The sequence below is a fragment of the Gossypium arboreum genome, chromosome 6 (assembly GCF_025698485.1).
Source record: "Gossypium arboreum isolate Shixiya-1 chromosome 6, ASM2569848v2, whole genome shotgun sequence".
Lineage (NCBI taxonomy): Eukaryota > Viridiplantae > Streptophyta > Magnoliopsida > Malvales > Malvaceae > Gossypium > Gossypium arboreum.
In genome coordinates, this window is record NC_069075.1 from 4,524,627 (window position 1) to 4,589,411 (window position 64,785).

At 32.7% G+C, this 64,785-nt stretch overlaps 5 protein-coding genes across 11 annotated transcripts; all 5 read right to left on the reverse strand.

Moving 5' to 3' along the window:
• Positions 1-15,188: 15,188 nt before the first annotated feature.
• On the reverse strand, positions 15,189-19,418 carry LOC108484677 (uncharacterized). Of its 3 annotated transcripts, XM_017788556.2 has the most exons (10): positions 19,224-19,418; positions 18,897-19,030; positions 18,753-18,810; positions 18,495-18,629; positions 17,818-18,420; positions 17,605-17,748; positions 17,408-17,536; positions 16,605-16,646; positions 15,440-15,856; positions 15,189-15,360 (listed from the first exon to the last, which is right to left on the reverse strand). In XM_017788556.2, the coding sequence occupies exons 1-10, from the start codon at positions 19,278-19,280 to the stop codon at positions 15,322-15,324; spliced, it is 1,758 nt and encodes a 585-aa protein (XP_017644045.1). In that variant the 5' UTR covers positions 19,281-19,418; the 3' UTR covers positions 15,189-15,321. The 3 variants fall into 3 exon arrangements, with proteins under 3 accessions (XP_017644045.1, XP_017644044.1, XP_017644043.1); XM_017788555.2 differs by having other exon boundaries at positions 15,189-15,856; positions 18,908-19,030; XM_017788554.2 differs by having other exon boundaries at positions 15,189-15,856.
• Positions 19,419-25,279: 5,861 nt separating this feature from the next.
• LOC108485963 (pseudo histidine-containing phosphotransfer protein 2-like) lies at positions 25,280-26,583 on the reverse strand. The gene is made up of 6 exons (XM_017789800.2): positions 26,461-26,583; positions 26,242-26,372; positions 25,911-25,979; positions 25,758-25,832; positions 25,601-25,673; positions 25,280-25,517 (listed from the first exon to the last, which is right to left on the reverse strand). Exons 1-6 carry the CDS (start codon positions 26,518-26,520, stop codon positions 25,482-25,484), a joined length of 444 nt encoding a protein of 147 aa, XP_017645289.1. The 5' UTR covers positions 26,521-26,583; the 3' UTR covers positions 25,280-25,481.
• An 11,410-nt stretch (positions 26,584-37,993) lies between these two features.
• Positions 37,994-39,304, reverse strand: LOC108485982 (pseudo histidine-containing phosphotransfer protein 2-like). 2 transcript variants are annotated; one of them, XM_017789814.2, is made up of 6 exons: positions 39,182-39,304; positions 38,963-39,093; positions 38,631-38,699; positions 38,480-38,551; positions 38,323-38,395; positions 37,994-38,242 (listed from the first exon to the last, which is right to left on the reverse strand). In XM_017789814.2, exons 1-6 carry the CDS (start codon positions 39,239-39,241, stop codon positions 38,207-38,209), a joined length of 441 nt encoding a protein of 146 aa, XP_017645303.1. In that variant the 5' UTR covers positions 39,242-39,304; the 3' UTR covers positions 37,994-38,206. The 2 variants fall into 2 exon arrangements, with proteins under 2 accessions (XP_017645303.1, XP_052886025.1); XM_053030065.1 differs by having other exon boundaries at positions 38,963-39,057; positions 39,182-39,294.
• A 12,598-nt stretch (positions 39,305-51,902) lies between these two features.
• Positions 51,903-53,020, reverse strand: LOC108483999 (pseudo histidine-containing phosphotransfer protein 2-like). 3 transcript variants are annotated; one of them, XM_017787591.2, is made up of 6 exons: positions 52,896-53,020; positions 52,669-52,799; positions 52,526-52,594; positions 52,376-52,447; positions 52,221-52,293; positions 51,903-52,113 (listed from the first exon to the last, which is right to left on the reverse strand). In XM_017787591.2, exons 1-6 carry the CDS (start codon positions 52,953-52,955, stop codon positions 52,078-52,080), a joined length of 441 nt encoding a protein of 146 aa, XP_017643080.1. In that variant the 5' UTR covers positions 52,956-53,020; the 3' UTR covers positions 51,903-52,077. The 3 variants fall into 3 exon arrangements, with proteins under 3 accessions (XP_017643080.1, XP_017643082.1, XP_017643083.1); XM_017787593.2 differs by having other exon boundaries at positions 52,669-52,763; positions 52,896-53,014; XM_017787594.2 differs by lacking the exon at positions 52,526-52,594.
• Positions 53,021-57,519: 4,499 nt separating this feature from the next.
• LOC108483998 (CBL-interacting protein kinase 18-like) lies at positions 57,520-60,516 on the reverse strand. 2 transcript variants are annotated; one of them, XM_017787590.2, is made up of 2 exons: positions 59,987-60,516; positions 57,520-59,557 (listed from the first exon to the last, which is right to left on the reverse strand). In XM_017787590.2, the coding sequence occupies exon 2, from the start codon at positions 59,211-59,213 to the stop codon at positions 57,906-57,908; it is 1,308 nt and encodes a 435-aa protein (XP_017643079.1). In that variant the 5' UTR covers positions 59,214-59,557; positions 59,987-60,516; the 3' UTR covers positions 57,520-57,905. The 2 variants fall into 2 exon arrangements, with proteins under 2 accessions (XP_017643079.1, XP_052886026.1); XM_053030066.1 differs by lacking the exon at positions 59,987-60,516 and adding an exon at positions 59,874-59,984.
• Between the last annotated feature and the right edge of the window lie 4,269 nt (positions 60,517-64,785).

Sequence of the window (64,785 nt, forward strand, 5' to 3'; positions counted from 1 at the left end):
AAATGCCTAAATAGGGGCCATCTTGGAATCAACACCAAATTCTTGCATATTCATTCATGACTAACATTCATTTGTCATTCATCCATTCATTTGTTCATTGCATGTACATATCACCATAATCATTCACTGAGGCTAAAACCGTATAATCCGCAGTTGCAATACTACAAGTCTGGAATCACACCATTCTTATAGGACGCGCTGAAAAGCTAGAATTATGGAAGCCGAGTTCAATAAGAGAATTAAAAGGATGGAAATGACCCAAAGAGAATTACAAGAGCAGTTGACCAAGTCACAACAGGAAGCAAGAGATTTGATGTTAAGATCTCGAGAGGAATCGCTCTAGCAAAGAGATCAGATGGCCAAAATGATGGAGATGATGACAGCTTTGGTCAAAGGAAAAGGACCTATACAGAGCCCTGACACTATGGAGCCTCAGCCAAAAACTAATCATGATCGAGATCCGTTCTATCCCCCAGGATTCACCAAACCTCATGCACATGTAATGCAAAGAGAATATCCTCGAGGAGAACCTGCAAGTTTGGAGCAACGACCCATACCCCCTGCTCATCTAGGGCAAGGTATATTTGTGTCGAACCCCAGAGCTAATCCTGCTGATCCTAATGTTCCAGATTTGGATGATCCGATAGAAATAGCCAGGTTGAAAATGGATGATCATGATGCCCAGAATAAGTATAGAAGCTTGGAAGAAAGGCTCAAGGCGATAGAAGGTGCTGAAACCTTCTCTACACTAAATGCCAAAGAGCTTAGTTTGGTGCCCGATCTGGTTCTACCTCTAAAATTTAAAGTGCCAGATTTTGAAAAATATGATGGAACGAAATGTCCAAATGCGCATCTTATCATGTTTTGCTGGAAGATGACTGGTTACGTGAATGAAGATAAATTATTAATATACTGTTTCCAGGACAGCTTGGTCGGATCGACCCTTCGATGGTATAATCAACTTAGTAGAGAAAGGATCCGATCATGGAAAGACTTGGCGTCAGTATTTTGTGAACAATACAAGCATGTATCTGACATGGTGCCAGATTGGCTAACTCTGCAGATGATGGAAAAGCAGCCGACGGAGACTTTTAGGCAATACGCGTAAAAGTGGAGGGATATCTCGGCTCAAGTAGAACCCTCATTGACTAAAACTGAAATAACGGTCCTCTTCATCAGTACTTTGAAAGCATCGTTTTATGATAAGTTGGTAGAAAGTGCCATGAAAGACTTCGCAGATATTGTAATATCCAGGGAACTTATAGAAAATGCCATCAAGAGTGGAAGGATGGAAGACCCCGAAAGCTCGAAAAGGGCAGCACCCATGAAGAAAAAAGAGGCAGAAGCCCATATAGTGGGAACTGAGAGCCGCTACACTTCTAATTCTTACCTAGTTCAGCGACGACCTCAATATTGCCCACCTCTAAACTTTTATTATCCTCCCCAAAGCCCTTACTATTAAGCACCTCCTCTTTACCCCGTTTACGCCACAAATAACCAAAGACCATTTGCCATGTTCTTACCAAATACCATGCCTGCTCAAATTCAACTCAAAAATAAACAAAGACCGACAAGATCCAATCCTGAAAAAACCCCAGTTCACCCCAATTCCCGTGCCATACGGAGAGCTGTACCCAAAACTGTTGGAAAAACAATTAATATCCCCACATTATATGGCACCACTGAAGCCTCCATACCCAAAATGGTACGATCCTAATGTCAGTTGCATGTACCACGCCGGAAACCAGTAGCATTCTACCGAAAATTGTCTAGCCTTTAAAAGGAGGGTTCAAGGTCTTATCGATGCATACATTTTACGATTTGATGGTGCTAGCAATACGACTGGAAATCTGCTCCCTAACTATACTGAAGGGAACGTGAGTGCGGTGACAAAAGAAGACAGGTGGCGTGCCAAAAGTTGTGTTTCTGAAATAAAGACGCCGCTGCGAAAGATTTGGGAGGTAATGGTTGAAAAGGGGCTGTTCTGTCACCCCAATAGAATTTTCAAAGAAGGAAATACAAAAATTCAGTGTTTTTGTGATTTTCATGGGATCGAAAGGCATGACATCCAGTCTTGTGAATGATTCAGAAAACTACTTCAAGACATGATGGACAACAAGAAAGTCGAGCTTTTTAACAAAATGAAAGAGGTCGATAAAGAAGAAGTATGAGCTTCTGATAATCAATCATCAGGTCTCCCTTATAGTGCCGATCGACCATTGGTGATTTATTACGATACAAAAAAAGAACAAGTGAAACCAAAGATGATAATTGAAGTACCATCTCCTTTCCGTTACAAAGACAACAAGTCAGTACCATGGAAATATGATGTTAACATTATCATACTTGAAGGTGAAAAATCCAAGGTTATGACCGGAAATGTTGGCGAAGTAGGACACTTCACCTGCAGTGGAAGGTGTTATTCTAAAGCGGTCGAACCAATAAAGAAGACTAATGACTCAAAGCAGAAAGGAAAGGCACCGATGCACGAGGCCGAGGTTGAACTTGAGACTCCATCCGAACAAGAAGTTAAAAGGCCTGTGGATGAAGAAGAAGCACATGAATTCTTGAAGTTCGTCAAGGATAGTGAATATAATGTCGTGGAACAGTTAAGCAAACAACCGACACGAATCTCAGTATTATCCCTACTGTTGAATTTAGAACCACATCAGAATGCTTTGCTGAAAGTGTTAAATCAAGCTTACGTGGCAAGTAATATATCTGTCGAAAAACTTGATAGATGGGTGAATAACCTGAACGTGGATAATTTTATTTCTTTCAGTGATGACGAAATAACGCCAAATGGTAGGGGCTCCGTAAAAGCATTACATATCACAACCCGTTGCAAGGGTTACATAATACCAAATGTGCTCATTGATAACGGGTCAGAATTCAATGTCATGCCTTTGGCCACGCTTTCTAGAATTTCAATTGATATATCTTATCTGAGGCCTTGTCACTCTACAGTAAGAGCATTCGATGGGACAAGATGAGAAGTCATGGGAAAAATTGAAATTCCTCTAGAAGTGGGCCCTTATATATATGACATCGAGTTTCAGGTCATGGACATCACGCCTTCGTATAATTGCCTTTTAGGAAGGCCTTGGATCCATTTTGCTAGGGCAGTTCCTTCATCTCTCCATCAAAAAGTGAAGTTTATCATGGATAGTCTCTTGGTCACTGTCGTGGGTGAGGAAGACATTGTCGCATCTATCTCTGCTGATACACCATACCTCGAAGTAAGCAAGGATGCAATAGAATGTTCCTTCCGTTCCTTCGAATTCATCAATGCTATATTCGTTACTGAAGGAAATAAAATTCCCATGCCTAAGCTGTTAAGGAATACCAAGATGGGAATTAAGCTGACTGTGGGAAAGAGAGCCCGAACGAGGAAAAGTTTGGGAAGATATCAGCAAGGGATAGTTAGAGCTCTAAAACCAGTGCCCCATAAGGCTCGATTTGGTTTAAGGTTCGAACCGGATATGCGACAAAGAAGAAAATAGTTGCAGAAAGATCGAGAAAAGTGGATTGCGAGAGTCTTAGGCTGAGATTTAGAATGGGAGCCCATAACGTACCCTCCTTTGTCAAAAACATTTACATTTGCAGGAATGATATACCCCGAGCATGATAATCCACGAAGCACGCTGTTATTAATTGAAAGGGGTCTTCAGAATGTCAGTATAAATGTCATTGACAAAGGAAATGGTGCAACTAAGGATGTTTCAATGATACGCCCTTGTCCTCCTGGATTCGTTTTGAACAATTAGACTGTTGAGGATCTCCTTGTAGTTTCTAAGTCTTCTCCAGAATAATACTCAATGTTAACACTCTTCTTTTTGTGTGTCCCTAAGTAATAATGGGATTCTTTTGTAAGAGCTTATATTCGCTCTTTATTATTTAAATGAACATTAATGGAGATGCATTTTGTCATGGTCTTCTCATTCTTATTAACTTCATAATTTTTCTCTCTTCTCACAGCCTGTCATTGCATATATCTCACATCATGCCATAATATTATGCTTGTTGGTCCCAATACTTTGATGCTCATCTATAGTTTTCTTTTCTATTCAACTTTCAGGTGCTCAGATATCAACGATATGAACAAACCCGTTACAAATCTTGAAATCGATTTCGAGAAAGCTATTTGTTTTGGAGAGTTCGAAGCTGAGGAAAATGTGGAAGACTATGTCTCGTCTCTTGACTTACTAAGAATGGTAGAATAAGAAGATAAATAGATTCTACCTCATCAAGAATCTGTTGAGATAGTAAACTTGGGAAATGAAGAAAAGAGGCAAGAAATGAAGATTGGGACCTCCATTTCAGATAACACGAAACATGATTTGATCGCTTTGCTTCATTGTATTTGCATGGTCGTATCAGGACATGCCAGGATTGGATGAGGATGTAGTGGTCCATAGACTCCCACTGAAACCAGGATGCAAACCCATTCAACAGAAGCTGAGACGAATGAAACCTGAAATACTGTTAAAAATAAAAGAAAAAGTCAAGAAACAATTCGATGCTGGCTTTCTACAAGCTCCAAATACCCACAATGGGTAGCTAACATAGTCCCAGTACCGAAGAAAGACGGCAAGGTAAGAATATGTGTGGATTATCACGATTTGAATCGAGCAAGTCCTAAAGATAATTTTCCTTTGCCACACATCGATACATTGGTGGATAATACAGCCAAACATTCATTGTTTTTGTTCATGGATAGATTCTCAGGTTATAATCAGATAAAGATGGCTCCTAAGGATATGAAGAAAACTACTTTCGTAATGATATGGGGAACATTCTGTTATAAGGTGATGCCGTTCGAATTAAAGAACGTCGGGGCAACATATCAGAGGGCCATGGTGATGTTGTTTCATAACATGATGCACAAAGAAATAGAAATCTACATCGATGATATGATCGCCAAATCCATGGGAGAAAGAAAGCATGTTGGGAACCTCAGGAAGTTGTTCGAAAAACTGAGAAAGTTCCACCTGAAGCTTAATCTAGCCAAGTGTACGTTTGGGGCTACCTTAGGAAAATTGCTAGGCTTCATCCTCAGCGAGCGAGGTATCGAAGTTGATCCAGATAAGATAAAAGCCATACAAGAACTACCATCTCCGTGCATGCAAAAAGAAGTTAGAGGATTTTTAGGGAGGTTGAACTACATTGCTCGGTTCATTGCTCAACTTACCAACCAGTGTGACCCAATTTTTCAACTCCTTCGAAAACATAATCCGAGAGAATGGAACGAGGAGTGCCAAGTGGCTTTTTACAAGATAAAACAGTATTTGTCTAGTCCCCCGATGCTAGTATCGCCAACTCTAGGAAGACCGTTAATATTGTATTTGCATGTGTTTGAAAATTCAATGGGTTGCGTACTGGGGCAACATGATGAGTCAAGGAAAAGAGAAAAGGCGATTTACTATCTCAGCAAAAAGTTCATAGAGTATGAGGCAAAATACTCGTCAATTGAAAAATTTTGTTGCGCTTTGGTTTGGGCAATTCAGAGGCTCAGGCAATATATGTTGCATCATACGACATGGTTAATTTTAAAGCTGGACCCAATAAAGTACATGATGGACTCACCTACACTCTCAGGAAGAATGGCACGATAGCAGATCCTACTATCAGAATACGACATCGTCTATGTAAGCCAAAAGTCGATAAAAGTCGATAAAAGGGAGTGCAATAGCGGATTTCTTAGTAACTCGAACAACGAAGGAATACGAGCCATTGAGATTTGATTTTCCAGATGAAGACTTGATGTACATTACGGGAAAAGAATGTGAGTCATCCAAAGAGAAGTCATGGAAGATGAACTTTGATGGTGCATCGAATACATTGAGGCATGGGATTAGAGCAGTCTTAGTATCACCAGAAGGGAACCATTATCCGTTCACTGCCAGGCTGAATTTCTTCTGTACCAATAACATAGCAGAATATGAGGCTTGTATCATGGGACTTCGTGTAGCTATTGAATGAAACGTCAAAATCTTAGAGGTGTACGGGGACTCAGCGTTGGTGATATACCAAATCCGTAGAGATTGGGAAGTGAGAGATTCGAAATTAGTCAAATACAGCAATCTAGTGGCAGGACTGATTAAAGAATTCAAAGAAATAATTTTTAATTACTTCCCACGAGAAGAAAACCAATTGGCTGATGCCCTGACCACTTTGGCTTCAATGTTCAAAGTGAACAAAGAAACATAAATAATGCCTCTTCAAATGAGCATATATGAAATCCCTGCACATTGTTTCAGCATTGAGAAAGAGCCAGATGGACGGCCATGGTTTCATGATATCTTAGAATATGTCAAGAATCAAAAGTATCCCAAACAAGCAAATGAGAACGATAAAAGAACAATCAGAAGAATGGCAGTAGGATTTGTTCTTGATGGGGACATTCTGTACAAAAGAGGAAAAGATCAAGTGCTCTTTAGATGCGTAGATACTGTTGAAGCCAGAAAAATACTTGAAGATGTCCATGAGGGAATTTGTGGGACACATGCTAATGGTTTTACTATGGCCAGGAAGATTATGAGAGTCAGTTATTACTAGCTGACGATGGAAAGTGACTGCATTAGTTTTGCACGAAAATACCACAAATGTCAAATTTATGGTGATAAAATTCATGTAGCCTTCGCCCCTTCATGTTATGACTTTTCCGTGGCCTTTTTCTATGTGGGGCATGGATGTTATAGGGCCCATTTCCCCAAAAGCTTCTAATGGACACCGATTCATTTTTGTAGTGATAGATTACTTCACGAAATGGATAGAAGCCGCTTCATTTGCTAATGTGACGAAGACTGCAGTTTGCAGGTTCTTAAAAAAGGAAATCATTTGTCGATATGGTTTGCCTGAAAGATTCATTTCAGATAATGCCTTGAATTTCAACAACAAGATGATGAAGGAAGTGTGTGAACAATTTCAAATAAAGCATCATAACTCATCACCCTATCGCCCAAAAATGAATGGAGCAGTTGAAGCGGCCAACAAGAATATTAAGAAGATTATTGGGAAAATGACCGAGACATATAAAGACTGGCACGAGAAGCTATCTTTCGCTTTGTATGCATATCTAACATCTGTGCGGACATCTACAGGAGCAACTCCTTTCTCTCTGGTCTATGGAATGGAAGCTATGCTACCCATCGAAGTTGGGATCCCCTCTCTACGAGTCTTAATAGAGTCGAAACTAGAGGAAGCAGAGTGGGTTCGAGCTCGATATGACCAATTAAACCTTATCGAAGAAAAACGTTTGAAGGCAATCTGTCATGGACAGATGTACCAGAAGAGAATGATCGCGGCCCATAACAAGAAAGTACGACCAAGAGAATTCCACGAAGGAGAACTCGTGCTGAGAAAGATTCTCCCAATATAAAAAGACTTCCAAGGAAAATAGGCACCAAATTAGGAAGGACCATATACCGTAAAGAAGGCTTTCTCAGGTGGAGCTTTAATTCTCACTGAGATGGATGGGAAAGAGTTACCTAACACAGTAAACTCAGATGCTGTAAAGAAATATTATGCTTAAAAAAAAAGATCAAGGCGAAAACCCGAAAAGGGCGTCTTGATGAACAAAAATGGATTAGGATGAAAACCTGAGAGGGCGTCCTAATGAAGCAAACCTGGGCTTAAAGAGCAAGGCGATTTGAACGGTGGGTCAAACGGCAAGGCTATAGTATTTGAAGCATCTCTAAAAGCTCGAAATCTTCTACGTAAGAAGCCATGCTCGAAAAGATTCTTGATTAAGTAACGTGGAAGAGATCATGCGTTGAATATCTAGAGCATTTGTATTTACTGAATGTGATTCCCTTTTCTTTATGACACTTTTTTTTACTATCCTTGGTTAACCTTTTTGTTTGTTACCTTCGAAATAAATAGATGAGAAGTATATCTTTTGTACCTACTTGACCATTTTCATGCATCCCATTGTATGGTTTATTTGAATAATAAATAGTAAAATGACATACTCTAAACAAAAGAAAGTTTGAGCATTACCCGGATGAGAATTCGATAAGTACGAGGCCTCAAAGCAAGGACAAAGTTCAACAGGGGGCAAAAGAGTGGTATCTGAGAAATACATATTACTCATAAAGCTGGAGAACGGGTACAAATCCTGAAAAGAAAGTCAAGAATCGAAACAATGGATGCAGGTCATCACAAGAATCGTGATGAAAAGAGATATATGACAAACAAGTCCAAGGCACATAACATAATCATGTAGGCATACAGACATTTAAGACAAGCATACGCATACCATGATGACATCATGCATGACATATGCAGGTACTCCAGCAGAGCGAGAGGTTTTGATGATATTTGGTATCCTGATATTTTTATTTCTGTTTTTCAAAAAAATCAACTCATATTGCGAGAGGTGAGTTGAGCCTCGAGTCACAGGCCGAGGTATTTTCAATTTCTGTTTTTCAAAAAAATCAACTCATATTGCGAGAGGTGAGTTGAGCCTCGGGTCATATGCTGAGGTATTTTTAGTTTCTATCCACTCATATTGAGAGAGGTGAGTTGACCCTCGGGCCACATGCCGAGATATTTTCAATTTATGTTTTTAATTTCTGCTTTTCAAGAAAATCAACTCATATTGCGAGAGGTAAGTTGAGCCTCGGGTCACACGCTGAGGTATCTTCAAATAATGCTTCAAAAAAAAATCAACTCATATTACGAAAGTTGCAGTGGAGCAGGTTGAAATTACAAGTTTGATCTCCATGAAGTTGTTGCGGAACCCTGAAGTTGTAGTGGAGCAGACTGAAGATATTAGACCTTATCTCCCTGAAGTTGCAGTGGAGCGGTGAAGCAGATCCAAGCTATGAACCTCATACCCCTGAAGAAGCGAGCAGATTAAAGCTACAAGTCCTATACCTCTGAAGTTGCATGAAGCAGATCAAAGCAACAAGATACAGTGGGCTGAACGAGGCTACTTAAGAAAGACAAACACCAGAAAGTTAATACTCAACAAGACCGGGCAAAATTGGCCTTTCTTTATGCCTTTGCTCTATTCCCGGTACACGACAATGAGCAAAGAGGGGCAGCTGTTGTAGGCCAATTTTGGCCTATAAAATAACAAACCCATTTAACCCAAACCAATGTCAGACCCAAAACGAAGCCCAATAAACAACAAAAAATTAAACAAATCAACCCACCCCAAAAATAAAATAAAATGAACCCAATTTCCAAGGCCCAATATGCAAACCCTAGCCCAAATCACAAACCCAACTAGCCCACAGCCTATTTCAGAAATCAAAAACCCTAGCCGCAAGCCTCAACCACCCTCTGCCACCACTTGCTCTACCGCCACGGTTGCATCACCACCGCCCACTTGCACCTGCAAGAAAGCAAGAAACAATAATAAAATTTGTAAAATGATGGCTATAAAAAGCATTCAAAAATCATGTAAAGGGTTCTTTTTTTTTTTTTCAACAAAATAGAAAAGAGAATACAAAAAATAAATTTCATTAAAAAAAAAGCAACAAGCAATCAAGAACAGATTCTTAGTGCAAAGGTCCATTTTTGTTTACCTTTCTCTTTATTTTTCCGCATATATATATACATATTTCTTTATATTTCTTCCTAAAAATCCCTTCCCCGGATTCTAGGTTCGTCCAGAGAGGAATGAGAGAACCCCCCTTTTTTTTTTTGAAACAAAGAAAAAATGAAATTTTAACAAAAAACTTTGCTTTATATAGAGGACTAAAACGACGTCGTTTTGGTCTGGGACTTTAAACCCCAAAACGGCGTCGTTTTGACTTGGACCGGATCGACCAGACCCAACCCGCCTAGGATCCTAGTGTTTTTTAACGGAAGGGATAATTGCGCTTTTAGACCTTCCGCTTTTTTATTACTTTGCAATCAAGTATTTTTCGTTTTTTTAATTTTACCCTGTAATTTATTTTGACATTCAATTTAGTCCCTCTTGGTGCTGTGCGTTTTGGGAGGAGGGGATATTGCCCATTTTGGTCCTCCCTTATTATCCGCGTGCCCAAATTGGTTCTTCTCTTCTTTATTTATTTTCAAATTGCCCCCAAACTTCCATATTAGTTTCAATTTAGTCCTTTTTTCGCATCAATTTGTCTAACACTATCATTTTTATTTTTATTTTTTATATTATTATTATTATTATTATTATTATTATTATTATTATTATTATTATTATTATATATTAGTGCATATTTTTTATTATATACGTATATGTATTTATATTTATACATAGTATTATTTTTTAATTACTTTATTTTAATATTTTTATTATATTATATTTGCTTTTTTTTGTATTTCAATATTATTACTATTACTATTATTATTCTTATTATTATTCTTATTATTATTATTATTATTATTATTATTATTGTTATTATTAATATTAGTATATATTTTATTATATATGTATATGTATTTATATTTATACATAGTATTATTTTTAATTACTTTATTTTATTATTTTATTATATTATATTTGCTTTTTTTTGTATTTCAATATTATTACTATTATTATTATTATTATTATTATTATTATTATTATTATTAATATTAGTATATATTTTATTATATGTGTATATGTATTTATATTTATACATAGTATTATTTTTAATTACTTTATTTTAATATTTTATTATATTACATTTGCCTTTTGTATTTCAATATTATTACTATTATTATTATTATTATTATTATTATTATTATTATTATTATTAGTATTAGTGTATATTCTTATTATATATATATATTTATATATAATACTATTTTAATTACTTTATTTTAGCATTATTATTATATTTACTTTTTGTATTTCATTATTATTGCTAGTATTATTATTATTATTAATATTAGTGTATGTTTTTATTATATAGGTATATATATATATTTTACATATAGTATTATTTTAATTACTTTATTTTAATATTATTATTATTATTATTATTATTAATATTAGTATATGTTTTATTATATATGTATATATATATTTATACATAGTATTTTTAATTACTTTATTTTAATATTATTATTATATTATATTTACTTTTTTGTATTTCATTACTATTGTTAGTATCATTATCATTATTAATATTAGTGTATGTTTTTATTATATGTATATATATATATTTATATATAGTATTGTTTTTAATTACTTTATTTTAATATTATTATTATATTATATGCCTTCCTTTTGTGTTTATTTATTTATTGTTTTATTATTAACTAATTTAGTATTATTAATTATAATTTATTATTATCCTTGTTAACATGTCATCATTTTATTAATCTATGATCATTACTATTGATGATATTTTATTATTTTTACTTTGACTTGTCGTGTCATTATTATTATTATTATTATTATTATTATTATTATTATTTCTGTTATTATTCGTGTATATATTAATATTATTGTTCTAATATTGTATTTTAATATTTTTTAATTAATTGTATCATCATGTGCATTATTTATAAATTTCATTGCGAATAATATTATTTTATGCTTTTAATTAATTTTAATAAATAATAAAATAAGGCAACGTACCGATTTCAACATCAAGTCACTGATTTCATCGCTATGTTGGGTGAATATCATTGGCTCGTGTCAAAAACGAGGCGTCCTTTTAAAAAACCAAAATTTCAACTTCTCGTAGTTCAATCGGATCGCGATTAAATATTAAATTAAACTTGTATTTTTGAAAATTAAGACAACGCGTGTTTAAGAAGATACCAATTTTGGGCGTCGCGAGGGTGCTAATACCTTCCTCGTGCGTAACTGACTCCCGAACCCTATTTCTCTCTGGATCTTCGCGTAGACCTAAATTTGGCCTTTCATTTTTGTTCAAAAATAAATTTCCTTTTTTTTAAAAAAAAAAGGATTTATTAGGTGTCTGATCACACCTAAAAAAAAGATCGGTGGCGACTCCTTTTCTTTTTAAAACCGAAATTCCATTTTCAAATTTTCAAATAATCACCTCAACTAGCGGCCAAAGCGAAATTTTTATGTCGCTACACCGTGCATCCCTACACACTATTTAGGGTACAACCTTACAAGCCAAATAAGTGATCGTATGTCACTATATAGAAATGTACAGTCAAGGCAGACAAAAATAATGTGGTAATCCACCAGAATCAGATAAGTGTGGTCAAGCCACTAGAATAGATTTGTGGTTAAACCACCAGATAGGACAGACTATTAAATTGCCAACACTTCCTCTGTCTCATAATTATCTCACCCTAATGCACTTGTTGAAACATAATACATACTCAAATGCTCATAGATGAACCATGCTTTAATAGATCAGAAACATGCTAACATAATACTCAGATTTATAGATCAAATGTAGAATTTATACTACAGACATGCTTTTAGATGTTAAACATATAATATTAGTACCACTGATTTCATATATCAGAATCATATGTATCATATAACAGACCCTATGAAGTAGCTAACCTCGAAATGCACTTCAAACACGGCCTCAACTAAATTTCATTGAAGATGGGCCCACATGCCTGTGTGAAGTCGACAGTGAGTTTTTTAACTTCGCGTCGTTCACTAATTTTTGAGAATATCGTTGCACATATTATTTTTTCGCGATGCCCACACAACTGTAGCGACTTCAGAACCTAAAAATGACAACAACTCAGTAGATTAAACCAACAATCGCACTAGAACCAAGCACGCATTAAACCCTTATTCCACTTGGATATGTGACCAAAGTATGCTTAGGCACTCAACCAGTAACAATTCTACACTTGACAACCTCTATCGAAGGTGTTCGGCCACTTGTAAAAAGGAATGATACCAACAACAATCAACTTGTTGACGGAGTAATCGTTGCAAGATCCACTGCTAAAAGAACCCATAAAAGAACAATCAACATCGGATGTTTAAGAATAATTAAAATCTCTTAACATTCACACGAAACAAAATTAATCTTACCATAAAAAAAATACATATATTGTCCTAGACCGAAATGAAAAACACAATTCTTTGTTCACAAATTTGTCACAATAACGATATTGCTAGAAGAATAGTGACAAAAACGTCACGACAGATAGAGGCAAATAAATTGAGGGAAGTAGGACGGTTGAAAGGAGAAATCTTAAGGATAATTTTTCCTATTTTTTTTAAACAAATAAAATAAAATCTTTATTTATCTAAATCATATCAAATTTCCCAAGCGACACAAATAGAGGCAAATAAAAAATAATTTCGCTTTGCATGCACAAGATTCAAACACAGGACCACTGGGTAAAATAAAACTTTATCACTAAACCAACAAACTCATTCTTGTTAATAATTGAGCAAAAATAATAGATAGGCTAAATATTCAAAGTAAGAGATTGGAACAAAATTTAATAAAAATTCAAATAAAGAGATTTGAACGCAAACCCTTAAGCACACATAATTAACACTTAGCCACTAAGTCAAATTAATTACTTGATATGATTTCACAATTGAAAAACAAGAATTTTGAGCGATACAAACCCTATCAAAAATGATAAAATTTTGATCTAGTTAATGATTCCCACCTAGTCAGAAACACAAAATAATTAAATCCGGTACGAAAACATACTAAATGGCCAACACTGATCACAACCTCCCATTCGCATACTATCCTAATGGAAGCCTCACTCCTAAAGGAGAAGGAATAGAAACACTTATGCGCAGATGTGACCAGAACACTTTTGAGCACTCACAACTGACGCACAAAATCTTGAAATCAATGCTCGAATAATGAAAAAGGCAACAAGAAAAGTCACAAAGGTACAATATGGTAACTGGGAAAAATGGAATGAGAGTATAGTAAAACAAAAAATGAGGAAAAAGAAAAGAAATGAAAGAAATTGGAGAAAATCGAAATCGAAAGATGGAGAGAAGAAGAAGGGGACGACAAGAGAAAGAGTGGCAGAGTGGGACGGTTGAGTGGGAGATTTTTGGGAAAATAATTTTCAATTTTTTTAAAAATAATAATAATATTCAACTAAATTCAGACCATATGGGTGACATAGACAAAGACAAAAGCAAAAATAATTTCACTTTGCACAGACCTCTAACTAAGCTAAAGTTTCATTATTGAACCAGTAAATTTATTCTTGTTAATAGTTGAGTAGAAACAATAGATAAACTAAATATTCAAAGTTAGAGCAAAAATAATAAAAATTTAACGAAATGGATTTAAACATGTGATCTCAAACACATAACTAAAATACTTAATCACTAAATTAAATTACTCAAAAAAAAAATTTACACGTTCAAAAAAAAAATTTTGAGGAATTACAATAAACCAGTTCAAGGGACTTCAGAAGTGCCCAATGCTATTGGCACTGCGTCTCTCCTTGCTGGTTTCAAAAAGAGAATGGTTGATGACTTCTCTTCCTTTATTAATTCACGCAACCGCATCATTATACGACTTCAAGCTAAGATCGAGGTGATACAAAAGATCAAGGATCGAGAGAATGCCATGCGAAATGACTTGTTTACTCTCACAATGGACCAATGATTTGACAATTTTTTTTTATCAAAAAGAGGGAGTATATGCTTGGAAGCCGCTATTGATGTTTTTTTTTTTTTTTTGTTTCTGCTGTCTTTTTTCCTATTGAAAGCTTGTAATCAGGGACTATTGAATTTTTATAATCACTCAATAAATTTGCATTATTGCACATTTTCTTATAGTCTTACTTAGTTTGATAGTTAATCCGCTTAATTATATCCTCAATTAAGTATAAATCATCGGTCTGATAGAGAATCATTGGTGTAAGTTCTTGAATTGATAGTTTATGTGTCAATAGAAGTAATCACTTTTAGCATCATTGTGTCATATTTGAAACAAAATTTTTAGGTTATGCTCGAATATATTCATAATTTTTGAAACAAAATCTTTAAACTACGCTCGAATATATTCAATCACATCAATAAAGATCAATCCATTTAAAAAAATATATCTTAAAAGTTGAATTGAATCGATCTTACCGAATCCCTTGATCAAGGATATTAGATCAAGACAAAATTGGATAGTTTATCTCCAACAGTCCAAGTTTCCTGGTCCAAATTACTTTGGTTTATTATTATTATTATGCTTTTTTAGTTGCTTAAAAAAGGGAATTGGGTTGTAATTAATCTCTTAGTATTGTTAGCCAGACTTGTATTAGTGCATTCCACTTTGAACATACACTCTCACAAATCCAACTTTCTCGTTGATGAATCATATAATAATATGCAATTTTATATTTATCAAGGGCAATCTGAACCAAGTTCTGTGGAGTTCCATATGCAAACTTCTAAATTGATCTCCCCCGCAGGCCCGAGGAATCGGAAAGGGATTAGAAGAAAATCCATAGGCGGAAAACCCTCGACTCGTCCTGGAAAATTCTCAGTCAACGATTTTAACCTAAGAGAGCTCATTCCTTTTCCAGATACAAGATCATACAAATAATATACCTTTGATGAGCTTGGGGCAATACAAGTTATCATGGCTATATTCCCAATGTTTTCGACGCTCTTGTTGAGGAGGAAGAGAATACCGTCCTCTTCGGCTTGGAGAACAAGGAATTGTTCGTTCATCCCCAACGAGACGGACAATGGGGTGTTGTACCGAAAACGCCTTCCGGAATCCCAATGTTTGCTACTGAAGTGTAGTGACAATTGTTCACACGAGCCGACAAAATTGCAAGCTGGAAGCGGGCATGCACATGGTGCATGCGTGTAGTTTTCTTCGTGATCATTTTTCCTTGTATAATCTACAGTTTCACTGCAACCATATTCTTTGTTGCAGCATGGTCTTACATCTGGTTCAACAATTTCCTCCATGTCTCCATGCATGATGCCCTTACTCTTCGGAAAATTCACCACACATATCTGCAGAAATGATGAGTAACAAAGTTCCAAGCATGTCAAAGAGTTTCTTGAAAACCAGAAAGCTCATAACTTCTACTTCATAGAAGGACCGAATGATTAACAGTCAAGTTTAATCCAAATGGAACATTTGAAACATGTTTAATGCAATGACCCTATGTATGTAGATTTGGTTGTCACCACAGCATACACTTACATAAAAATTGGTACTGTGAGGGTTAAAGAACTCTCTTATGGGAGAGAGCTCTGGTTCTAGGCAAGAAAAGTGCACCTAGGGTGACCGCTTTGAGGGGTTTGTGGTTGCCAAAAGAGGACACTAAATTTGATATAAACGGGCACAAGGTAATGACCAAATTTTGATACTTAATGTAACATGGGGGTGACAAACAAATTCTGATACTCATGGTGACACGGGGAAATGTCTGAAGCCCGGTCACTGCCTCATGCTTCCGCTTAACTCTTATATCCTCCATTTTTAACAACAAAATCAATTTCACCAATTTTGAGAGGGCAAGAGATAAAGGAGAACAAAGAAGCAAATTTTGTCACATTTGAATGCTATATGAAACTGTCACAAATGTGGTGCAATATACATTTTGGGAGCAGAAAATTTCGAGTCTTTTCATGGAACTATAGAATCAATGATGAACAATAAATAACAAGATGCAGAAATGGTTGAAGCGAACAATGAGCCAAAAAAATAAACAAAGGAAGCACCATTGTGTGGCTGCTTTATAGGAAGAACTATTACCTCCTCCATGCTAAAATCCTCGTTCATTTGTTCTTCGTCAGCCTACAAAATCGAGAAACAGAATAAAACTTAGTCCAAGAAAATTTTTAATTGTAAAAAGATTAAGACCTTTCATCTCAATGCATGCTAAACATCACATATAAGTCATCAATTTTAATCCTCAAGCATTTACTTGCGCTAAGAATTGCTTTTAAGTTGGTTGCCTTAGGCTCTTAGCTAATAAACAGTTTGCGGGCTAACCTCCTAGGTTCTATTACAAAGGTCATCTCACAATACTTGAGCTTATGAAAGACTCGAGCTTTGATGGTGTACAAAAAGAGAATTTGTAATTAAGCATTTTGACAACGTGGTTGAAAAATTTCTTTTCACGATAGATTCTTGAGACTTACCTATTGGTTACATGACCCTACAAGGTATCCCATCAATTCAAAACAACATATACTGTAAAGCAAAGGCCTTACGGTGCAGTTTACTATCCTGAACCTTTGGTAGAATATTTTAGTCTAAATAAAAAAAATTTATTTCTCAAAATAAAATACCACCAAGAAATGCCAAAATAATTCAATGAACTTACATATAAAAATCAACAAATTCGAGCTTCAACTCTAATCATTTGATATCTACCACCATATCAGCCGTATCTTTCTATCTATTCTTCATTATGCAAGATTTACAGTATTAGCCAAGAAGAATGAATTCATATCACATCTTAGTTATCTATGAACTTTACTTTTCTAAACAAAACCTGGAGAAAGTTTTTAAAAACATTCATGAAATATATCTGTACATTTATCACAAAATACCTGAGTCCTCTCCTGCTCAAAGACGGGATTGTGCTCAACTCCCGTGCTCATTTTTCCACCCGATAGGCCTTCCACTTGGATTCTATATTCTAGTGATTCCATATCATGGCAACCCTCCCTGCTAATCACCTGCCGAGCAGGAGACTCGATTATTTCATAGAAATTGCATGTATGATGTATAGGGAACGTGATTTTACCTCTCCACACCCATAACCACCAAGTTCTCTTTCTCGCTTTTCTCTTTCAGTGATCTCTTCCTCTCCCCATGAAGATAAACACGGAATGGCAACAGGTGCAGAAGACCCAGCTCCCTCAATTGATATGCTCTCATAATAGAACAGCTGAGAAGCAAAACAGATTTAGCGATGATTAATCTTTATAGAACTAAAGCGAGAGAGTTCTATGCCAACCTGGAGAAAAAGAAGGCATCCACCAACAGCACGCTGCTTCCCTTGACGAAAGCGAGATACCTCCTGAACAAGCCGATCAAGCAAGAACTTTCCCCAATTATACTGGTGCACAGCATCCATATTAATTAGGAAGTGGAGGAACGATGGGCTAACATCTAATCTTGCTGTTGGGGATAAAAGTGTACCCAATGCGTAAAGGATAAAAGATCTCTTAAAATCCTCTCCTGCTTCTGGAGCAGCCAACCGTTCTTCAAGAAGTCGCACTGAAATCCCACGATTAGTAGCATTATAAATGTAACGCAAGTCCGCAATCAAGTCATCAGGACCTGAATTCACCACATCCTTCCCACGAGCTGCTAGTCCCATCACATGCTCTACATCTCTTGGGGATAAAGGAATGCGCTCCCCACATATCTCCAAACTGCGCCGTGCAGTGTTAAACCTCTCCAACAACCAAAGACATAAACTACGACGTAGGGTGCGGCATCTCAAACCAAGTAGGCTACCAAATCCCATGCTCTTCACTGCATCCTTTTGCTCAGATGTCAGGCGCTGTAACACATTGAATAAGCGGCCAGGAGAGCATCTCGTGACAAGTTTAGTCTGCATTACATAACAACAAAACTTGTTGGATGAACAATAAGAAAACAACAAAGTCACCACAAGTAAAATGCTACCTGCTTCCTCGGTTTAGGGATACGAGCCGGAGCTGTGCTCAAGTAATTATCCCATACTTCACGAGCACGTCGAGTGTATTTTTCTTTCTCCTCAATGCTCATTAACTTCCAAGCATCCGATGCAGCCTTTGTAGCCTAGCATTAAGAAAATAAACCGCGAAAAAGAAAAAGAAAACATTAATCTACTTGTCGTGTTGCAAATCATTCTATAGAATCAGAGCCACTGTATACTGATTTCACGAGGACCAAAATACTCACAGCTTTAAGGCCTGAAGATTCAGGATGAGAAGCACTATACTCCTTGATAAATTCCCGGCTAACACATACAAATTTACAAATTAGTACACTCGAAATAACCCGAAAACTATCACGAAATTCTGCATTAAATGAACCAAATTCTACCTAAAATATACCCAAGAACATGCAGGACGAGGAGCAGAAACTTGCTTCTTTTTCTTCTTTCTCCTCTTCTCTTCTGACACAACATTCTCTTCATCATTTACATTTAAGATTGATACATCCCCTTCATTTGGGACCTAAAACAAACGTTGGTATCCAAAGGAAATCGCAGCAAATAACCCAGAAAGTATATGAATTTGTTCTTTCAATCAATGAAAATGAAAATGTAAAATAAAAAACCCAAATCAAAATTTAAAGGCATTTTTTTCCCAAAGAAACAGAGTGAACTAAGAATCCTTCAATGGTTCACCTAAAAAAAACAAAACTCACCTGAAATACTGGGATTATAGAACAATCCACAACTTGGGGTGGATCAGTTAGGCTCATGGCTTTTAATCCTTTTTCCCACACTGCACCTTCACTTTCCTGTCGTCTTCCTTTTGCTTTCCTTTTCTATTTTTTACAATTCTAAAGGACAAAAATGGAGCTTGCAATTTTTTCTTTCTTTCTTCTAATTTTTAAAATAAGTTCTTTAAGTTTCACCGCTTGCAAATATATAGGTTAAAATCTGCTTACAGTCCCTATACTTTTCCTACATTTATAATTTAGTCCCTCTATTTTTATTTCTAGGAATTTATTCCATTTGCTTTTTATATTTCAAAATAGAGGGGGTTAAATTCCTAAAAATAAAATTAAAGAGACTAAATTCTAAATTTAGGAAGAGTGCAAGAAGAGTTCATGGATTTGTATTGATAACTCTCATATTTAGAGTTGTTTTAGTATAATTTTTAGCATTTAGATTAATTTTAGTGTATTTTATAGTTTGTCGATTAATTATGTTTTATTTGATTTTATTATTCTTAGAGTTAGTTTGGATTTACTTTCTATTTTCCTCTCTACATTATAGGTTTCGAACGAGGAATCAAATATTTAGAGCATAGAGTAAAAAAGTAGTGAAGAGAAATCTTTCGTTCCATTGAATTTCTATGAGGTGGAGCATAATCTTTAATTTAGAATTTCCAAACAGTAAGCAATCCACTCCACTACAATTTTGCATTCGGTGCAACAGAATGATTAAAAACCTTCAAATAATGGGTGACATGATTTAAAAGGAAAAGAGGGAAAAAGAGTAAAAAGATCAACTTAGAGGTTAAGAAACAATTCTCTCATACTAAGGGAAACTTCAAGTGTAATACCCTGAAAATTTTTACAGTAAGATATTATCCTTGATATAGTAAAATAAGGAAATAAAGTGACAAAAAGGAAAATTTTGAGTTATGTCAATATTGAGAAGTATATTATAATATATTAATTCAAGAAAGGACTAAATTGTAAAAGTGAGAAAAGTTTTATTGTACAAGAGTAAATATTCATAATTTGAGGGGTTAAAGTGTAAATATGAAAAAGTTGAAGGACCAATAGTGCAAATAATTTAAGAGTGGAATGATCTAGAAACTAAGGAAAATGGATGAATTAGGACCAAATTGAATAGATGAAGAACTATGAGGGACTAAATGACAATTTTACCAAATTAAATGATGACTCAAGAATAGAATTTTAAAAGATAATGAAGGGCAAAATGGTCAATTGAAAGAGAGAAAAATCTAGAAAGTAATAATGATGCTAGAGATATTTTGATATTTTATAATTATTTAATTAGATAAATATTATTTTATTAATACTTTAATAAGATATTTTATTATTATTTTATTAGTATATAAAGAAAGAAAGATGAGAAATTCTCATCCATATTTTCCCATGCACTAACGTGAGAGAAAGAGAGGAAGAAAGAAAATTTTGCTTTCTTTACAATTTGGTCCTTTTACCAAAAATTCACCATTTTCACCCAAAAATCAAATGAATTTCCATAGCTACCAAGAGACAAAAATGTTAAGGAGAGCATGGGAGTTAGAATATCAAGTTGGATTCAAGAAATAGAAGTTGGAGAGAGAGAAAATCAAGTTAAAGATTAGTATCAATAGAACAAGGTAAGTATATCAAGATTTCAATATGTTTTTAAGTTTGTTATTATTGACAAAGCATGAAAATAATGTTATAGTAGAGTTTTCTTACATAAGGTCCTATGTTTTTGATATGTTTGTGAAGAGAAAATAAGAGAAAGTGATGAGAAATGGTGTAGAAAAAGAAAATAAGGGTGTTATAACATGGTAAATAATAGCTTGCACAAAAACAGTTTGGACAGCAGCAGTAGATTAACTTTGAAAACTCACCATAAATTGTAGAAATAGAATTAGAAGATGAAAAAAATATGTAATTAAAGCTTATTGAGTATAGTTTCTCATAGAAGAAATAGTGTAAGCAATGGATTTGTAAATTTTTAGATATAATGAATTTTGTGAGACAAGGTCAGAATGAATTCGGGTTCCCCTGTTCTGACTTTGAAAAATCATAAAAAATTGAATAAAAATAATTATGGGCTTAAATTTATATTTATAAAGTTATGAATGAGTCTATTTTTAAGAGAAACAAACAATAACATCATTTGAATCCTGTATGAGGAGATAATTAATTTTTGGTGAAGAGGGGTCAGAATTGTCAGATAGCAGAACAGGGGTAACTTTAAAGAATAAACTGTACTTATTGGCTAAACCAAAAATTCTGAAATTTTTATGGTAAGAATATATATGAGTCTAAATTCAGGGAAAATTATCAGATATTAATTTGGAGTTCTATGGATCCAGATATAAATAATTCAGTGACTATGATGCAGATAGACAACTTGAATATTCCTAAAAGTAAATAATAAAAATTATGGATAATGTTACTTACAAGTGTGTTATCTACATTAAGGATGTGGAATGGAGAGGAGGAGGAGGAAAAATATGTATGAATATTCATCTAGCATGGCTAATTTGCATATTTTAGGCTCAAGGACTAAATTGAATAAAAGTAAAACTTTATGGGCAATTTTGTAAACATGTCAGAAATGACCAAATTGCATGAAATGAATTATTTTATTATTTAAATTACAAAATTGAATGAAATTATTAATTTAGTTCAAGACTGGGGGAAAACATGTTTTAGGGATTAAATTGAAAAGTGTTGAAATTATGAAAAATTCTGATATTTTATAGAATTCATGGATTGTTATCAATATATATGAGAATAATAGCTGGAAATAAGGATTAAATTGCAAGAATTTTATTTTCCTGACCCTAAGGGTGAAATCGTCATTAATTAAAAGTTTAGGGGGAAAATGATAATTTTTCCTAGAGCATTAATTAAATGCATTAGAATATGAAATGAATGAAAATGATGATCAAATTTATTTATAAAGATCCGGACGACTCAAATATGAGACTTGATCGTGGAAAAGAAAAGATATCAGATTAATGAAATTATAAACACAAACAAGCAATGAGGTAAGTTCGTGTAACTTGAATTATATTCTTAAATGCTTGAGATTGTATGTTATTTATGTGAATATGATTTGAATGTTTATTGTATGAAAATTTATGAAACATTGATAAATTTGATAGAAGGAGAAGAAATTCCGGTTGAATGAAAGGAAAATTCGATGGATCTCTGAAAAGGAATTGACGGTAAAAGGATCTAGCCGGATGGGTGATCCTATCTGATATAGCCCTCTGAAGAATATGTGTAAAAGCGGATTTAGCCGGTCAGTAATCCGACTTAGGGTCTGAATTTAGCTTTGGACTGTAATTCAGATCCAAGCTCATTAGAGTAATTGTCGTTTGAGGATTTGACACGGTGGTAATCCCGACAATACTCTATGAGTTTATATTCTGAGGATTTAGCTTTGGTGGTAATCCCTTTGTAAGGATGAGGTTCACGGAGTGTGCTCTCGATATGAAATGTGTAAGACCATGGTTGAAAGATACCATGGCAACCTGTGTGTAAGACCATGGTTGAAAGATACCATGACAACCTGATAGAAATGTGTAAGACCATGGTTGAAAGATACCATGACAACCTGTGTGTAAGACCATGGTTGAAAGATACCATGGCAACCTGATATGAAATGTGTAAGACCATGGTTGAAAGATACCATGGCAACCTGATATGAGATGTGTAAGACCATGGTTGAAAGATACCACGGCAACGTAACATGAAAAGAATAAGACCATGGTTGAAAGATACCATGGCAACATGACAAAAAAATGAGTAAGACCATAGTTGAAAGACACTATGGCATCACGTCAAAGATAAATAAGACCGTGGATGGGAGACGCTATAACATCTGTTGAACAATTGATATTCAGGTAAAATGTATCAGATGACGAATGGTTATATGAAATGGTTGTGTGAAATGTTTACAAGAACTGGTCATATGGAAATATATGTGCAAAAGCGTTGTATGAAATAATTATGAAAATGGATAAACGAAATAAGTATAAGTACATGGAATATAATTTATGTTAAGTTTGATATAAGCTATTACTAGAATAAATATACATAAAATATATGGAAATGGTGAAGCATAAAATATTGATATAATGAAATGAATGATATATGCTTGTGAAGAAACGGTAAGAGCATGATATGTTTCATGACATGTACATATATGATTATCTTTGATATGTTGATACAAGGAAATTATGTAATTGAGACTATTATTAAACTCAAGTGCGACATGTCGAGAAAATAGATATATCAATGTTGAATTTATATGAGATATGTGCAAGTATACTAACAATGTTGTTGTTTGATGCTTATACAAGTGCCAAACTGTTGATTGAATGGTAATATATTTATTTTATATGATGCATTGAATCGGTAAGTATTTTAATTTTTTTAAGTGATCTGCAAATGGTAGTAATGCTCCGAAACCCTATTCTGACAGCGGATACGGGTTAGGGGTGTTACATCAAGCTTGCAAAAACGAGAAGAAAAGGAGATCCGGAGCACTCAGTATCAATTCAGTAAATATTTTCTCTCTAGATTATTTCTTTTTACTTTTTTATCAATGTAAGTTTGTTTTGAATTTCTTCTTGTGTTGTTTTCTCAAATCAGCATGAACTAAACTCTTTTTTCTTGAAATGATAATGGATCCTATTTCTTAGTTAATTAATTACTTTCTCCTCAATTATTTTGATTTATATTAATTATTTATTCACTTATGTGCTTATTTAATCTGCTCCTATTATCACCAAGTTGCATTAATCCGATAATCTTGATTTGTCTTGGAAGAGAAAATTAAGGTTGAGATCTTGACTGAATAGATTAAGATTAACTTTAGTAGTGTCAACAAACAAGTTAATTTGCGACTGGGGTAGGAATATACCTGATGCCCTAATCAACCCAACGGGTTTGACTGTACTGACTTCACTCAACTTGCTTAACATAAGAGTATAGTTAGTGAGGAAAATGGATTAACTTAACTAAATATTGTAAGGGTCTAGTTAATGTCATTGAATCTTAGTTTAGTAATTACATAAGTTGAACAATTGAGCAAGAGATAATTGATTAACTAAAATAGGCGAAGTTATAGTTCCAAGATCATAAAATTGATTGAGAAACTTAGTAATTTTTATTGTTTTAGTTTAATAAAATCTCTTTAATTTGCTTAATTTAGTTTTATTAGCAATTAAAATTTATTTTCTTGATTTAGATTAGATAAAATTGAATAGTTGGTACATAATAGCTTAGAATTTGATCTTTGTAGGAAGAATATTTTCTTATCAATTTATTACTTGATTAGACACATGCTCTTGCGTAAAGAATTTTTGCACATCATGTGCATATTTAATTAAAAATTACTTAAAAATTGTAGAAAGTTTCTTTGTAACTTATTTGTGACGATGGTTGACGATGTGATGACGTGAATGGGGATGTTGCGACATGGCGACGTGTTCCCCACATAAATTAGGTTTCTTCTCCCAATTAAACTCTTCTATATTTTCCTAGTTAAATTCTAATTACTCCAGACATATTTTAGAATGATTAGACCTTTGATCTTAGCCAATTTAAAGTGGTATTGTATCCATGTTTTGACAAAGAAATTAAAAAGGCAATTAAAGATGTAGTACTACATGGCTTTTCTTTTGGGGGCGACAAGATGTAGTCACAGATGAGTTTTAGTGAGAGTTTTCATGGTAATTATAGAGAAAATTCTGTTTCTGAGTTAGGGCTTTATTTTCAGGGTTTGGATTTGTATGCTTAGTATATTTAGGTTTATTTTCTCTATATTATACTCTCATTTGTTTACTCATTTAGTGAAAAACCGAAGCCTCCTTTGTCCGTGGTTTTCATCCTTTTCAGAGGAGTTTTCACGTAATATTTATGTTTGATCTTCTCTACTTTTTTATTTTATTGTTTATATGGGTTGATTCCCAACATTATTGTATAATTATACTAATATATAAGAATTCATCGATATATGGAAATAGAAATCTAATTAAAAGTTGTAGAAGACATCCTTTTTATTATGCAAGGAAATAGAAATCTACACAGAACTTGTACAAATCTTGTGTAGATCCAAAATCTAGAAATTGAAACTTCAGAAATCAACATAAATCTAATAAATATTTATTTTAAAAGACTTTATAACATTAAAATGGTGGATTTGCAGGGAATGTCATCTTTTATTTCAACTCCAGCATATGATCACTTCACTTGGGCCACTGAGTTTGCCTGCTTCAACTGGTTGTCATAAATAAATAAAAAAAGCAACGTGAGAGCTGTGAATAGGATAAGCAAAAAGAAAATGGTTGAGCTGAGTAAACCTGAAAGTAGGGTTCAAGCTTGGCTTTGAAACTGTCATACTCCTTTCGTAGCTTCAAGATGCTAGCTTTTGTCCTGAATAGGCATGCAAGTCATCACATACATACATTTTCAAATAATACATATAAATATATTATAGATGTAAGCAAAAAGTATTACCCATCTAGGTTTCCTTTCCCCAAAACTTGTCTTGTAATTTTGTTGACCTCTTTTAGTACTTTATTAGCACCAACACTTCATTAAAAATGAAAGTTTTCCATTAGAACAACGTTGATTAAGCTTTTTTCTTTTTAGAGATTCTTGAAAATTTACCTGGCACTGCTGCCCTTGAGCTGATGCAGGATGTTGTCCACTATGATTGAATCAATAGGGATAGTTTTCCTTCATAAATTATGTTTTAAAGATTAGCACTCTAGTATTATTCATGTCATCATCTTAATCAATGTATACTTCTTGATATGTGATATCATCGGAAATGGAGAAGGAAGCGAAGGGTGAAGAAGCAAAGAAGAAGAAGATAAAGAAAATGGAGTCTGGAGTGCCCCCTCCCTAGAAGGGTCTTTAGAAATATATAAATAAGGGGGTTTATCATATCAGATTTCAAGTCAGGTTAGTTTTGCTATAATTGTATAACAATACTTACATTGCTTCCTCAATAGTTTCTAGAAATGCAGTGGAGTCCTTGAAGTACATAGTAAACACCTCTTCAACAAAATTGGGGTTATCTTTACCCTCTAGCTGCTCCAGTTGAGAAAATTTTTCGTCTAAAACCTCCTGAATTCATGTTAACCATAAAAACATCCTTAATTTTGTCAAATATAGATGCATGAATGCATGTTTTGACGTAAAGAGTAAATCAAACCTCATCAAAGAAGGATTGCCTCATTGCAGCGATTTGTCGATTAACATGTTTACTTTCCATTGAAAAAATTAAAACTAGTGAGTTTTGATTTGGAAGCTACTTGGTTATTCAACAATGGCTACCTAAACCTAACTATATATACCTATAAAATGTTTTACTAAGAGCTGACAGATGTTTAAAAATGAAACGTAAATGTTTTAAAAAATTTATTACTTCAGATTTTTCGTATCTACTTTGAAGATTTTGGAATTAATGAATTAGATTTGGAAATTTACTATATATGTCTTTCGTTACTATTTAAAATTGTTATCATAATGTTGATTAAGTCTTTAACTCAATTGGACCGATTGAGTCTTAGCTCGATTGATATGGATATTGTTGTCAATGCAGGAAGACATGAGTTCGAGTGTGCTGAAATGCATTATACACCTATTTATGGGTTGAAGAGGGGTTATGGGTAGTTCTAGATATTGTATCAAAAAGAGTATATATATATATATATATATATATATATATGATCAGAACTTATAATAAAATTAACTATTATGATAATAACTTGAGGAAAATGATTTCCTCATTCAACCTCTCTTATGGAGTTAAAAAATTCTATCATCTAGGGGCATAGCTTGAGGGCTTGCAAGGGTCTTAGCCCCCACTAAAATGGAAAATTTTTCATTTACGCCTTTTGAAATTTTTAAAAATTTAAATTAATAAAAGTAAAATTACACTTTAGCCCCTTTAAAATGATAAAAAATTGATTTACTTCTTTTGAAAATTATAAATACATAGACTATTAAAATGATAAAATTGCTTACAATTTAATTTTGGCCCCTCTAAAAAATTTTCTAGCTTCGCCTATGCTACCATCATTGTATCAAATAATAATAATCAATACACAAATGTGAATCTAAAACAAAACCTTGGCCCTGTATATGAAAAAGTTAAAATTTAGTCCTGTAGTAAATTATTAAATTATACGCTAATATATGGTTAAATTGTACTTTGACTCCCTAAAATGAAAAAAAAAACTGTTTATCATTTAAAAAATGATGAAATTATAAACTAATACATAATAAAAGTATATTTTGACCAATAATTGTAATAACCCAAATTTACCCGGGCCTTAAAATCAGAAACAAAAAAAATGAATAAATGTTTACTTATTAAAGTCCAGTTACAATAAGCATCCCAAATGCCACTAACCCGTAACCCAGCTAAAACTACCCAATAACCCGTACAAGATCCAATTAACCTATTACCCCATTACATTTTAACCCAACAATAAACGGGGCCCAAATGGCCCAAGTTGCTAAACAGAAGACAGAGAAGCCTAGGGTTTCAGAAACCCGAGGCGCCGCAATCAACGCGTATCCTCAATGCCTGTCGTTCCAGCTACTCATCACAGCCTACGATTCCGGGCTCCAAGTCACGCCGTGATCACCGCCACTGACAGATCTACGTTACCAGCGTGATCAAACGCCGAATTTTCCTCGCGAATACCTGCAAAAAAGGAAAAAAGAACAGTAGCGAACAAACAAAATGGGAAGAAAATAAAGATTCCTTACTAAAATATGTTGTAAACAGTGGCTATAAAAAGCCCAAATCGAGAAGATGTAAATGACCGATTCTCACGTTTTGGAATACATATACAGATTCAATAAAAAGTTTATTTTTACATACACAGCAAAGACGAACAGTCAATCGAAAGAAGAGGTGATTCATTTTATTTTATTTTCTTTCTGTTCTAAATATATACTGATAAATACTAAAGGATAATAAAGTTACCTTTTTTCGCCGTAAAATGGAACACTGACCGCCGTACATGGCGAGGTATGGTGAGGTCAGCGGGGGCGCGTGAAGCTCGTGTGGCCGAAGGCGGTAGAGCTCCGGGACAAGCTAGGACGGCCACTGGCCAGAGCTCTGAGAGATTTTTTTTAAAGCTCTTTCTTTTTTTTTTTTTCTGATTGAATGTTTAAAATGAAAGTTTAAAGTTTTTTTTTTTTTTTTACTTTTATAACATCAATAAAATGACGCCGTTTTAGCTTAATTCAATAAGCCTAAAGCGACGTCGTTTCGAGGCGAGGATCCGCGCGTTGACCCGATTACCCGGGGAGGATCCGCATTTTTTTAAAATTGGATTAATTACCCAATTAGTCCTTTCGATTTTTTGATGTTTATAATTTTATTTTATTTATATTCTAATTTGGCCCTAGCAGTTTACCTATGTTCCAGTTTAGTCCAAATGGTGATTTTAAATAGTATTCTGGAGAAACGGTGGCGTTTTGGGATTAGGGCCAATTGCCCATGAGTCCCTCGGTTTTATGTGTTTTCCTAATTGGCTCGATTCTTTTATATTCTTTTAATTAGCTCAAGTTTTCATTTTTTAAAAATTTTAATCCTTTTATCCCTTTTAATCTATTTATGACCTATTTATTTTAAACTTTATACATATACTATTATATTTTAATATGAATATATGTATTATATATCTTTAAATTATTTACTTATATATTATTATATTATATTACTTCATATCTTTCTATTATCATATTAATTAACATATATCATTACTTATTATTTATTATAATATATTTTTATCACATAATGTTTATATATCTTTATATTATATATTATATAATTATTTTATTATACATTATTTTATATTATTATTATTTATTATATATTATTTTTACAAACTATTATTATTTTACATTATTATTTATATATTATTATTATATTTTTACTTGTATTACGTATTCTTTATATTATTTATATATATTATATATTATTTTTACATATATACTTTCATATTATATATTATAATTATTTTATATTATTATGTCATCTTTTATACCATTATATATATTTTTATCAATATATTATTATCATTAAAAGTTTTAACTTGTATTATATACTTATTTTTATTTATATGTTAATAATTACTTTACTTATATTCTATTATTACACATTTTGAAGATATTATAATATAATAATTTGTAATCATTATATTTCATCATTAATTACTTATTTCATATTATTCTAAACTTATACAATTATTTTATTATAAATATAAATTCTTTCATATTTGATATTTTATACATTATTTTTTCTAAACCATTATATTTTATATTTTTATATAATTATTATTCTTATAAATATTTTTTATTATATATTATATCACATTTTTTATATATATGCTCATTCTATTTATCAATCGTTTGTATTATACATATATTTTTTAAACTTATGTTATTATTATTATACAATATTTACTTTTACTTTAGAATTAATGTATTATTGCTATGTTATGTATTTTATATGTTATGTAATACTTTAGACTTTTATAATTTATTTTCAAATGCATTTTTTTATATATGTGTTAAAATTGTATATCATGCATCATTTGTGTTTAAATATATGTTGAATTATATGTTTAGGGATTTTACCTATTCTTCTTAAATATGCATTGTGTTTTATGTATATTTTCTTATTTAAATATTGTCATGTTTTATTTCTTATATATGTTGGTTAGTGTATGATATTTATCTGTTATGCTTTTACTTACCTATTATTATAACATGTTATCTTGTATGTTAAGTTAATATGCTCCTTCATGCATCAGTTTTAAAAAAAGAGACTTCAAAGTTTTCAAAAATAAAAAGGCATTGCTTCGTATTTGGAAGCTTCGAGAAAAGTAGTGCCCTAACTTATTGGGTTGCAACTTTTCTTGATGAGTTCGAATAGTCAAGTACACTTCTAAGTTTTTTTTTAAGATTTTCAAAATACGAGCAACTGTCTTGGAATTTCAAAGCGTTGTGTCCTAACTTACTGGATGTGGCGTTTTCTCGTTTCGAGATAGGGATTTCCAAAAAGGCTAACTTAATGTCAATATTTTGATACAAGTGAATCCCAATTTTCAAAATCAAAATATTTTAAAGAGGATTGTATCTTAAAATTTTTAAAATTTCCGACCTTAAAGACATTTGATAATTAATTAGGTACCAATTTTTAGGCGTTACGAGGGTGCTAATCCTTCCTCGTACGTAACCGACTCCCGAACCCGTTCTTTTTATTTTGTAGACCAAAACTAATGATTTTAAAACAAAATGTTTTAAAGGTGATCCAATCACACCTAAAAAGATTGGTGGCGACTCCCGTTTTCGTTTTTCTTAAAGTTGATTCCCATTTTCCAAAACCCGATTTTAAAAAAATGGTCTCGACAATAATAATTCATAAGTTAATTCTGACTTCTCTTAAATAAATTTCTCAATCCGCCCCAATTTTCATATATATATATATAAAGAATCGCAATATCTTGTTAACCATTAATTTTGAATATAAATCTTCATCTTCTGTTATTTCAATATCATCATATCTAAGGGCATAATTAGAGGCCTTAGTCTGTTTGGTTAATATATTTATATTACTTTTAGTCCCTTCTAATTATCAAATATTCAATTTAAATATTTTTAAAACAAAAGTTTTTACCTTTTACCCACAAAATTTTAAAATTTTAATTCCACCCTTCAACACTGAATTCCTTTGCTTTGCTTTTGTATCTATCCAGCATAACTTTAAATAATTACAACATAATAAAAAGCCTTTTTTTTTTTTGCGAATTTACATGAGGAGGGAAAAGCCCTAACAACAACGCAACTAGCACAACTCAAACCTAGGCTACACCTGGGGCGGTTAACATACTGACCATCAGGCCAACACACGGGGTTGTTTTAAAAAGCCATTTTCAATCTCTATTTAGAGCATCTTATTTTAGCATTTGTTTGGGCAACATAAGGTAATTGAATAAAAGTGTAATTATTAGGGTATTGATTACACTCTCTTGTAATTACAAAGAATTGTAACTTCCTAAACGTGTTTGATTGACATAGTGTAATTACATCATAAATTCTTATGCCATGTTTGATAGTACAATTTGTAATTACGCAGTTACATAATATATATTTTATTTAAAAATACATTAATTACTATAAAAATTATTATTATGATAAAAGTAATTTCTAAACAAGTAACACAAATCAAAACCAAATCATCATATGTATTATGTTAGTACAAAAAAGTAGTTGATAACACGATTACTAACAAAAATAGCAAGAAAAATAAATATCATATGCAAATTTATCTAATTGTTTTAATGCATATTTGATGAGTTATTCCCTCTTTAATATTGAACATATGTTCTTTATCATCATCTATTAATCTTTGATCGAATTATGAGTTATCAAGATCTTCTTCTTCCATGTACTCTACGAAGTATGGGTTATCTTAATTCCACCATTAGTTAGAGTTATGAAATATGCAACATGCTATTACGATTCAACCCTTTTTTTTGTGAAAAAAGATGTAACGACCTATATTTCACGAGCACCGGAAAAGTGAATTTAGGGCCTCCATCTTAGGAAAACGAATCCGTAAATATTTTTTAAAAATATTTATGAAGTTAGTTATGGGTTGAATTAGATTTTAATTAGGTGAATTTATTTTTAATTAGAAGCAATTAGTAAGAAAGGACTAAATTAAATAGAGTATAAAACTTAATCATAGAATAGAGAAAGAATAAAGGATTAAATTAGTAATTAAACCAAATTAGTGATATGTGTAAGATAGAGAATAAATACATGTGTATTTAAATTATTAGTACAAATGTATGTTATATATATTTACTTGTATATTAAGTAAAAGATATTTATTTGTTTATTTATTATTATTATTATTATTATTATTATTATTATTATATTTTATCAAATAATTGAGATAATGACAAATGTGTGGTGATGAATATTTACATGTGTACATGTGTGTATGGATACACATGTAGTATTTTATTTGTTAATATATAGATATTTTATAATTAAATATTAATTAAGTAAATAAAATGAAATAAAGAATAAATAAAATAAAAAAGAAAAAGAAAGAGAAATAGTTACAGAGAATCAAACGAAATAGAAAGAAAGAAAGAAGAAAAGAAAAGAAAAAGGAGAAATTAGGGTTTGAAAGCTTGTAAGTTAAATTGGTAAGTCAATTAAGTCCCTTTCTTTGTGATTTTGATGTTTTTGGAGTCTTAGAGTAAAGTACTCTTGAATTTGTGTAGAAATATTGAAAGTTGATAGACTTTTGAGTAGGGTTTATGTTGAATAAATGATGAAATTAGGGATCAAATTGATAAAATTATTGATTAAAATTAATTAAAGGACTAATTTGTGAACTAGCCTATAAGTTTTGAATTTTAGGGGTTAAATTGGAAGAAATTCAAAATTATGGAAAAATGATGAAAATTTGATGGTTATATTGAAGTTTTGATGGAAATTGAATAAGAAAATGATGTGAATTGTAAAAAGGGAGAAGATGAAAATGGTTAGGACAAATTTGGGATTTAGGTAAAAGTTGCATGAAAAGTTATTATTTTATATAAAATATGTGTGTTATTAATTAATTGTACTTATGCTAATTTTTGTAGCAAACAAGGAAACCGAGACGTCGAATACTAAGGGAAATGAAAAAGTGATCGAGGAATAGCTCGAGAAAAATATCGGTTTGTATTATCATAATTCAAGTTATTTCTTATTAAATGTTTAATTTTAAGATATGTGTATGGAATTTGAATGTGAGGTAAGTAGTGATATTTGAATTGAATGAGAATTGGATTTGATTGATGAATATATACATGTGTGAAATTGAATTGTATAATGATTTGTGGTGAATTTGAAATTGTGATTGAATTGTTATTGCAATGGATTTGAATTCAAATGATTACGATCAACTGAAAGTGAAAGTGATATGAATATGTGATTTTGATACCCTATTAACTAGTCGGGCTAGGGTGGATATAGGTGGCATGCCATAGGATAGGAAGAGTTCTGGGATTCTTCGACCTCGAGTCGATGAGACACTTAGTGTGTCCTATTTACTTCGGATAGATTTGAAGAGGCGTTGGTCGCCACTTTGCTTCGGCTTAGCTGATGAGACGTTGGTCGTCACTTATTTGCTTCGAACTATCCGATGAGGCGTTGGTCGCCATTCTGGTGAGTTGGTTGGATCCGTGTATCCGCCAAAGTCTGACTCATGTTAATAGGGGAAAATAAGTGAAATAATAAAATCAAATGAATTTAATTAATCGAGCTATCGAATAAAATGAGAAAGTGATATTGTAAGATGGAATGTGAGATGAAGCTTGTAAAGAGATTGAAGGCATGAACCAAAGGTTTATAAAGTGTTTAAATTTGAAATGTGAATTGAATAATTATATGTGGTTGAGAGATGAATCAAAGATTCATGAGTTATTTGAAATCTCATTGATGATTTATTGGATCTATCATTGGAAATAATATAATGGAAATATGATAGCTTGGTAAAAAATTATATATATATGATTTGTATGTATGATTTGCTAGTTATCTATGTATGTTATGATATTTTATTGTTGTTATAATTTGAATTATGATAATACCACTGAGTATTTCCAATACTTAGCGTATGGTTGTTTTCCGTGCGCAAGTTAGGTAAAGTTGAAGTTCAGTCAAGCATCCGAGTCAATCCCGACCTCAGCTCAATTTTGGTGATGCATCTATCTTTTAGAAATGTGGCATGTACTAGGTTTGGTGTTTGTCACTTGTAAAAATTTTATATTTTGAATGTAAATATGGTGTATAATCCTTAAGAGTAATGAAATGAATGAATGAGAATTTGCTAAGTTTGAAAGGTTTGATGAATGTTATTTAATCAAGATTTATAAGTAAATGTTTTGGGCATGAATTAGGTGTGTTTAGTATGTGAAAATAGCTTTAAAATGGTCAAAAATCATGTTTTCACATGGCCAAGTCACATGGGCGTGTGCCCAGGCCGTGTGGAAAAGTCAGAATTGGCCATAGGTTAGTTCCACAACCGTGTGAGAAAATCAGATCTGCCCACGGGCTGGCCCCACGGGCATGTCCCAGGCCACACTAGCATGTCCCAGGCCACAAGGGCATGTGCCCCAATCTTCAAGGAAAAATTTGTAAAGTTGTCAGTTTAGTTCCGAATCACTTCTAAAACATATATTGGGCCCCGTAGGCCCATATTAAGGACTTTAAGATGAAATTTGATAAGAATTGATCTGGAATGTAAAGTTTATGACTCGATTTTGTATAAATGTTAGTGTATAAGTCTAGTAATGCCTCTTTATGACTCGGTTTTGTATAAATGTTAGTGTATAAGTCCAGTAATGCCTCGTAGCCCTATTTCGGTGATGGCTTGGGGTTAGGGGGTGTTACAAAAGAAACTTACAAACCTAAGTTACTGAATTGGAAAATAAAATACAAAGATTCTTCTCTTTATCAGCTTTGATGAGTGCTGAGACTGCTTCTAGGGGGTTTCAATTAGTTGTAGATCTTCCTTCAAAATCCAGTTTGGCCATAAGATCAACACTTTGATTTTGCTCCCTAGGAATGTAGCGTAGTAGCCATCTGCTTTCTTGAGATAGAATGCAGTGTATCCTTCTAACTAGAGTAGAGTGCGAGGTCTTCAAGGCACTTCCGTGAATAGCTTTTATTGCTTACAAACTGTCAGATTGAATTACAACCTTGGCATCGCCTCTTTGCTGGATGAGTTTTAGGCCGTCAAGAATACCCCAAAGTTCCGTATCAAGGATCGAGCAATTGCCTAGGTACTTGTTGTAACCTAGGATCCACTCTCCATATTTGTCGCGCAACACTCCCTCTGTAGCTGCAACCCCTAAGTCCACTCTCCTGCCAATGGTTCTCCATGGGTTGATTCAATTTCAACGTTTGCAACATGTCTACTTGCTAAAGATAAATACTTGGCCCAAGACACCGTCAACCTTATTTTTTTTTATGTTATACTAATGTGATGTTGCTAATATGACAAATATTTTTTAGAACAACAAATTTCTTCTCAATCACATTTCGAAGCCTTGAATCTCTTAAATTAAAGAGTTCATGAGCTATTCTGGTACCATTCTCTAAAATGATATCACACCCCATGATATAGTGCAAGAAAACTTTTTCTATTTATGTAATTAGGATTACCTTATAATATTTTGGTTCAAAGTCCAAAGTCTATAACTTTAATTATAAAAAATTATATAAGCTAAAGTGTTTGGAAAGCCACTAGTAATTAAATTTAGGTGTAATTTCTTATAACTACATATGGTGGCATGATTGGGTAACATTATAATTAGTGAATCCCACTGAATTGAGTGTAATTGAAGCACTGCATTATACTTTCCAATTTTTAGAGGGAGGATAAGAATTGGAGTAATTACATAGGTAATTACACCTAAATCCAATTACCTTATGGTTTTTCGAACACTCATACATGATTTAACTTGTTAAAAAAATTATACAAGTTTATGTTGTGAAAATTATATTATAAGCATGGACATGTAATGAGTGTTTGGGATGATTATGTTAAAAATTTCTAAAGTTAAATATTATAAATCTTAAAAATTTATATTATAAAAATACTTTATGTGTATTTTATAAAGTTATAACAAAAATTGTATTATTTAACTTCTATAAAAATTTTAAAGTTTAAAGGCCCCCTTTAAATAGGTTAAGTTTAAAGAGCTAAAATGACTAAAATATCCTTGAAGTAATCAGAGTTCGACTGGGAGAAGAAATCCTGTTTGACTGTCAAAATGCGGTTGTGTTACTCGAGGAATACGTTGTGTCATTGTGACATCCCATGCATGCTCGTCACACTGTCACCCTCTTCGTCAATTAGAGAACTCGTTGTGTCATCACTACGTCTCGACGTCCTTCGTCATGATGTTGCCCATCGTCACGACGTTGGTGTCTTCCATATCGTGATGTGTTTCCTATTTCATCTTTGTCTTTGTTAAGTGCCTGAAAATTGTCTACTAAAATGCGAGGCACACTCGCACAAATCTCCACATTGACTCGTATTAACAATATCTTCTTCTCTAAGCCCCGTCACGAGCTGAACTCGATCTTTGCAAAATGTCAACCAAGCTCAAACTGTTCTCGAACTTGGAAACCGAAAGACTCATAGTTTTCAAATTAATGTTGTATAATGCAATCAAGAACCGTAATACACGAACGGATGTGTGCTTCATAACATAAGAGAAAACATCCATAACATAAGAGAAAACATCGAGGAAATCAACTCCCTCCATTTGATTATCACCCTTTGCGACCAACCTTACTTTAAACACTTAGCTTTATCTGAAACTTCTATAATCTGAAATCTGTAATTCCATCGAATTTTTTTATATCAAAATTAGTTGTCGTCATCCTTGAACGGGTCGATTGCAGAAACATAACATTACTCATATAAAAAGAAAAAAAAAACATAGGCAAATTAGGCTTCGGCTTTTTACTAAACAAGTAAACAAACAAGAGTACAATATGGAAAAAATAAACCTAAATGTACTAAACATACAAACTGAAACCCCAAAAACAAAACTTTAACTCTCATAGAGTTCTTTCAAAAGGGGTACGAAATTCTTTTCACAGTTGCCACTAAAATTCTCACTAAAACTCATCTGCTACTACATATTGTCGCCCCTAAAAGAAAAGCCCTGTAGTACTACATCTTTAATTGCCTTATTGAAATAGGGATACAATGTCCCTTTAAATAGGCTAAGTTTAAAAGGGCTAAAATAACTAAAGTATCCTTGAAGTAATCAGAGTTCGATTGGGAGAAGAAGTCATCTCTGTTGTCGCAAGTTTAGTTCTTTTTAAATCATCAAATACTTCAGACTTTTATGGTCAGTAAAAACATGACATTTCTCGCTATATAGATAATGTCGCCAAATCTTCAAAGTGAATACAACTACGACCAATTCTAAGTCATGTGCTGGGTAACTTATTTCGCGTGGTTTAAGCTGTCAGGAAGCATAAGCTATAATTTTTTCGTCCTGCATCAGAACACAACCCAAACCATTCAATGAAGCATCCTTGTAAACAAAAAAATCTTTCCCAGATTCTGGTTGAGTCAACACTGGTGCCTTTGTCAACATGGTTTCAACTGTTCAAAACTTTGCTGACATTTTTCTGACTAAACAAAACTGGCATCTTTCTGTAATAGTTTCTTAATCGGTAATGCTATTATTGATAATACTCTAGAGATATTTTAGTATGATTAGACTTTTAATCTTAGCCTATTTAAAGTGGTATTGTATCTTTATTTTGACAGACAAATTAAAAAGGCAATTAAAGATGTAGTACTACAGGGCTTTTCTTTTGGGGGCAATAAGATGTAGTCGCATATGAGTTTTAGTGGGAGTTTTCATGGTAACTATGGAGAAAATTTTGTTTCCGAGTAAGGGTTTTATTTTCAGGATTTGGATTTGTACATTTAGTACATTTAGGTTTATTTTCTCTATATTATACTCTCGTTTGTTTGCTCATTTATCCTTTTCAGAGGAGTTTTCCACGTAATATTTATTTTGATTTTCTCTACTTTTCTATTTCATTGTTTATACAGGTTGATTCCCAACATTATTGTATAATTATACTAATATATAATAATCCATCAATATATGGAAATAGAAATCTAATTAAAAGTTGTAGAATACCTCATTTTTATTATGCAAGGAAATAGAAATCTACACAGAACTTGTACAAATCTTGTGTAGACCCAAAATCTAGAAACTGAAACTTTATAAATCAACATAAAGCTAACAAACCATTATTTTAAAAAGACTCTATAACATTAAAATGGTGGTTTTGCAGGGAATGCCATCTTTTATTTTAGCTCTAGCATATGATCACTTCTCTTGGGCCATTGAGTTTGCTTGCTTTAGCTGCTTGTCATAAAAAAAAAAAGCAACGTGAGAGTTGTGCATAGGAGAAGCAAAAAGAAAATGGTTGAGTTGAGTTAAACCTGAAAGTAGGGTTCAAGCTTGGCTTTGAAACTGTCATACTCCTTTCGTAGCTCCAAGATGCTAGCTTTTGTCCTGCAGATGCAGGCAAGTCATCACATACATACATTTTCAAATAATACATATAAATATATTATAGATGTAAGCAAATAATATTACCTTTCTAGGTTTCCTTTCCCCAAAACTTGTCTTGTTTTGTTGACCTCTTTTAGTACTTTATTAGCACCAACACTTCATTAAAAATGAAAGTTTTCGATTAGAACAACGTTGATTAAGCTTTTTTTCTTTTTAAAGATTCTTGGAAATTTACCTGGCACTGCTGCCCTTGAGCTGATGCAAGATGCTGTCCACTTTGATTGAGTCAATAGGGATAGTTTTCCTTTATAAATTATGTTTTGAAGATTAGCACTCTAGTATTATTCATGTCATCATCTTAATCAATGTATACTTGTTGATATGTGATATCAACGGAAGTGAAGAAGGAAACGAAGGGTGAATAAGCAAAGAAGAAGAAGGTAAAGAAAATAGAGTCTGGAGTGCCCCCTCCCTAGAGGGGTCTTTAGAAATATATAAATAAAGGGGGTTTATCATATCGGATTTCGAGTTGGGTTATTTTTACTATAATTGTATAACAATACTTACATTGCTTCCTCAATAGTTTCTAGAAATGCAATGGAGTCCCTTAAGTACATGGTAAACACCTCTTCAACAAAGTTGGGGTTATCTTTACCCTCTAGCTGCTCCAGTTGAGAAAAGTTTTCGTTTAAAACCTCCTGAATACATGTTTAACATAAAAATATCCTTAATTTTGTCAAATATAGATTCATGAATGCATGTTTTGATGTAAAGAGTAAATCAAACCTCATTAAAGAAGGATTGCCTCATTGCAGCGATTTGTTCATGAACATGTTTACTTTCCATTAAAGAAATTAAAGCTAGTGAGTTTTGATTTGCAGGTTACTTGGTTATTCAACAATGGCTACCTAGACCTAACTATATATACCCATAAAATGTTTTACTAAGAGCTGACAGATGTTTAAAAATGAAACATAAATGTTTTAAAAAATTTATTATTTCAGATTTTCCGTATCTACTTTGAAGATTTTGGAATTAATGAATTAGATTCGGGAATTTACTATATACATCTTCCGTTACTATCTAAAATTGTTATATAAAGCTGATTGAGTTTTAACTTGATTGGACCCATTGAGTCTTAACTCGATTGGAATGGGAATTGTTCCCAATGCAGGAAGACATGGGTTCGAGTGTGCTGAAGCACATTATCCTCCTATTTATGGGTTGGAGAGGGGTTATGCGTAGTTCTAGGCATTGTATAAAAAAGCGTAGATATGATAGTTAAAAAAACTCTACCATCCAAGGGCGTAGCTAGGGGGACTGGCAAGGGTCCCGCCACCCGTAAAATGGAAAATTTTCCATTTAGGCCCTTTAAAATTTTTAAAATTTTAAATTAGTAAAAGTAAAATTACACTTTAGCCCCTTAAAATTGATAAAAATTGATTTAATTTTTAAAATTTATAAATATATAGGCTATTAAAATGATGAAATTGTATTTTACTATCATAAAAATTATAATTTAATTTGGCCCCTAAAAAATTTCTAACCGCATATGCTACCATCATTGTGTCAAATAATAATAATCCATATACAAATGTGAATCTAAGATAGAACCTTGGCTCCAAAATGAAAAAGTTGCAATTTAGTCTTGTAATAAATTATTAAATTATATGCTAATATATGGTTAAATTATACTTTGACTCCTAGAATGAAAAAAAATGTATGTTTAATTATTTAAAATAATGAAATTATAAACTAATACATGATAAAATTATATTTTGACCTATAATAATTCATAATTCATAATTCAATTCGAATCTTCTTAAAAATTTCTCGACCACTTCAATTAGCATATATATATATATATATATATATATATATATATATATGCACATAAATAATGGCAATATCTTGGTTCTAACATTATATCCATAAATAACTATTAATTTTGAATATAGTTATTCATCTTCTGTTATTTCAATATCATCATGTATCTAAGGGCATAAATAGAGGCCTTGGTCTCTTTGGTTAATATATTTATATTATATTTAGTCCTTTCCAATTATCAAATATTCAATTTCAATCTTTTTTAAAAACAAAACTTTTACCTTTTACCCACAAAATTTTAAAATTTTAATTCCACTCTTCAACACTGAATTCCTTTGCTTCGCTTTTGTATCTATTCAACATAACTTTAAATAATTACGGCATAATGAAAAGCTCTTTTTTCTTTCTTGGTGAGTTACGAGAGGAGGACAAAGCCCTGACAGCAAGGCCACTAGCTTGACTCAAACTCAGGTTACACCTGGGGCAGTAAACACCTTGACCATTAGGCCAACACACATGCTTGTTTTAAAAAGCCATTTTCAATCTCTATTTAAAGCATCCTATATTAGGATTTGTTTGGACAACACATAATAATTGAATAAAAGTGTAATTATTAGGGTAGTGATTACACTCTCTTGTAATTACAAATAATTGTAATTTCCTAAACGTGTTTGATTAATATAGTGTAATTACATCGTAATTCCTTATGCCATGTTTGATAGTACAATTTGTAATTACGTGATTACATAATTTATATTTTTATTTAAAATATATTAATTACTATTAAAATTATTATCATGATAAATAATTTCTAAACAAGTAACACAAATTAAAACCAAATCATCATATATATTATGTTAGTATAAAAAGTAGTTGATCACAAGATTACTAACAAAAATAGCAAGAAAAATAAATATCATATGCAAATTTTTCTAATTGTTCTAATGCATATTTGTTGAGTTATTCCCTCTTTAGTATTTAATATATGCTCTTTATCATCATCTGTTGATCTTTGATCGAATTGTAATAGCCCATTTCTTTGATATGTCGGAACAATAGTTTCGGGGCCACAAATCTGACTTGTGACTCCATAAATATTATTATTTAATATTTACAAATAATATATGGTGTATTGATAAAATTTGATTTATTGATTTTTGGTTAAAGGGAAGAATAATTAGGTTCAAATGGTAAGACCTAGAGTTAAGTGGTTTTAGAAAATGAGGTATCGGGACCTCGTTTCTATAAATTGAGTCATAAATATTTTTATAAATGTTTACAAAATGTTATTAAGGTTGTATTAAAGTTTTTTAAGAAATTTTAATGTTTAGATAGTTAATTAAAGAAAAATGACTAAATTGTAAAAAGTGTAAAATGTAGTAAATATAGCATCTTAGTGATTTAATAGCTTGATTATTAAATTAGAAAGGACCAATGTAGTAAGTAGTCCTTAGTATTGACATTGAAGGGCACTATGTATTAAAATTATAAAATATTATATGTTTTAATGGCAAAATGGTAAATTTTAAGAAATTAAAACAAAATTAAAAGAAAAAAAAAAGACTTTTCTTCTTCATCTTTTCAATTCACCATGCTGGTCATTGTTAATTCTTGCATGTAAGCCCATTTTGATTCTGTTTCTTGTAATTTTTATGTTTTTGAGATCGTTGTAATTAGGTTCAGTTAGCTCGTACCTTCGTTTTTGAAACTATTAAAGATTTTGAATCATTGATGAAAATTTGTGATTTTAAATGTTAAATTATGAATTTGAGGTATTATTTGTTATTTATAAGTATTTTATTAAGTGATTTTGATGAATTTAACAATTAAGGATTAAATTGTTGAAATAGCAAAAGTACAATGAATTGGTGTCAAATTGTTACTAATGTGGGCTATAATGGATACTATTAACATTCATCTGGTAGGAATTTTCTATAAAATTAGTTTATTTTCATGATTAGGACATAGGGACTAAATTGAATAAAAATGAAAAGTTGAGTGTAATTTTGTAAAAATATCAAAAATGACTAAATTGAATATAATGAATTGATTTTATTATCTAAATTAATGAGTTGAATGAAATTATTAATTTAGATTAAGAACGAATGAAAAATCGAAGAGAAGAGAAAATTACCAAATACCTCTGTACTTAGTCATTACTGCAATTTAGCCAGGTAAGTTCGTGTTACATGTAATATGTTATATTAAATTCTTGATATTTATTTTAATAATCGTGGTGATTATAATTATTGAATGTTGGTTTTGAAATTTAATAATGAAATTGAGTTGTATTTGAGATAATATATTGGACCTTGAATCTAGCAGGCTTTGTGCCAGTGATTTATATCAGACTCTGTGCCTACCAAGCTTTGTTTCAGTGTTTTATATAGGTAATTGATACGGAAAATATTGTTTCAATTATCCAATGTTGTTCAATTTGGTTCAACGGGCAAGGTATTGGTTAAAAACGAAAAGGTATGTAAATGAAATAAATGATGATTTTTTAGTAATGATATGGTTTATGATGAAATGTGCAAATGAAACAAGTAAGAAAGGGTAATGAAATGGTAAGTTCATAATTGAGATGTAGTATGATGATATAAAAGGACTGATGTGTTAAATAACATATATATGTGTGAGAAATTCACTTGTGGTATAGATGAATTTACCTATGACATGAACAAATACACTAATTTGTGAATTGATAATGTTAATTAAGCTTATGTTAAGTAAATGGAATGGAAAGTAAGTAAATGGAGTGATTCATAGTTTTATGTAAAGGTTAATGATTGTATAATATGTCTTATAATCTTATTATGATAGGAAGGAAAAGTATAAGCGATGTTGATGGTTATATAGTTTGATAAATCTTTTAGCATTGGTATAGCTTTATATTTGTCCTATAAGGTTCATATTTGAAATGGAATATTATGCTCAAAGCTTTTACGAGCTTACTAAGCATTCAGTGCTTACGTAGTTACCTTTTTTTTACTTTATAGATTATCAGAAGCTCGATTAGTTTGGAAGCGCGTTAGAGATCTATCACACTATCCAGCGATTATATCGGTAGTTTTGATATGTTGGTCAAGGTTATTGTAACACCCCAAACCCGGCCCAGACATTACGGCCGAATCCGGTGTGTCACATTGAAGCATTACTGTATAGGTCATGTTTTATCTAAAATCTTTCTTAGTGAAAGAGTATCTTCGTTATAGATTAAAGTGAATGGAAGCTGCGCACCAGGTAGGATTCAAGAAAAGAGGAGGTGAGTCAATTAGACTGCTTAAGTACCTAGCTCTGCCATGATCCAATCCTAGACATGCACACATCCATTGCCACACTTTAAGCTTATTACTTGTCCACGCACAACAAATTAAGTTTAAGTCTATTTAAAATATTTATTTCCTTTGAAAACATTTACGTTGCGGAAGCTTTGCTCGGTTATCGTGATATTTTGAAAATAAGTAACTTTTATAAAACGCGCCCTAGAGCTAATGTAGCACCCCAAACCCGGCCCAGAAGTTATGGCCGGATCCGGCATGCCACATCAAAACGTAAAAAAAAAATTTCCATTCTAAGTCCAGAAAATCATACTTGATGTTCAAAAGATTAATTCATTAAGGGTTAAAGTGAAAGGAAGCTGTGCACCAGGTAGGAAACCGGAAAAGAGGTGGTGAGTCCATCGGACTGCTTAAGTACCAAGCTCCCTTCGGATCCAATCCTAGACATGCATACCGCCATTGCCACACCTTAACGTCATAGATATTTCTAGGAAACCGATTTGATTAAGTCATTTTTAGGAAAAGTGATTAATTTTGGAAAATACTTTCATTGCGGAAGCTTTGCTTGTTGTCGTGTTATTTTGAAATCAACTGTTGTTTTTGAAAACGCGCCCTAAAGCTATCCAATTTCAACAGTTAAAATAAATATTATCTATCTTAATAAAACATATAAAAACCATCAAAAATAAATAAGCGGCCTTATTACATTTAAAAGCCCAAAACCTCAAACGTAATTAAAAGGATGTCTAGTTCACGGAAGAAAATCAAACTTTCGAGCGGGTGGCCACTCGAATTCCCTCACGACTCCAAGCCCACTATGGTTGGGGATTTCTGCGTGGATGAAAATAAAAGGGGTGAGTTTGGGAAACTCGGTGTGTAAGGAAAACCCATTCAAAGCCCAAGTCACTCAAGCCTATTGGGCCTAAGCCCATTCAGTAACAGATGGTCTGGGCGAGCCCTTTTCAGATTACAATAAAGCGGGCCTTAGCCCTTATTCAGAGAACAAGATGGCCCATAGGCCCATTTCAAAATACATGCAACATCAGTAAACATATGTAAGCCCATTTGGGTAACAGTGGTCTGGGCGAGCCCTTTTCAGATTACAATAAACCGGGCCTTAGCCCTTATTCAGATAATGATGATGGCCCATAGGCCCATTTCAAAATACATGCAACATCAAGAACATATGCAAGCCCATTTGGGAGACTACTCAACCCACCAACCACTACACTCCACCCGTACCAGCCATACACTCCATGTGGGAATAGCTCAACCCATCCACCCAACACTCCACGATTCTTGACCTTCTTTGCTCGATTAACGATAAATTGAGGCAAAGCCTCCAGTACGTGGACAAGCCACTTTCAGTACTTCCTCCGTCAATATCCTAATCCCATGCATCAGATAATAACAACATGGCATGTAGTAAATAACAACAGTCAAACATGCATTTAGGTCAATTTAACCCTAGGGGTATTTCGGTAATTTTGCACCTAGGGGTATAACAGTAATTTTCCATACATAGGGGTATTATAGTAATTTAGCTGCTTTTAGGGTTTTTCATGCATATTCCTACTTTTCACGTACTAACAGAATCACGTCGAGGGTTCTTACGAATTGGGCCGTTGGCCCATCATTCCAATTTGGCCCATTAAGCCCAAAAATATCGAGGGCACAGAAATCATGCACTTTGCAGTCCAAATTTTGCAGCTTACCAAAAACATTAATCGATTTACCTCACGAGCATTCGCACACTCGCAAATCTACAAAATACCGGTTTTCGGCATTTCGGCTTTTCGACTTTTGCCGATCTAGACTAAGAAAGAGGTGTTAGTTACACACATTTGCGACGAAATCTTGACGAGATCCACACACGAACCGCCTACAATTGGATTACTAACACGTTAATCTAACTATTCAAATACAAACTACATATTAACCCCTTACAATATTCGGCCAACCACACCTACAGATCATTGTAAGCTTATAAGAAAACAATAAGCAACTCATTAACAAATTTTTGTCAATGTTTACCACATAATCATAATTTCACTGCAAGCTGTCTTCCTGAGCAACAGTCACTAAATCGTTTATAAATGGAGCTACGAAACTCCAAATCAAGTTCCGTTAAGTTTCCTTGAAAATAGACTCATATATCTTCTATCCATAAAATTTTCAGAATTTTTGGTTTAGCCAATCAATACCAGATTTTTCTCAAAGTTTCTCATGTTTCACTGTTTGACTAATCTGACCACTCTTCATTACGAATCAAATTTCTTATTTTACAGAATTCAAAATATGTTCTTGTTTATTTCATTAGAAACTAGACTCAATAAGCTTTAATTACATAATTTATTCAGCTTCTAATTCATCTCCTACAATTTATGGTGATTTTCCAAAGTCACGTTACTGCTGCTGTCCCAAGCAGATTTATTACCAAATCACTCTTTCATACACCTATCTTGCATGCATGTTATTTAAACATGTATATCACCAATCAATCATCACATATCTATGATTTTTACTTAAGCATAATCTCCATTTCATCATTTCAAAGCACAACATGTTAGCCGATTTTTCCCTTTAGCATCTAAGGCACATGCATGCTCATTTGTTTGGCTCAACTTCACATATCTTCCATTTTTCATCAAAAGAACATGAAACAACAACCATTTCCTTCATTTTAATTCATGACCAAATGCTCACAACACAACTAAAAATCAAAATATTCTTCAAGAGTTAAGGTAGAATCAAGAAGAACTCATGAACCTCAAAATAGAAGCAAGGTACCAAGAACTTACCTTCAATTTTCCTCCTCCTAATGACCGAATACTCAAGAGCTTTCTCCTCTCCTTTCTCTTCTCTAACTTTCAGCTATGATGAACAAAGATGGACAAAACTTTGTTCTTTTCACCCCTTTTTCTTTTAATAAAACTTCATATTTCATCCATTTAATTCTTTAATACAAAAGACATGATATTCTTATCATGAAACATTTACCTAACCCATTATCATGAAACATTTACCTAACCCATTATCATGGAACATTTAGCTAACCTATTATCATGAAACATTTACCTAACCCATTATCATGGAACATTTACCTAACCTATTATCAATTTGTATCAATTTGTACCATAAATTATGGATATCAAGTGTACATTTTGTCTACAACAACATGATGGCTGGCCACTTCATGTAAAATGGGAGGTTTGTCATGCAAATCCTCCTATTTAGCACTCCTATTTATTTGGCCACTTCAATTTAGCCTATAGCATTTTCAAACATTTTCACATAGGTCCTATTTCATAATTTCACCCCCTTTTTCTTATGGAACAAAAATTAACTAAAATTGTCGGGTTCTATCTTAAGTTTGGGCTTTCTAGAGGCCCACTAACATAATTAAACCTATGCCAACATTCACAGAATTCCCGAAAATTGGGGCGTTACAGCTAACCAATTTTAAAGAATCAATTTAAGTGATGTGAATCTCAAGTTGAAAACAATTTAAGTAATTTAAAAACCCAAAATAAAAATAATAGAGTGGCCTTATTACAACTTTAACCAAAATATAAATAATCAAAAATAAATGCAAAATTTAAAAGGAAGCTAATTGAAACTTATTTAAAAACCAGAAATTTAATCTTCATGGCCACTTTGAATCCCACCCAGCTCCAAGTCTACCAACTAGGGCTCACCTGCAAGGATGGAAGAGAAAGAGGGTGAGTTTGGAAAACTCAGTGTGTAAAGTACCCAACCAGAGCCCAAATCAGTTCAAGCTTTACTAGGCCTAAGCCCTATTCAGAAATCAGTGTTAACTGGGCCTTAGCCCATATCAATATTAATCTGGGCCATAGCCCATTTTACAAGTCGAGATATATTGGGCCTTGCCCATATTAACACAGTTGGGCCCATTTCAATACAGTTTCATATGATTAATGCATGATAAACCCATCCAACCCTGCACTTGCCTCTGTCCATCCCTACACTTCCTGTGGGGAATAAATCACCGACGCCATCCCTACACTTATAGTGTTAGCACCGGTTGTGGCACTAACTATAATCCGCAGCAAAGCTGCTTATATCAGAATATGTGGCACAGCCACCAGAACGGGTTCTTCCTCCATAACATAACCCAGATCCCATGCAATAGATATACATGTCATGGCATACAACAAACATAATCAGAATATCATGCATTTCAGTCAAAATAAACCCTAGGGGTATAACGGTCATTTTACACCTAGGGGTAAAACGATAATTTTCATACTTAGGGTAGTTTAATAAAATTTACTATTCTAGAGTTTACATACATATTCTAACCATTAATACATTAACAGAAGCACTTACCGAGCGTTTTTACCGAATTGGGCTCGTTGGCCCACTAACCCGTTTTCGGCCCATTAAGCCCAAATATACCGAAGTGCACGAAATTGCGCACTCTGCAATCATACTACTTGCGATTACCAAAATTAACAACCAAACCACCTCACGAGCGCTCGCACGCTCGCAAGTTCACAAATGCTGGCTTTTCAATTTTTCGGCTTTTCGGCTTTTCAGTTTTTTAGCTTTTGCCGATCTAGCCTATGAGTGGGTGTCGTTTACACACCTGATTTGTAACGATACGTTGGCGAGATCCACACACAAGTTGCCTACAATCGAGTTACTAATACGTCAGTCTAAATATCAAAAACAAGCTACGTACTAGACCCCTTACCATATTCGGACAACAATGTCTTAAACCCCAAAGTTCTTACCTTTTTGCCGAAATATGGGCTAGATCTAGATGTCCAACTGAGTTGACCTTCAAGCCCTTCGCTGTACGCTCCCTTGTCCACACTAATGCTTACACAACCAAACAAAAAGAGGCACAAAACCCTTAGTCCAAAACGCTAGCCACCCATAAGGGTTTCGGCTTTTCTTAACTCCCGAAATAAAGAAATAGTTTTGAAAACTTACCACCGGTTCCTTCAGCCAACGATTCCACTTTAATTCTTATTCGATTCTGATGTAGATCTAACCTTCAAACCCTAGCAGAAGTCGGTCCTTTTCTGGTCTAAAGATTCGGCTATGCCCCTAAACTATAGGGTTTTCGGCTTTTTGAAACAGTGAAGAAGATGAGATATGAGAGTTTTGTAGTGGCTTTTTCGATAGAACTTTAGGGTTTAGAAGAAGAAAGAATCGGCCACAAGATGGAGAAGAATCAGAGGGTTTGGCTAGAAGAAATCGGCACAGAAGAAATATAGGCTTTCGGGATTTCGACTTTTGTGCCTAAGGCTTAGGAGCAAATGGTAAAAAAGTGGAGATGAGTAAAATAGTAGAAATATTCGGCTATAGAGGAAAAGAAGAAGAAGAAAGGAAGTAGATGAAGAGAGGAGAAAAGAAACGAAAAAAATAGAAGAAAAAAAACTGAATCCTAAAGGCCAAAATATACGGCACTTATTAGCTATTGCCGAGTGAGTGTATTTCGGCATAAAAATTCTTCCTAAATTCCAATTCCCCGAATTGCTCCTTGATTTTTGGCCACATTCAATGTTTGAATTCCATTCAAACTCTTGATCGATCAGCCCACTGTTTGTACCGCCTCAGCATGCTGCCAAGAAGAGTCCTGATCAGACCCCAACTCTTTCCCCACGCATGCAGCAAAAATCCCAACCTTGCGTGCGCGAGCTAAGGCTCAAACCCCAAACCTCTATCCACATTGCCCTCTTGTGCCTTCGTCCGAGCTGCTGGCCACTGCACCACACTTTCTCCTTTACTAATATATGGTTACAATTAATTATAAACCTTACCTGCTTCAGTTCTGGCCCGCTTTAAAAATAAAACGAAATTCGCCCATTCAAGGACTCAAACCTGTGCCCTCTCCGCATGCCCAGCACGCTGCTGCCACTGCACCACAGGCACTCCTTATGGCATAACTCGGTTGCAACTATTCTTAAGCCTTACTTTAGTGCGACCTGGCTTCTAAAATAAAAACAAGCCTTTGCGTGCGCCAACCCTCGAACCTAGGCACTACACCACACTCCCAACGCCTCTTCCACTAGACCAAACTTCCCTTTGTGTTACCTTTTAACCCCAACTATATATAACGCTTTCCTGCATCGTTCCCTGATATAAAGAAAAATAAAACACTTTTGCACATGCTGGGAGTCGAACCCCTGCTCTCCTTCCCACTACCTAGCATGCTAATCGCTAGGCCAGGTACGCTTCTTCATGCCCAGTCTTGCCCAATTTATTTTATAAGCCTTATGCCCAGATTCCCTCTATGAGGCAAAAATTAAAACAATTTTTTTCTTAGAGTAAACCCCAAAACAACAATACTTTTATAAATATATATGTATTTTTTCTTTCCTATCTAATAATAATAATTTTATAAATATATCTAATAATAAAATTTCAAATATCACTAATACAAGAAATAATAATAAAAATTTTCATAAAATTTTTCAAACATACATACAATAATATTTTTCTAATAATAATAATTTTATCTCATAATACTAATTAAAATTTCATAAATATTTAAAATATCCGTAATAATAAATACAAGTAAAAATTTTCTAGTAGTAATTTAATTCAAAATTTTTTCCTTAAACGATAATATTTAAAACTTCTTAATTATTCAGGTTTTCTTCTATCCGAATCCCAAACTCAAAACCCCACTCTTCTAGGCCCCAAAAATCGGGGCATTACAGTTATAATGGCATGTATAGGTGGACTTGTGTCTAATGTTTAGTTGATGTTTATGGCATGTAATTTTGCTTTTGATTTGTGGTACTTATGGTATTTTAATGCCTTGATGGTTGATGTTTACATGGTCAAATTGATGCATGGTTTTATGACGAAGTCGGTAAGTGTTGGTATGTTTACAATGTGATCAATTAGGGTATGCTTTGATATGAAATTTAGTTAAGTATGTTTGGATGAAATATAACTATCTAGACACAAAGATAGGTATGAATACTTGGTTGTGATTGAGGTGCCTATATGACATATTGGTTGTATGGTTAAATGGCCTATTGAATTGGTCTTATTATGCATGATTTGGGTATGTTTTAAGGTCTTGATTATATGTGCAGGTTGCATGTAGGTTCATGTTTTGAATGGGTGAAAGAAATGGCTTGATTTTGGCCATTTTCTTGTCACACAGCCTAAGACACAGCCATGTGTCTCAGCCGTGTGTGTCACACGACCCTGTGACACGGCCGTGTGTCCCCTGTTGGTTTTAAAGGTTTCTTATTGAAAGTTACACGGCCTGGCACACGGGCGTGTGAGGCCATTTCGAAGGTTACATAGTCTGGCACATGAGCGCGTGGGTTGGTCGTGTAACCCAAGTCAGAGAGTTACACGAGCGCAGACATGGGCTAGGACACATCCGTGTGTCCCTATTTTGAATGTTACATGGCCTGAGACACGAGCGTATGTCTCAGCTGTGTGAGTCCACGGCCGTGAGTCCACGTACTGTACAAATCGTGGATCTCCCTATCTTGTCACTTGTATTTTATTTTAATAAGAACTTAGGTCATAACTCTAACAATTCCTTACATCCTTTAGCCTTAAAAGTATAATAGAAAAGATAGGGACATGTGAAGCAAAAATGACCGTCATCCATATTAAAAAAAACTTCAACATATCAACAAAACTTCTCGTTCGTTTTTATTAATCTTTTGGTTATTGTAAAAGCATAAATATTATAACATTAAAATGATGGATTTGTAGGGATTGCCACCAAATGCTAAGTTTTGTTTTTAACTCTAGCATGATTACTTCATTGGGCACATACTTTGCTTGCCTCTGCTGGTTATAAATAATAATAAAAACAAAAATGCAAGTAATCAGTGTTGAATTAAAATTGTTAAAGATTGTGTGACTTAAATCCCATCACTTATTGAAGAAATAAATTAAAATTGGACTTCCACTCCCGCAATACAGATCATACAATACAAATTGAATATGTATAGAACTATTCTTCTTTTATTTGACTTTAATTAGAACAGGGTTTTTCAATTGTAGTTGAAACTCTCTTGTATCATTCGTTTTTCAACATTAGTGAATTTTTTCTTCCCAGCCTGTGGTTTTTTCCCGAAAAGGTTTTCACGTAAAATCTGTATGTGTATTTTTTTCTCTTTTCTTTGCAATCATTCTACTGCCATTATCGACATTTATTATAACAAAAATATTCAATTATGGACATATATATAATGTATAATACTATTATCGTGTGTGTTCATCTTTATTTTTCATTGTTACCAGAAATAGTTGACACTGTTCTTAACACTGCTTACTTTTACTTGCAAATATCATTCTATATTCTTACATATTAAGAAAATAATGTAGAAAGTAGTTTAATTAGAAGGAGGCCAGAAATAAAGAATCAATAGCCATTAAAAGACCTATAATTCAAAACTTGAGAATCCTTTTATTATATGAAGCAATTAACACTCTTGATGTTTAATTTAATCTAAACATATTTGAAAGAACATTGATTGCGATAACTCATAGACTAAACACAATATAAGATACTGTAGTAGATTTGCAGGGAATGCCATCTTTTATTTCAGCTCTACCATATGATCACTTCTCTTGGGGCACTGAGTTTGCTTGCTTCAGCTGCTTGTCATAAATAAATAAATAAAAGCAATGTGAGAGTTGTGCATAGGAGAAGCAACAAAAAAAATGAATTTTTAATGGTCTAACAATGGTCGAACTAGATAAACCTGAAAGTAGGGTTCTAGCTTGGCTTTGAGACTGCCATACTTCTTTCGCATCTCCCAAATGCCAGCTTTTGTCCTACATATGCATGTATTCATGTCATCACATTCATTTTCAAATCATTTATACATATATTATAGATGTAAGTAGAGAAGATTACCCTTCTAGGTTTCCTTTCTCCAAAACTTGTCTTGTCTTGTTGATCTCATTTAGAACTTTATTAGCACCAACACTTCAATTAGAAATTACAGTACTCCATTAGACCAACATTGATAGGCTTTTATCTTGTATAGAGATTCTTAGAATTTACCTGGCACTGCTACCCTTGAGTTGATGAAGGATTTTGTCCATTTTAGCTAAAGTAATAGAGATAGTTTTCCTTCATAAATTATTTTTTCAAGATTAGCACTCTTAGTACTATTCATGTCATCATCTTAATCAATGTATACTTACATTGCTTGCTCAACAGTTTCTAGTAGTGTAGTGGAGTCTCTGAAGTACATGGTAAACACCTCTTCTACAAAGTTGGGGTTATTTTGATCCTCTAGCTGCTCCAATTGAGAAAAAAATTCATCTAAGACCTCCTGAATTAATAGTATGACATTTAACATAAGAACATCCTTAATTTTGTCAAATATAGATGCATGGATGCATGTTTTGATGTAAAGAGTAAATCAAACCTCATCAAAGAAGGATTGCCTCATTGCAGCGATTTGTTGATTAACATGTTTACTTTCCATTGAAGAAATTAAAACTAGTGAGTTATGACTTGAAAGCTACTTGGTTGTTCAACAATGGCTACCTAGACCTAACTATATATACCCATAAAATGTTTTACTAAGAGCTAACAGATGTTTAAAAATGAAACATAAATGTTTTAAAAAATTTATTACTTTAGATTTTCCGTATCTACTTTGAAGATTTTGGAATTAATGAATTAGATTTAAAAATTTACTATATACGTCTTCCGTTACTATCTAAAATTTTTATTATAATAGCCGATTGAGTCTTAACTCAACTGATATGGGTATTATTGTCAATGTAGGAAGACATGGGTTCGAGTGCGCTAAAGTGCATTATTCTCGCAGGAAGGGGCCTTGGCCCTCCAAAATGAAAAAAAAAATGCAATTTAGTCTTCTTATAAATGATTAAATTATAAGTTAATGTATGGTAAAATTGCACTTTTCTCCCAAAATGAAAAAAAAAAGTAAGTTTAGTCCCTAAAATGATAAAATTAGAAATTAATACATAATAAAATTACATTTTGATCTTTAAAAATTTATAATTCAATTCTAGCACCCTTTAAAGAAATTATTGGATTCGCCCTCTGTCCAAGAGAGAATCTAAAACTTTATTTCTAATATTATATCCATAAATTAACTATTAATGTCGAATAAAATTATTTATCTTTTGTTGTTTCTATATCATTATATATCTAATGGTATTACTAGGGGATAAGCAAAGGCCTTGACCCCCTTGATTAATGGAATTTCTTTTGGTTGGTTCCAGTTATCAAGTATTCAATTTAAGTCCTTTTTAAATAAATATTTTACGTTTTACCCAATGTAGATACTTGGTTTTAGCTATTGTTTTGGGTAATTGTGTTACAAAGCTCGAAACAAGTAGCAACCTTCTTTCACTTATTATCTCTTTCAAAAGAATAATAATTATCCTAAATAGTTTTTGTTCATATCAACAGTTGTTTGAAAATGCTCTACATGCAGAACAATTATGTTTAGAATAAGGCTTTAGGTTAGAATAGTTGCCATCCAATGTAGCTATCATTTGAGAATGGCTCTTGTTGAGAACAAGTGAAGTTCAGAACAACTCTTGTTTAGAATAATTGTGTTTCAAGAACAACTATTTTTAGAACAATCATTTTTTGGAACAACTTCTATTTAGAACAATTTTATTCTTCCAAAAGTGAAGAAAAACCTCTACATTGAAAACAACAATATTGAGAGCAACTCACATTTGGAACAAGTCAAAATAACTGATGTTCAAGAACAACCCTCATCTTGCAGAAAATGCTTCTCATAATACTACTTCACTAAAGTAGAAGTGGAAGTAACCCCAGTATATGGTAGGATTTTTGGGCTATCTTGAGATGTTTTGGAGAGCTTAGCATGGTGAATCAAATATGAAAGTAGTTAGGAGTTTTACTCTTAACCTTTTTTCTACAACATTGGGTGTTTCTTCTTTCCTTAAAAAATATAGTGAACTCTTATTCACTATTCATTATCACCATCCCCTCTTAATCATTAATCTCATTGTAACTAAAAATTAATTTCATTACTCCTATTAGTTGTCATTTTTGTAACTCTTGTTCTTAAGACACTATAAATAGAAGTCTTTCACAACTAGTGAAGGGAGTTTTGACATGTTTTACTCTCAAAGCACTTTCTTTGGAATTTTCTCAACTTATTTTTTTGCTTAACCTTATCATCAGCAAGATTTCCTCTTTTTTTTTCTCCACCTTACAAACCACCTTTTGTTGTTGCGTTCAATGTTATCTAATTTGTTCCAGTCTTCCTCTTCACCTTCTTCTAGTACATCTCGTTCACTTGTTTGTAACGCTTCCTCTCTCCACCAAAAAACTCTCTACACCCACCAAATCTTAAAATTTTATTTCAAACCCTTAACACTGAATTATGTGGCTTCACTCTTAATTTTCCTCACTTGCAAATATATATCACACTTTTCAACTTTTATATAAGCCAAAAAAATATTATTAGGCTTGGACATGAAATTTTAAGCCCATTTTTCGGACATATTTTTTTTTTATGTTTCATCTATATAAATTTTGATCGGATTTGGACAATTTTACACATTTTTTGCATCGGCTTAGGCCTAGAAAACGGACTTAGATTTCTGCATCGGTCTGAACCCGTCCTGGCCTAGCTCGTGTAGCAACAACATGCTATAATCCCTCTTATCACCACTTTTCAAGAAACCATCCCATTAAATTCCAAGCATCGCAACCTTGTGGTATAGAGAATGAATACCATGAAGAAATCAATCACAGTCGTCACCAGCATCCGCATCAAATCTGACACTTGCGTCCCCTTCCCTATCCTTAAGCTGCAACTTCTTCCGTTTAGCAAACATGTAATCTAATGCAGCATTGTCACCCTTCAACTGTCTCACTCGCGATTATGATATACGAAAGTTCTCAATCCCACAAATTACTGTCCTTGGAGTTAATTTTTGTTATGAGACCATTGATGAGTCCTTGAAGAGTTGCAGACGTTTCGTTATAATTATAATCCATTTTGGGCAGCTGTTCTTTTCTGTAGCCTCAGGCACTTGCTTCAGCTCCTCCTCGTAGTTGGTTTACTCCAAATGAACAAAACCAAAACAGATAACCCCCTGATAAGAACAAATTTCTTTTACACACAACCATGTCTTAACAAATATGCTATTATTTCGCTCAATAAACCACTAACAACCCCCACCGCTTCCTGCCTAACCCAGTCAAAATTTTTCATTCAGCCACTGCTGATTCAATCGCCAACATTGCTCAAGAAGCATTCCCAGCCAACCTCATTGAACAGTGTCATAGAAACATTTAGGAGTATTTGAAGACCTCCAAACCCCTACTGCTCTTCAAGTCTTTCCAATTCAGCTACAGCTTCATCATCATACCCGTCGATATTAACCAAGGAGTTTTCCCAGACTCCAAGCTCTTTCAGCATTTCTAATAATTATCTTCTTGCATTTTTGAAATCGGAATAAGATAAAGAGGCATTTACTATTTTATTTGAAGGCTCCCCCTTTTTTGCCTTTACCCTTATTTGATAAATTCTCAGAATAATTACAAGGATAATTTTAGCTTTTAAATAGGAGTTTAAACTTTATCAAAACTAGACTATTATATTAGCCTATAAATATGTTGCTTGTGGCTCTCACCTCGAGAGCAAATTTTAAGTGTCTTTAGTGACAATTCTGTTTTTGTTTTCTTGATGTTTTTTTGTGACATTCTTTTTGGTATTCTTTGGAGAATTTTAACCCACTAGGTGATTCGAACGATTATTGAATAAAATCATTCACTAGGCGAGACTCCGTAAACGTAGGATCGTTGTGTCTAAATTGTGTGAATAAATATCGTGTGTTAATTCTTTCCTTATTTTGCATTTAACCTTTCTGTTCATTTTTGTTCCAACAAAGCTGTTTTCCAAGTGCAAACCAAAAGCTTTTTCATTAAATAATACAATTTTACAATTTAAAAAATATATTTACTAATTAAATAAGATTTGGTATAATTTATAATAAAATCTATTAATTTTCATAAATAACAGAGAATAAATTATGTTAAAAGTATTGGAAATAAAAAAAGGGAAACAATCGATAATAAAAATTAAGCAATTAAATAAAATAACTTATCATTCGAATAAGATAAAAATTTTCATCTACAAATAATCATTACTTTGATACTCCGTTACTTTTAAAACATTCACGGTACCATTAAAATCTAATAATAGTAAAACTACTGAAATATCAAAATAATAATAAAAACCAAACATACTAAATGATAATGAAAATCATACTTTTTATTGATGGAAAAAATTTAGTAAATAATATTAAAATATAATTTTTAGTAATTCTTGGAATGTTATTGAATAAAATGTTTTACTAATGTATAGATTTATAGTGCTAAATATTAATTTTAATTGGTATATAATCGTAAAATTAATTAATTGATAATTATACTAAAATATCAAGTTTAATTATAATAATAAAATCTAATTAAATGATAATAATTTTAACATTAATAATGAAAACATCATTAATAAAATATTTAGAATTATAAATATTTTATATTAATTATTTTCCATGAAAATATAAATAGATAAATTTATTTTTAGACCACACTATTTTACACCTAATAAACCTAAACTAAATTATAATTAGATTTAAATGCCAATCGATAAATATAAATAAAATTATAATAATATTTAGATGTGAATATAATTTATAATTATAACTACAATTTACGTTTAAATCTCAATTAATAATTTTAATTTAAATTATAATTATATTTAGATGTTAATAAAATTTGTAATTACCAAATCTACCTATCTCACAATATTTAAATGTTAATTAATAATTTTAAATTATTTTATAATTATTATTAGATGTTTTCGTATGAAAATCGAATGATGCTTTAGTTGCAGCAGTAAAATTAAAAATTTGATATGCATGATGGTTTTTCTTTAAATCTCATTAAGGGTAAATTTTATTAATTTATATAGATAGGTAGACAAAATACCCCATAATAATATAATTTATTTTGTAAAATAATAGTTTTCTTATTTACATTGGACACCTTCAAATATTATTTATTTACAACACCTTCAAATAATATTTTTTTACATTGGACACCTTCAAATATTCTTTATTTACAACACCTTCAAATAATATTTATTTACATTGAACACTGGGTTCACATTTAAACGCCCCCAACCCCCCCAACCCACTCCCTTGGATGATTTTCAGACATGAAACTGCAAAGCCTTTTGAAGCACATTACTATACTATAATGTCTGTTCTATCAAAGTTTTTAACACAAATTCAAGCTAGATTTCATACAAGAATGGCAGCTTTTAAAGATTCATATAAGTAACCAAACATTCAAACTGCCTTTGAGATCGAATCAGACAAATAAACTTGAGAAACTTCAACACGATGACTTACTTTAGCCAAGTACAAACAATGTCCTCGAAAGCTGGTCTAACATCCTGCTCCAACATCTTCCTATACTCCAATGTATCACCACTGGACTTCCTCAACTCTACTAAATAGAAAGATGGGGTGAACTCGAATATCTGTGCATCGATAGTCAATGCGCCTTTTTGGCCCCTGCTCGATTTTTCTATTTTCAAAAGCCCTCCAACTTCCTTCTTAACTTTGAACTTCAAGTGCTCAGCAAAGTCCTCTAGTTTAGAAGTGATGGCAGAGGCACTATGCATGGAAGTGAATCTAACTTCCTTCTCGCTGGATTCCATAAACAATCCAGACAAATCAAGCCCACTTGATAAGGAAATGATGTCGAAAGCATTCAACTTGGTGAGCTGATCCTTGTGATTCTTTGTTTCGAATGCTGCTGTGTTAGCCTCGGAACCAAAAACCACATTGGTATCTGTAGAAGGCAAGTCCTTTTCGGCAGTTTTGTGACTTGATTTCAATTTAAACCCCTTTTTGAACCAGGAGTTTGTCATTATTTTCGCGGTTGAAATTCGAGATTTTGGATTAGGATTGAGGATTCTCGATAGCAGCTTGGTGACATCAGGTGAGAACCAACTAGGAAACTTGTAATCTGCTTTGCTTATTTTCTTATACATTCCTATCAGATTTGAATCATGAAATGGAAGATAACCAGCCAGTAGAACAAAGAGGATAACCCCGCAAGACCAGATATCGGCTTTCGCCCCGTCATAGCCCTTTCGGTTTATAACTTCAGGAGCTACATATGCAGGGGTTCCACAAGTTGTGTGGAGCAATCCATCTTGATGCTTAGACTCACCGAGGGCACTCAAACCGAAATCTGATACCTTAAGGGTTCCATTTCCATCAAGGAGCAAATTTTCGGGCTTCAAATCCCGATGATAAACACCTCTGCTGTGGCAAAAATCAACCGCACTGATCAGCTGCTGGAAATACTTCCTTGCCAAGTCTTCTCTCAACTTCCCTTTTGCTACCTTGTTGAAGAGCTCGCCACCGTTGGCATACTCCATAACATAGTAAATCTTGTTTTTGCTAGCCATGACTTCGTAAAGTTCCAAGATATTCGGGTGCTTAACGAGGCTCATAGTGGATATCTCCGTCTTGGTTTGATCAATCATGCCTACTTTCAAGACCTTCTCTTTCTCAATGACCTTAATCGCCACGCTCTGGCTTGTTTTGATGTTCTTTGCATAGTAAACTTTAGCAAAATTCCCTTGGCCCAACATTTTTCCGAATTCATACTTTTGCATCAACACCTTCCCCTTATTCTCCATTCTAAAAGATTTTAATCCTAACAGGCTCCAAAAAAAAAGTAATATCTCCTGCAGTATTAATAATATATATATATATATATAAATGTACTCTAAGAGAACTTCCTATAACACGAAAAACTCAACCGTCTTCAGCAAGGTAATTCATCAACATGGTGGAGATTTTGTTTTCAGCCCTGTTAAGAACTTGAACACCGAGCATGAATCTGCTGTTTCCTGAGTATCCGACCTCGTCGAGAAAGAATAAGGGTAATCCAGATCCGGATACATCCTTGTGGAGTTGATATAGAGAATTCTCAGCGTGCATAGACATCTTTCCGCATTCCCTATTCCTTTCTTAATACTTTCTGAAAGACAAATCGAGTCAATTAGGCAATAATTCAAACGCCTGGCATGCATAAATATTAGAACCGAGCAATCATAAAAGCACCAAATTTCAACACCATCTGCTGCAGGAAAAAAACATTGGTACCATATCAACCAACAATCACAATAAGTTCAACTTAAACCTTTTTTCTGATTCAATCGTCACCGACATTTAGTAGAATCGAAGAACATGATCTAAGCAAACAGTTGTATTAATTCTTGCAAAATCTAACATTATTCATTGTTCATTGATCAAATTTAAAGATTTCATGTGAGATTAAACATAGAAAACAATACCCAGAACCAATTCCACAGCATGAACATGATTCAACAATGAAGAAACAGATTCATAACCAAAAACAAAATAAAAAGCAATGATAATTCAATGGGAAAGAAAAACCCAAACTTACTTTTGATGGGCAAATGAGAAAAGAGAAATAGAATTGACGTAATTCAATGGAAGATGATACCCTTTTTGCGGAGTAGGTGATGGGGGGTTAGAAAGATGATGAAATGAAAGCCACGAATGTAGGAAGCACATGAATGCAATGTAATATAATGAAATTTGTAAGATAATAATAGGAATGACAGGTTTTGGGGACTAAATATAGAAGGTTTTATATATGTCAAGACTGTTGGTTATGACAGAAAGACAGAAGGCTGGCGTTTCAAAATCAGAAAACAATTAATCAGTTTTGTCCCTAATTTTAGTAACTCAGTACTAAGTATCTATTTTTGTTCAATTTTCTGCTTTTGCTTCAACAATAAATTTGGTTACTATAAAAAGGAAAAAGGAAAAATCCGAATCGTGGCATGGATTTTGAATCATCTGCTTCAAATGGAGTAGAACTTTATTTAAATCAGACGCAGAGCAAAACAGGTGGATTTTTTTAGAGAGCGAGAATACGATTGCTACCCTCTCCACTCGACCTCGCTCCATTATATTAAATTATCATTTCGTCCCAAGTATATATATAGTCTCTTTTTGATAATTAGTTGATAGTTGATTGATGATTACAGTGATTAGTTTAATTAACTAATTTTATTATCTGTTTGTTTAAAAGTATTTGATAAAACTTAACTGATAGGTGAAAGTTGATATGTGTAAAATGATAAATAAGGCGTGTCATATTTTATTTTTAAAATACTTTAGTTTTCTTGGATAAAATTATTGAAATAAAACATTATTATTAAGAAATTAAAACATCCATTATGAAAATTAATTAGTGAATATTTTTAAAATTTAAATAAATAAATTTCTTAAATTTCTTATTTGTAAATATTAACCTCGTGAAAATTGATAAATATTAATAGTATATCAATATAATTGTACATAGTGGCAAATGGAGTAATTTTTTAGCAAGTATGGTCAAATATGTCATTCCACATATCTAATTCCCAATTAGCTATGAAAAAAGTTACCAATCCCGACTTTTTTTTATTTTGGAGGTTTTAGCTCAACAAGCTATTGCAAACCTCTATTCGCCAAACATTATAATAAGAGGGTTTGACTACTCAATCCTCCATTTGTGCCCAAATCATCTAAAAAAGACTCAAAACTCTGTTTACCAAGCACTCCCATTGAATAATTATCATTGTGTATATTAGACTATTAAAAGGTGAAATGTAATAATGTATTATAAAAAAAATTCATATGTTTTATGTTTAAATATTTTTACGAATAATTATGTTTAAATTTTAACTTGATTTTAAAAACTGTTGAAAATATTAAATATCAGTAACAAAAATTAAATTGGAGCAGAAATAGATGCATCCAACATCCATAAAAGTAGTAATAGTTGTTCATATTATACATTCATAATGGAGTAAGGCAAATGGTGGAGCAAAGAATGACAATTGTAGAACAGTGATGGATTTAGCAATATTCACCTTGCCCCTCCTTAATTACCATTTGAACAAAGTATTTTTAAATTAAGTAAACTTCACCATTAATTTGGGCACTGTTATTACAAATCATTTTCATTTTGGTCATCCACCATTAATTTTGGGTTAGGCAATGTTATTGTATACTAATTTTAGTCGCTTAACTTTAGTAAGTGTTCATTTTAGTTACTCATTTTATCTTTTTAAATCATGTCGAATTTAAAATGAAAACTGGCTAAAGTTGGGTAACTAAAATTAGTGTGCTGTAATATTGTTTAACTCCAAATTAATGGTGGGCGACTAAATGAAAACAATTTGTGACGACAATGCTCTTTTAAAAAAAAACAATCGATGCCCAAAATGAAATCTTATAAAAATTGAGTGACCAATACCATTTTAAATTACATATATATAAATATTAAGGTTTAATTATGCAATAAGCTACACTTAATCTTGAGTTCAAGATCTAACATTCATGTAGTGGGTACGTACATATTTGTAATTTGATCGATATCTTTTAAATATGTCCCACACCAAATTTGATTTAACATTCAACGCTTGAACTATTGGCGAGACTGATGGAAGGATAAGATTGATATTATATTAATACTTTAAGGATTCAATCATAATTTTTTGAAGTTTAGGATCAACTTTGAATATGAACTATAATTTGGAGAGGTTCGGTGGAATTAATCAAAATATTACTTAGAATATGAACTATAATTTGGGGACGTCCGGTGGAATTAATCAAAATATTAAAAAGAATTAATATTGTAAAAATCTTAGTTTTGAGTTTTCAAACATTTACAAATTTTTTGTTGCCCACTCTCTCTTTTTTTTAATTTTATTTTATTTTTAATTTTTACTTTTAAAAATTATACGGTAATTGTTGAAAAAATATAGTTTAGAAAACATGTTTGTTGCCTAGTGGTAGTTTTAAAATTTTTCTAAAATTGAACTTTTGTGATATTTGTAGCAATAAATTTTATTACACGAGTTATACTTGTGTTTTGAAATAGGTGGAATATGTCACTCTCGGATTTCAACCTCTAAATCTTCTCTATTAATCTCAACCTCAGTTTGCTAGACTACGAGCTATATTCACATAATGATGAAAACTAATGAAAAACTTTCTAGGGCTAGCAATCTGTAACTCAAGAAAGATGAAAATATTTCGTGTGAATAAATTCATTGTATTCTAGCAAAGTAACCTCGTAGGTGAATTGTGTAATTTGACCTAGTCCATAGTTCCTATTTATAGAAAAAATAACAAGAGTCTTAATTGAACAATGTATAATTGAATAATAATATTTAATAGGATAAAGCATAATCTCACTAGGAGTAATACATTTGGTGGCGACACAACCCTTTTCTGGGACTAGGGTTTGCCACTTCATTATTGTATACTAGGCCCTGTTAGGCCTTGTCAGTGGCGGAGCTAGGGGGCTGGCAGGGGTCCCGACCCTCCCTAAAATGGAAAGTTTTCTATTTAGACCCTTTATAATTTATAAAATTTTAAATTAGTAATAGTAAAATTACACTTTGTCCCTAAAATAGTAAAATTTTGATTTAATCCTTTAAAATTATAAAGATATAGATTATTAAAATAATAAAATTACATTTTACTATAGTAAAATATACAATTTAATTTTTCCCCAAAAATGATTTTCTGACTCTGTCACAGGGCCTTGTCATATATTGGATATAATTATATATATTATCTAATCTTTAAACTAACCCATATAATCTACCTAATCCAATAAGCAATTTTTCTATATCCGAAATGTTATTTATCCAATTAATTAATTAAATTAATCAACTTAATTAAATTATTTTTCAACCCGATTTTAATCTTGTTAAAGTCGTGACAACTTTATTGTACTAGAACCTATAAGTAAATAAATTTAATTACCTTGTTCTATGAAACTGTGATGGCCGATTAATTTAATTTTCACTTTAAAATTTAATTATTTAATAAATAATAATTTAGAGAAATTAATTTAATCTAAGACATCTTTTATTAAAGGTGAGAAAACTCATTCACTAGGAATAGTGATTCATGTGATCTATTTCTTTAATTCATCATTTTCATATATTCACATAATCAATTCAAACCATCAAAGATATATCGAGTTAGCATAGGGATCAATTGGACATATATAATTAAGGCTCAAATAATTTGTAAATAAGTTCTGACTTTTCGTCTATTAATTACAAAATTATTTAGTCATAGAGTCATTCCACTAAAGTACCATAACTGAGCTCTCCTCAATATATACCATTACAAAAATTACTTATCAAGTGCTTGTCCAATAACCTTGTCATATGTGTGCTATTAACATAGGACATTCTTAAGTTCTTTGGGATAAAATTCGTACTTCCAATACAATCATATTTTATCTCATGGTAATTATCACATATTCTTTTATGAAAAAGTCAATTACTAACACATAATGATTATATTATTCGCCTTTAGACAAATGACTTGGGGTTATGCTACTTTTCCATCTATCATGTAATGTCGATAACATGACATCATTAACCTTTTATTGGGCTATGAATTCTACTATTATAAGTGAAGTTATGTCATGCAAAAGTCGTATACCTAATGTACTAACTTTTAACTCTATTATCAATTGAACTCAGGCTTTTAATACATCGAAATATATGAGTCATGCACACGTAGCCTGTCACTTACTTAGGATTAAGGTAAGCCACACTATAAATATCACAAATGGATAAATCCAATGTATTGTTAGTCCAAACAATCATATCTATGTCTATCTTGGGAGTCATCCACTCCAATCCCCAAGATAATGCATCTCTCTATTTGGACTTGATAGACGAAATAATAATATTTTAATTAACTTGCTCAATTTCGATTAGACTTTAGATGATTTAGATTATCTATTAATATAATTTGTCCTCTCACATTATTATCCAAACTCATAATGCAACTTAATATTAGTTAACCGCTAGATAATCAATAAACTAATATTTGTTTTCATTTTGATTTGTGTGAAAAAACCATTGAAGTTATTATACAAAATAGATCAATGAGTATTGTTGATACTAGGTATTAACAAGGGAAAGGAAATGAGGGGACAACGATAGTGACAAGAAGGTCGGTTCACTTGTGACAGGTAGAGAATTGGAGTAAGTAAAGAGGAGAATAAGAGGAGGTAGTGTGCCAAGGTCCGTTGCTAAGGTTGTTAAAAAAAAAGGGAGAAGGTCCCTCATTCATTGTGCCTTGTGGTATTTATAAGCACGAAGTCTCTTTTCCAATTACGACATGTCACCAAAAATTTTAGGGTATGGCAAATGT

Bases quoted from the DNA above. Each gene is read 5' to 3' on its own strand.
- LOC108484677 (XM_017788554.2), bottom strand. From the start codon at position 19,280: ATGAGCCTAACTGATCCACCCCAAGTTGTGGATTGTTCTATAATCCCA. The intron at 18,811-18,896 runs GTAGAATTTGGT...TGTATGTGTTAG, and splicing joins TGTTCTTGGGTATATTTTAG to CCGGGAATTTATCAAGGAGT. The intron at 15,857-16,604 runs GTAATAGTTCTT...TCATTTCTGCAG, and splicing joins AGGATTTTAGCATGGAGGAG to ATATGTGTGGTGAATTTTCC.
- LOC108485963 (XM_017789800.2), bottom strand. From the start codon at position 26,520: ATGGAAAGTAAACATGTTAATCGACAAATCGCTGCAATGAGGCAATCC. The intron at 26,373-26,460 runs GTTTGATTTACT...ACATGAATTCAG, and splicing joins GGCAATCCTTCTTTGATGAG to GAGGTTTTAGACGAAAAATT. The intron at 25,518-25,600 runs GTTTACTCAGCT...TATGACAACCAG, and splicing joins AGCTTGAACCCTACTTTCAG to TTGAAGCAGGCAAACTCAGT.
- LOC108485982 (XM_017789814.2), bottom strand. From the start codon at position 39,241: ATGGAAAGTAAACATGTTCATGAACAAATCGCTGCAATGAGGCAATCC. The intron at 38,700-38,962 runs GTAAGTATTGTT...TAATTTATAAAG, and splicing joins GAAACTATTGAGGAAGCAAT to GAAAACTATCCCTATTGACT. The intron at 38,243-38,322 runs GTTTAACTCAAC...TATGACAAGCAG, and splicing joins AGCTTGAACCCTACTTTCAG to CTAAAGCAAGCAAACTCAAT.
- LOC108483999 (XM_017787591.2), bottom strand. From the start codon at position 52,955: ATGGAAAGTAAACATGTTAATCAACAAATCGCTGCAATGAGGCAATCC. The intron at 52,294-52,375 runs GTAATCTTCTCT...ATGCATATGTAG, and splicing joins GAGAAAGGAAACCTAGAAGG to GACAAAAGCTGGCATTTGGG. The intron at 52,114-52,220 runs GTTTATCTAGTT...TATGACAAGCAG, and splicing joins AGCTAGAACCCTACTTTCAG to CTGAAGCAAGCAAACTCAGT.
- LOC108483998 (XM_017787590.2), bottom strand. From the start codon at position 59,213: ATGGAGAATAAGGGGAAGGTGTTGATGCAAAAGTATGAATTCGGAAAA.